General features: G+C 45.8%; 2 protein-coding genes across 2 annotated transcripts in view; one reads left to right on the top strand and one right to left on the bottom strand.

The window, feature by feature from the left end:
• The window catches only part of LOC142498124 (vomeronasal type-2 receptor 26-like), a 21646-nt gene extending 18941 nt beyond the window's left edge, over positions 1-2705 (top strand). The window contains exon 8 of the mRNA XM_075606631.1: positions 2508-2705. Coding sequence (XP_075462746.1) covers positions 2508-2705 — 198 coding nt within the window. The remainder of the gene's footprint in view (positions 1-2507) is intronic.
• Positions 2706-20722: 18017 nt separating this feature from the next.
• On the bottom strand, positions 20723-45385 carry LOC142498123 (L-amino-acid oxidase-like). The gene is given in 7 exon segments (XM_075606630.1): positions 20723-21563; positions 22892-23028; positions 34210-34284; positions 36809-37010; positions 38182-38294; positions 40489-40697; positions 45322-45385. Coding segments are annotated over 7 exon segments (1641 nt in total).
• Positions 45386-72089: the final 26704 nt, after the last annotated feature.

Below are 72089 nucleotides of genomic sequence, written 5' to 3'. Positions count from 1 at the left end.
ACTTTATGTAAACTCTGTAACCCTACAAAGTTCTAAAAAATAAAGTGTTTTAAAAAAAAGGTATATTGTACGAATAGTGCCTCTCCCATTATCATGTTTAATTTGCCATTTAGAAGGTAAGCTACTGAAAATCAAAAGGATTTACAGTACAGTACTTAGCAAGCAGATTAAGGGCCATATTTACTGAGTGGTACTAGGCAGTCAATATTTAGATGAGTAATAAGGGGCTTTACAGCTTAGCACAACCTAATAAATATTGCTTTATATCTACTAGGCAAGGCAACCAATGTTCCCTCTATTTATATATTTTTGCTGTACAAACCAACAAGCTTGGTGAGTGACTTGAAATTTCAGCTGAGTAAATGGAACATTGGGATAGGTGCAAGGGGTAACTGAGGGAGACAGGAAGCAGGAGTTGGGGAATCAGGTGAGAGGAGGAGCTAGAGGGAGATACCATGTTAGAGGAGGGCGGGGGTTTGTGTTGGACCAGCTGAAAACGAGAGCAGAGGCCCTGAGGAGAGCCCCCTCTTTTTTACACATGTTCACATTTGATTTTATATGTGTGCGTGCGTGCGTGCGAACAAAGAAGAAAGAAAGTATCCCAAATGAGCACTCTGATATACAAGACTATGAAAAATATATTAAAGAACTTCACTAAAAAACATGAATAAAACAGTCTTTCAGGTCCAATAATTATAATAATAATAAGCACGCCTAAAAGTTCTCAATGAACTGATGAGACAGTAAAGTTCTGATCTGTAAGCATACATAGCAATCGTAATTAGGCTATAAAAGCTAAAGGGAGGAGTCTGGCAGCAATTGCCTCCCACCACCTAGACCGGCCATTCAAATATTGGATATGGGGTGGAATAAAACATCCCCCTAAAAGAACATATCAGAGCACACAATGCACAGTAACCAGAGTGTAAATGCCAAAGCAATATAGGTGCACACAAAACAGTGCACAAGCTAGATCAGAATAAACTCCCAAGGAGGATAAAACTTGCTAGATGCATCTTCCCCCATTGTGCTCATAATTAAAAGCAATGTCACATAAATCCTATCAAGCAGGGAAGGCAAAAAGCGGTTATAAGATACTTAGCCGATATTGCGCAAATCAAGGATTCAGCTGAACAATGCGCAAATCCTCATTAAGCTAGGTGCAGATGCTAGGCGTGGAGGGATCCTGAGAAAGGACAAACAGCCGCCCCTTATTGTATGTATATATTGTATATACAGTATATATATATATATATATATATATATATATATACACACACACACACACACACACACACACACACACACACACACACACACACACACACACACACACACACACATATATATATCCAATAAAGAATATCACTTGTGAACACATTCACATGTCTTAGACAGGTCTGCAACCATTCAACCATTAGCACCTAGCACAGGGGAGCACAATCTTTTCCCCCTGCGCCCCCCTGCCGACTGTCCTGCTCCCCATGTGCCTCCCTCCTCCTTACAGTGGTTCCCGGCATCTGGGTGTCACAACGCCATAGCAACGTGACGTCACATGACCTTACGGCATCAAATGACGCCCCCCAGTTTGCGCACCACTGACCTAGCATACAGTGCTTCCACTGCAGCAATTGATTCTGGGAAATGACATGCAAATGAGCACACATTATGTCACCTTTTGCCTGAAATCCATTTACATGGAACCCATATAAATTCACGCAGCTTTTAAGCACAGAATGGGATTAGATGCAAAGCCAGTCAAACCACTCACAGACATGTTTCAACCTTAATGGGTCTCATCATTGTGAGGTTGGTTGTACTGGCTTTGCAATTTTCAAGGCTGTGTGGGTTTACCATGCACATTTTAAGTTATGATGGGTGAAAAAGGTGACAAAAAACCTCCACCATTAGCATATAGCAAATAAAGAATATCACTGTGAGCACATTCACAACAAATTGGAGAACTCACTATAGCAAGTAAGAATGTGGCTTCCGTATGAATATCAACAAGACCAAAGTGATGTTCAACAAATGTATCAAGTCTGCAAAGATTTAAAGAAATGCAAAAGAACTAGAAGAAGTCAAAGACTATGACTACCTTGACCGGCAAATAGCAATGGGAGCTTTTTGAATTAAATCAATAGGGGAATGAAGATGGAATGGAGAGTATTTGGAAGAAACAAAACAATATTTCAAGGGAATCTTGCATTGTGCCTCAAGAAGCAAGTTTTCAACCAGTGTATTCTGCCCATGCTCATTTATAAATGTAAAACTTTGACCCTTAACGCGAAGATAATTCAGAAGCATCAGACAACGCAAAAAATTATGGCGATATGTATGATGGGGATTTCCCAAAGTGACAAGAAAAAGAATGAATTGGTTCGAAACCAAACAAAAGTCTGTAATCAAAAATGATTTTCAAGCTCATTCCACTGAACAATTTTTCTTATAAGACACCATTTCAATGATTGTACTTTAATCACTCATTCATATGCTTGCATATGCAGGCCCGCCAACAGGTGGAGTCTGCCGGGGTTGGCCCCCTGCGCGGCCATCAGGGCCGCCAAGGGAGAGGAACAAACGTTAATGGCTGCCGGGCCCCGGCTTTCCTGTCCCAGCGCGCGGGCCCCTCTGACGTCAGCGCGCCTCAGCTTCCGGTGTGCACTGACTGGAAGCTCGGCATGGGACACAGTGAGGAGGCCTGAATCTGATGGCAGGTCGTGACGGGCCCCGACTCTTCGCCGGTCCGCCGCAGTCACTGCTGGTTCCCTGCAGCCACCGCTTGTCCCCCGCAGTCACCGCCTGCCCCGGTATTGGGTAGGTGGGTTTTTTGTATGCATTTGGGGAGGTGGGGGAGGTTGTATATATTTGGGGGTTGGGGATTTTTTTTGTATATATTTGGGGGTGGGAAGTTTTTTGCATTGGGGGTGGGAAGTTTTTTGGTATATATGTTGTGAGGGGGGAGAGAATGAATGAGCGTGGGGTAATTGACTTGGCAGAGGGAGTGGAGAGAGGGGGTGAGTGAGGAAAAGAGGGAGTAAGAGTGAGACGCAGGGGAGAGAAATACATGCGAGGCAGGAGAGTGAGAGGGGGTGAGACGGAAGGGAGAGAAATACATGGGAAGAGGGGGGGGAGAAAAAAGGCTCGTGAGGTGTGAAATGGGGGGTGGGCGGCTCGCAATACTGCCGACAGAGCAGGATGGGGGCCCTGCTTAAAATGTTTGTCCTGGGTCCCACAATTTCTGTTGGCGGCCCTGTGCATAAAAAGAATAGAGGCTGGGGCGCTCCCTTATTTATTAGGCTTGTGGTGTGGCCTGTTCTGTGATGTATAACCAAATAAAGGGTAGTGTATACTTGCCCTTGTTGTTTTCTGCAGCTGGACCTGTAGAGAAGATAAAGCCCGTAATCTTCTTGGAATTGCAGTAGAATCGGTGGGTTGGTCAGCGCACGGATTTTTGCTCACAAAATGAAAAGAGAAGATAAGGGACACGTGATTAGTGTTTAACCAGACAAAACATTATCCAATAATATAATGTGATCTTCTAAAATAAATAATAAAAATGCTTAAATAAAAACGTTTGAATGAAATAAAAGACTTGGCTAAAAGCCTGAATGTGAAGCTTGAATGGAAAGCCTTAATAAAAACCTCCTTCATATATTTTTAAAGTGTTTCTAAAATGGAGTTCTGTGGTTGATGGTGGGATGAGAGATGCAAAATCAAAAAATGCAGGGACGGTGGGGGCGGGTGGTTAGCGCGCTCTTGCGCAGCCTGCTTTCTAACAGGGAAGGTGATGCTGGTTTAGCAGTATTACTTTGTCAGAGTCTTATTGAACTGCACTGGCTTTCTCCTCCTTTTACTAGAGGTGGTGTGCGATGCTGGTTTATTTAAAACAAGGTGTCTGGTGAGGGGGCGACTTCCTCCTCCTCCTTATGGCCCTGTGCATATATTTAAACTTCTTGTAAGAAAAAGACAATTTCTTACAGACCCTCTAATTTATATAAATAAAAATCCCTCTAACAATCACACACCAGTTGTATCACATTCACAGATTACAATATGTCAAAAGATATCCCCTAAATCAAAGGGTCATTACTGGAAGAGTTTGAGTTTTTTTGTAAATTCCTATTTATCATTTTTTTCAAAATCTCCTCTCCTTGTGTCATTTCTATTTTTATCTGTGTATACATTCTTTTCATGATACATATTAAAAATAATTGAAAAATTATACATATTAAAGCCACACATAAGACGATAATGAAGGGATGAATGAAAAAATTACCCACAGCTGATCGTAATGTGTAGAAGGAGAAGGAGCACAACCTCTGCATCAATAGAGCAAAAAATAGATAGGGCAACTCCAAATAGAGTGAAATTGTGTTTATTGCACAATCAGCTTGGCAATGGAGGAGTAGGTTATCACCTTGATAAAGTCCTATTGGATGAAACGCGTTGGTGCGTTTCCTACTCCTCCATTGCCAAGCTGATTGTGCAATAAACACAATTTCACTCTATTTGGAGTTGCCCTATCTATGTTTTGCTCTATTGATGCGGAGGCTGTCCTCCTTCTCCTTCTACACATTCTGATCTCTACTACTGAGGACTGCACGCCGGAGAGTTTGTCCTGTCTGGATTAGATTTTGTCCTGCCTGGATTACACTGTCAGGTAAAGGGCATTAGCCCCTCTGTATTTACCTTCTCAGTACTTGTTTGCTTATGTGTTATACCCTATGGGTAGTTAATATCTTACCAGGGGACCAACCTCTGTGGTAGCCAGGTAGGCACCACTATATCCCCAAATTTCCCTAGGCGGACTTCTGTAATTATACAGTCATTCTGGACATTGGATTTATAATCTGAATATATTAAAAAATTGAGCACACGTTTGTGAAGCACCAATCAACAAATAACCTAACCACTGCTGATCCTTTAGAAGACTTTGATAACATTGTAACAGATTTCTTAAACTTTGCCCACCAAGCTGATCCTGACATTAATGACCATTCATGCTCTATCTCTTTTAATTTACCTTGTTCATGTTGAAAAACAATTTCTGCCTCTTTTAATTGTTTTTGTAACATCTGAAGTAAACCTTCATCTTTATTCATTTCTTCAGTCCATTGTTCCCAAGGGAACTCATTTATTTGAGATATATTAAATTGTAATGGAATCATATTTACATCTCTCAAGAATGTGTAAATATATTCCTATTGGATTTCCTCCAATACAATTCAATTCTTCAAACATAAAAGGTTTTTACTATTTCAATGCAAAGTAAGCATAAACGATAAATAATCTTGGCCTGGTATAGTAAACAAATTATAATAAAGTCCGGATATTGGAGACTATAAAATAATAGCGGAATATTACTACCACTATTTCTAGTATTGCTATAGAAAATAAAACTCTTTCTTTTCCTAATATGGACATCTACAAAAATAATAATACTTGTACATACTGTACATCACACCCCATAAATCTGTATAATTTAGAACCAATACAAATTCTTCTATCAAACTTCATTGTAATCCTAGAGATGTAATTCCCCTTTGTACTTTTTCAGTATTGATTATTTCTTTCAATAGTCCCAGTTGTGATTAATATAATAAAAATAGTCATTTTGTTCTTTTTCCTAAAAAATGAAAAAATATTCATTCCCATAGATGATATCTCTTGTTGATTTTCCTCATTCTTCTTGATTCCGATCATCCATCATCCAATAATATTCTTTATTCATCACACAATTACACATGACCTGTAAAAATACAGCAGCATCATTATTTTGGTAAATATATTTAACCTAAGTCTATCTGGACCATACATTTACTGTCTACAAGCTATGTACATAAATCTCAAATATATCATTTTTAAATAATGTTAATTATAATGTCAATTACAGTCAACTATACATCAAATATGGTGATATCATACAGCTAAGGCCATGTATCATGCATATGCTCACACCACTTGGCAACTCTTGTGTTCTTCAAACATAGCTGCTTCTATAGTTTCCTTTTTAACAGCAACTTCTTGTTTCTACAAACCACTGAGGAAAATACCTTAAATGCTAAATATTGCATATTTATATTTGTCAAGAAGTGGCCATTAAAGAAGAACATATTTCATGAAAATATAGTTTCCTTTTACTTCTTCTGTTACAGTAAGAATTTCCACCTCAGAGTCTGGATTTCTGCCTGTGTGAACCATACGGCAGATATCAGTAGCGGTTTCTATAAACGATCTGCGTTTGACCTTGAACTTCAGAGTGCTGTTACTTATTGCTAGGTCTATAGGGATCCAATGGGAATCTCCAGAGTCCATCACCAAAAGAAGCAACATCAACAATTAGGCTGCGGTCCCAGTAACAGTCTGTGCGCATGGCACGGCGTGCGCTGTGCGTGTAAGCACCGCCCCTCAATGGGGCTGGGCCCAGTAGGCACCTTCACGCTGAAGGTGCAGCCGCGCCATGCTGCAAGGTTTTTTCCAACTCAATCAAATTGAGTTCAAACCTTGCGACGGAGGCGTGGCCACGCCCCCACCGGCGGTTCACCCAATGAGGGCGAACCAGCCGCGTGACGTAATGGCCATGCCCCCACGAATCCCCGACCACGACCCCTCCCATCGCAAGCTCCCTCTCTCCCTGTCAGACCGCAGATCGCGGTTAGCGCTGTGCACGCGCCGCCGCCCCCGCCGGGCACGCGTGTCACAGACATTACTGGGACCGCAGCCTTACTCTGCTGTTTATGCTGCCATGGAACTAACAGAAGACCATAGAGGCAGGAAAATGTGTATAGGGAGTTATGTTGACTTTTATAGAACGTTATATGCATTGTACCCTGATTAGCACTATCACACTATCATCAATAGCTCCCTTAATCTCTACCAAAATCCTAAAAATCATCCTTTATACATAGAGAGTCCGACATTAATGAACTCAACTGAAATTTAGTTCCAGGCTCTCTACCCTAAATTCTTCAAGAGCAAAGGACACTTGTCCATGTATTGTAACATCACTGAGCACAATATAAAATAAAGCGGACCAAGAGACAAATGTAGCCCATGTCCCGCCCCCCCCTTCCCGGTCGCAGATTGGACCTCTAAGGTGTTGTGAGGGCTGGCTACATGTACTATGGTGGTGCATACCTGCTTGGAACAGGAGGGCCTGAGTCTCCCGCATTGGTGTGGGGGATAACAGGGCCAGGCTTCTGGGGTATATGCCTCCATCGTCTTAGCAGTCTTTGTGGTTCAGCGCCTCCATCTCTATAAGCCCCAGGGATGTGGGGTGAGACCCTTACAGAGAAACCCTGGTCCCACGGCGAATGATCCAGCTCTCACACAGTCTTTATATAAAAGCAGCAATGTCTTTATTGTCCTTGTAACAGTGATACAGCACACAGCAGTTCATACACCGCAGCAGTTCATATGCAGCAGTGCTTCCAAATGTAACAGGTCTATTCCTCCACTCCTCTCCTCCAGGTTGTACCCTAGCAGGATGGGCTGTTTGGGGCTTCAATACCCCAACCCCCACATCCAGGATATATTCTCTGGGTGAGGGTAAATCTCCCCCCCCCCTCACCCCTCAGCAGGGTGAGGGGCATTGGTCCACAGCACTTAGTGCTATCAGCTCTACTCAGATTGGCTGAGAGTCTTCTCTCCTGTCTCCTTGCCACTTCCAGATCATGCCCTCTCTGCTCCAGCACTCTCCACTCTCTTGGTTCACCTCTTGCACAACTGCCAGCGCAAGACTCCTCACACACACTCTCCTCCGGCCTCTCAGACTCAACTCTCCCAGACTCAACTCCAGACTCAATAACTCAGACACACACAGGAGCAGCCCACTAAATAGATACAGCCCTGCCCCTTATGATGTCAGGAGAACCTCCCCTCTGTCTCAGGCCTGCCACAGAGTCAGGGGCCTACCTCTATCACTCAAGGCAGGGGGAAAACCCATGATTACTACTGGCACCTGCCCTTAACAGGGCTTACTCCAATAGGAGAAGGATAGGCAGCCCACTATTTCTTACAGGGACTACACTCTCCCTCTGGTGGAATCCAATGGTCCCCACTTGGACCTAACTTTAGCAGCACCATCCTGCGGAGAACAAACTTGGGAAACAAACACATTGCAATGCATGTTATTTCTTGAGCCAACCACCAGGTGGCGTAACAGTAGCAGTCCCTCCCAACGGGGAGAACCACTAATGATAATGTTTTGGGTCAGGCTTTCGTACCTTCCTCCCATTATGGTCAGTTATGGTAATATAGTAGGGCTGTACCGACCCAGACTCTGGCCGGTATATCACGCTGTGCATGTATATGCACCGCCCCACACTCCAGGCCTGGACCACCTCACTGATACGGTCTTCATTGTGGTAACCCGCCTTACCAAACTTTGTTCTCAAGTATTCTTGTACGGCCGCTCTGAGCCAACTATCTCTGTTCTCCTCTATTTCCCTCATTATGGGTTCAGGCACATAAGGGTATTAGTACCCATGGGACTGCCTAAACCTAAACACTATGGCTCTGTCTGCTCTGCTTAATTTGGGCAGTTTCCTGGGACCCGTCCTGCGTGGCAGTACCCAAAACTCTGGTTCTGCAGGAGCAATGTCATCATACAATATTAGGATTACAGGATAACACCCCTTAGGGTGGATGATCCCTTGCTCTATCTCCTGAAATCTGTGTTCTAAATTCATCCACCACCTCCTCGGGAGTATAGACACCTACCGCCCACCAATGATCAACTATGTTGTTCCTGATCAACAGGAACCTGGTGCGGTCCATATCTTTGTGGTATCCAGTGTACAGGGGTGCCCACCACTTGTCATGGTGCTCATACTCTGACATGGGGCTAGAAGTACCTGTCTCGGACTCATCTTGTGATGAGACACCGGACGTACCCGCCTCCGTAGAGCACGAGCAGCTGTGTCTACCCTTGGCATTTATGTAGTTGGTAGGATTCATTTTGTGGACCACTTTACTTACAGGCCCGGCCTCAACAGTAGTATGGGACCCTCGGGCCCTCCCTCTAGACACAGGAGAAAAAGGTACATATTTAGGCATACGTATCACAGTATCATAGGGTACCTCCCCATCAGATCCCTCGTCACTTAGTTCCCAATCCCGCAAATCCTTGGAGTACTTGGGAATCTTACTCAATTTATCCCCACTAGGTCCCGGTGTCATGACTCGTGACAGGGCAGGGGCTGTGGCCGGGGTAATGGCGCTAGGGGCTGGGGTTGGGGTAATGTCCAAATAATTGTCCAGCAAGTGGGTAATCCCGCAACCAGTGGGCAGTTTCTTGCTTGCTCTCTCCGCTGAGCCCCGTGATCCTCTGGAAGCCCCTTGGCTTCGCAAGGTGGCCATGGCAGCGGCCATAGCTGCTCTCCGCGGGGAGAACAGTGCTCCCGGGCCTCGTTTCCAGTCGGACCCGGAAGTGATGTCATCGCTGCCGCCCGCGGAATCCCCATCCACTCCGTGGTCATGCACCGGAAGTGCGTCGAGGACCGGAAGGGGCGGTGGTGGATCATCGGGTCGCGGACGGGTAAGTAGGCCGCATGCCTCTCCTTCTCGTCCTCTGCAGGGTCCGTCTTCGCCTGCGGGAGTAAGGGGGTGGTGGAGTCTCCTTACCGCTCCGCTGCAGGCTGATGTACTCGGGTCCCTCTGGATCCATCTCCGACGCCGTCTCCGCCACACTGGGAGTCACCACGGCCGTGGGACTTCTACAGGCTTCATGCCGCACCAGCGCTTGCCGTCGGGGGGTGTCCGGACTCGTCTGCTCCCTCTCTCCGGTAAGTGGACTGCCATCTTTCTTACAGCTGGGGTGGTTCGCCAGTAGGTGCATCGCCACCGATGAGACGCCATCTTCTTCCTCTGGAGACGACTTGGTCGGATCCTCCACTAGGGAGTCACCTGGGTCCTTTGCGGCCCCGCCAGTGGTTAGTGGTATGAAACGGGCCCGCTCCGGCACCTCCACTGCGGTCGCGCTCTTCTCCGCCGGAGTTTCTCTCGGCTCGATAGTCAGCTGGGCCTTGGTTCCCACCTCAGTAGTAGTACAGGGAACTAAGGCAGCCTCGTTGGTCGTCTCTGCCACCTCCGTTAGGGTTCCCGGAGAGGCACCCGAGGGGTCTGTAGCATGGGCCACGGTTCATTAGGCCATAGGTAGTACGTGCCACATTGAGGGCATCGTGCTTTGGTGCTTGCGGCCGTTCCGGGTGTCCTGCAGTGGACGCACAGGCACCGGAGGTACCCTCGGCCCTCGATCTCCACCAGGAAGCCTCCTGGGAGGGTGAAGACCATCGTGCTCAGTTCTGACATAGTTAGTTCAGGGGTGGAACAGTTCAATGTTTCAGCTCCTTGCTCTTCGAATGCCAGAGAGAAGTGAAGTTCCTCGCTCTCACTTCCTGTCCCTCCCTTCGCTGGGGGGGACGTTTCTGATTGGTTCTCCTTGTGCCCCCTCCCTCTGGTGGAAACAAGAGGAGGGGCACTCCTTCTCTCAGTGTGACTTGGCCTTGTCTGTCGGCCAGTCACAGCACAGGTGGGTGGGCTTTCGGCTTTCGCGCCACTCCGCTCGTTTTGCAAGGAGATCTGGGATTGGCGCCAAACCCCTGCACATCTCCCTCCACATTTCTCTCACAGTCTCTTTGCACGATTCACGTGTGAGCTCCAGAATTGGCGGGAATCGCCATTTTAGCTCGGCTGCTAACTGCTGGGCCGTGGATGGCGCTGCTGTCGCCATTTTGGACTTTTTCTTGCTCCGCGGAGCACATGTAGGGACGGCCGCCATCTTTGATGAGCCCTCCAAATGTATATCACCGCTATTCTTAGTGTCTAGTGCAAAACTCGTTCCTAGACACTGACTGCTCTCCCTCTGCTCACTAAACGCTCTCTGCATGCTTTCTGACTGTTTGCCCACTGATATGATGTGGCATACCCCAGGCTAGGCAGAACTCTTTCTCTGTGCACCGCACTCGCTGAAGGTTCCTGCAAGTACTCTGTGGTGTGTTTTATGTGGGTGCTGGCTAGTGTACCCGGGTATCTCCCTAGGGTACAGGCGTCTCCTACTTTTGGCCACTCATAGTGCGGACCTTGGGCCATGGTCCCTGGACAAGTTAACAGGCTAACCCCCCAGTTGCCTAACACTATCTGCCTCAAGGGACTATATCAGCAATAGCTCCACACCCATCTTACAACACACTCTTAGGGCACCCAGGGCGTACTGTGCGGGAATCCACGCTCCCCTGACTACCCCTGGTATTACATGCCCTACTTTCTCCAGTACTTGCACGGAAGGTGCACTTCACTCTTCCCGCTCTGCCTTGCTGAAAGCCTGTCCTGTTCTGGATCTCAGCAGCTCGCCTCCAAATGTAGCCCATGACTCCCCCCCCCCCCCCCCCCCGGTCGCAGATTGGACCTCTAAGGTGTTGTGAGGGCTGGCTACATGTACTATGGTGGTGCATACCTGCTTGGAACAGGAGGGCCTGAGTCTCCCGCATTGGTGTGGGGGATAACAGGGCCAGGCTTCTGGGGTATATGCCTCCATCGTCTTCGCAGTCCTTGTGGTTCAGCGCCTCCATCTCTATAAGCCCCAGGGATGTGGGGTGGGACCCTTACAGAGAAACCCTGGTCCCACGGCGAATGATCCAGCTCTCACACAGTCTTTATATAAAAGCAGCAATGTCTTTATTGTCCTTGTAACAGTGATACAGCACACAGCAGTTCATACACCGCAGCAGTTCACATGCAGCAGTGCTTTCAAATGTAACAGGTCTATTCCTCCACTCCTCTCCTCCAGGTTGTACCCTAGCAGGATGGGCTGTTTGGGGCTTCAATACCCCAACCCCCACATCCAGGATATATTCTCTGGGTGAGGGTAAATCTCCCCCCCCCCCTCACCCCTCAGCAGGGTGAGGGGCATTGGTCCACAGCACTTAGTGCTATGAACTCTACTCAGATTGGCTGAGAGTCTTCTCTCCTGTCTCCTTGCCACTTCCAGATCATGCTCTCTCTGCTACAGCACTCTACACTCTCTTGGTTCACCTCTGGCACAACTGCCAACGCAGGACTCCTCACACACTCTCCTCCGGCCTCTCAGACTCAACTCTCCCAGACTCAACTCCCAGACTCAACTCCAGACTCAACAACTCAGACACACACAGGAGCAGCCCACTAAATAGATACAGCCCCCTGCCCCTTATGATGTCAGCAGAACCTCCCCTCTGTCTCAGGCCTGACACAGAGTCAGGGGCCTACCTCTATCACTCAAAGCAGGGCTTGGTGGGGGGAAAACCCATGATTACTACTGGCGCCTGCCCTTAACAGGGCTTACTCCAGTAGTAGAAGGATAGGCAGCCCACTATTCCTTACAGGGGCTACACAAAGAAGAGCAAGAAACATGACCCTAGATTCACTAAGCTCTATCAGGGCAAATAACATGGCGCTAACTAAAACAGAAATGGACATTATTTACCCTGTGTTAGCACCGTATTCACTAAGCTAAATATATGCAAAACAACAGCCGTAATTGCGCTCTTTAGCATAGGTATAGCTCTGGCTTGAAATAACGTGACATTATTTATGTCTTGCTACTCCCTTCGGAACACAGAAATAGGGGTTTTGCTGGAGTAGTGAGAGCATGACTCAGTCAGTTTTATGTTCTCAACACTTTCATGTCTGAATACTGTTTGAAATGTTTTGCCTCTGGATATTTTTCTGCAAAGTTTCTAAGGTCTGCAACCCTGCTTTTCACCATTATCTCTTATCATACAGTGCTTCCACTGCAACGAGGGATTCTGGGAAACGATATGCAAATGAGCACACATTTTTCTGAAAATATCATTTTAACCCCTGGCCGGTAAAAAGGCCATGATATGGCATATATATCTTAATTGCATGTAGTTAAATGTATAAATTAAAATTAGTATTACAAATACATTTATTAAGAGGATTTTTCTCATTTGCATATACAATTGCAACTAGTCAAGTCACTATATCAGTGATTTTTAATCTTTTTTTTTTCATTAATAACCCTATAATTATATTGTGAACCCCAACACTCTCTAATAGCACGTCTGAGATCAGATGCATTGGAAATTCTTCTGCCTTAGGCACAATTTTCAAATGACCTGAAAATTGCAGGGAACCCTTTTAGGGATATCCAGGGGAGCAAAAAGGTTCTTAGCAACCCCGGTTCAAAAACAGTGCTTTATATGATACAGACTTTGTACACATTACTCACATTACTATATATTAAAGCAGCAAAACATTTAGAACTACACAATTTTTTTTTAACATTTTGGATTAATTACAGATTGAAGCCGGGATCTCTGGAGCTGAACTGTGTTCATTTCAGCCTGAGAGGAGACCCAGGTTTAAGTCTAGCCCATCCTTTTACTTCTCATAATGCATTGTTACTTTGGAATGTACAGTACTGTATGTTTTCAGTGCCATATTTATTTATTTATAAATGTTTTACCAGGAAATAATACATTGAGAGCTACTTCTCATTATCAAGAATGTCCTGGGAGGCATTTTTATGACTTTATGGAGTTATGTTCATGTTGTCTCTGTTTCCTGCAATGTATGCAACTTTGCTTCACCAGGACTAATACCAGGGATAAACTCGCCAGACAGAAACACAAGGGTGTATAAAATTAATTTAGTGGAAAAAAGTATCCACAACTGACATACTGTATAAACAGGCAACACACATACTCACAACAGGGGGAACTGGGGATACCCTGCAGGGCTAGTCGCAGGGACCTCCCTAAGGAGATTTTCCCCGTTATCCTCCACTGCAGTGCTTACAGAAACTGGACCTGACCAGACTGTACCTCCTGCCTGGAACCGGTACAGGAACTGACACTGTAGCTGGAATCCTCTCAGCCATGAATGAGAACTAATAGCTAAAGCTGAGCTGAGTTTATACACAACACACCAGGGCCGCTGAGAGTGGGGGACAGCCTGTACGAGTGTCCCGGGCCTGGTGGCGGAAGGGGCCCCGGCTCTCCCCACCGGCAGGCCTCTTCCTCTCTCTCTCTGTCCCATGCCGGGCCCTCTGTGGCCTCGGCGCCACGGAAGTAAGCTTAGCCTAGCTTCCAGCACGGTGCACACTGAAGTCAGAGTGTCCAGCGTTGGACAGAGAGAGGAAGAAGTCTGGAGGAGGGGAGAGCAGGGTCCCCGTGGCAACTGCTGTGTCTGGCCACCGGGACCCCTGGCAGTCACCCCCCCCCCCCCCCCCGCATTCCCCTCCTCGGCAGTGCCCCCCCCCTGGGAGTCACCCACCCTGGCAGTGTCGCCCCACTCCCCTCCCCCCCAGAAGTCACCACGCATTCCGGCAGCCCCCTCCTCATCAGTCCTTGTGCTTTTTGGACCTTGGAGGCCACCATACCAACCACTCGACAATCTAGAGCTGACATCAGAGGTCTCCAGAGCACCTGCTGGTGAGAGAAGCAGAGGGGAAAGAGTGCATGCGGATGACCATGCAGGACATGTGCACGAGCAGCTGATAAGAGCCGAGTTAGGGTTGGAGTGTGTCCCAAGTCACTCCCTGCATGCTACCTTGGGGGAGAGTGTGAGTTTACTTTAACCCCTCTGTGTTTGTTGCTTGGAGATAAAACGTTATTGCACCAGCATTTCTGTATGTGTTTCTTCCAACATGTATCAGTGATGAAGGTTTCATTCATGATGCCCTGGTTCAACGGAGAAGTGTACAACACCAATTAGCAGGGCTGGTATCATCTGTTACAGTGTCTTCACTTTACTACACACATTCAGTTTGCGCCGTGCACACAAATTTATTCACTCCTGGTATATTGCAGTTGGGAAACTGCAAGTGTTTTTGGCAGCACCTGATCTTGATTATATATTGCACAAGAAAGCATTTGCTTATATGACACTTGTCACCAGTTTAAGTTTGCACCTTATTTCACATACCCCTCCTCGTCAGTCGCCTTCCCCTTCCTGGCAGTTACCCTCCCTGTACTGTTTTTTTTTTTTTTTTTTAAATATGTACTTTTTTTTTATATGTACTGGGGTGGGGGGGGTGTGATGTATCGGGGTCTTTATTTTAGATGCATTGGGGGCTTTATTTTAGATGCATTGGGGGCTTTTTTTAGATGCATTTTATATATATATATATATATATATATATATATATATATATATATATATATATATATATACATGTAGAGGTATCAGTACCGTGTTAGCCGAGCTTCAATAATCAAAAAATAAATAGATGATACCGTTCTGTGGCTAACGAAATGCTTTTATTTGTGTGAGCTTTCGAGATACACTGATCTCTTCTTCCGGCGATGTTACAATGAATGAAGCAAGGATAACTTAAAAACAGTGTCTCTTGGAATGTTATCTGTGCTGGGGGCTGCTACTACATAGGTGAGACAGGACAGGGGCTAAACAAGAGAATGAACCTGCATCGCCACAGCATCACACGCGGAACAAGAGACAGTCCTGTTGGCGAACATTTCTCTGACTCTGGCCATAAGATGAACGATCTGAGGGTTGCCATACTCAAAGGTAATCTTAAAACCCCGAAAGAGAGACGGTTGCATGAATACAAATTTATGCAACTGTTCGGGACACTTAGCAGTGGCCTAAACAGAGATCGAAATTTTATGAGTCATTACTGACACTAGCGAACTCTCTTCCCATGAGCGCTAAAGGCCATGTCTGTACATACTGTGCTATATGTATGCACACACAGCTGTCTCTCACACATACTAATACTCCTTATTTTTCCATCCATATACACCAATAGGGACCACATAGTATCCACACACACTTTTAGTTGTGCTACAAACTCTCACATTTCCACACCCACCCACACCATTTATATCCCTCTCACTCCACACACACCTTGTGTAGAGCACTGTTTATACTGTGGGCTCTCCATTCATTTTTATTCACACTGATACACATACACACTCTTTCTTCACTTGCTTTCAGTTACCCTTTGACACCTCTAGCCATAAAACACATCCACACCGGGGGAAGGAGAAGCACAGATAACATTCCAAGAGACACTGTTTTTAAGTTATCCTTGCTTCATTCATTGTAACATCGCCGGAAGAAGAGATCAGTGTATCTCGAAAGCTCGCACAAATAAAAGCATTTCGTTAGCCACAGAACGGTATCATCTATTTATTTTTTGATTATATATATATATATATATATATATATATATATATATATATATATATATATATATATATATATATATATATATATATATATGAGCATTGGGGGTGGGTTATATGACCTTTGGGGGCTTTTCCTATGAGCATTGGGGGCCTTTTTTTTAAGCATTGGGGGTCTTTTTGTATATGTATTTGTTTTTTTATATATATTGGGGAGGTGTTATTTTTATGTATTTGGGGAGTTTGTATATATTTGGGGGGAGGAGGGAGCTGTAAATATTTGGGGGTGAGAATTTTTTTGTATGTATTTGGGGATGGGAAGTTTTTTGCATTGGGGTGGTTTTTTTTGGTATATTTTGTGCGGGGAATTGTGTGAGGGGGAGAGAATGAGTCTGAGGAGGGGGATTGAGTGGGGTAATTGACGAAGCGGGTTGGAGTGAGAGGAGAGAGGGGGTGATTGAGGAAAAGAGTGAGTAAGAGTGAGACGCAGGGGAGAGAAATACATGTGAGGCGGGGGGATTGAGTGAGTGGGGTAATTAATGGAGAGGGAGGAGACAGAAATTCATGGGAAGAGGGAGGCGAAAAGAGGGGGCTCGCGAGGTGTGAAATGGAGCTCGATGGAGGGCCTGGGGCTGAGGGGTGAGAGGGGAAGTCAGAACGGTAGTCCTAGGCCTTGGGAAATCTGTCTGAAGCCCTGCATCCCTCTATATTGCAACATTCAGGGCCAGGTGCCACCTGATTGGTGGGTTGAAATGCAACATAGAAAGAGTTACAGTACATGGAAAGGTCACAGACAGCTTTGCAATTTTCTAACTGAATATAAAGTTAACCCCTGGTCCCTGAAGTGCTGGAACCAGGCAACATAATACATATATAACACATAATACAACTGTATTATTGACAAGTAGGGGTAATGACAGGTATGACCTTTATTAACAGTAGACATATTTACCCTTAGCCTCACAGTGGTTATAGCAGTGGTAGGCAACGTAATATATATATTAAGGGCCGCATGTGCCGCCATTGAGTCCTCAAAGGGGATGCACATCACCCATATATATTAACACTAGAAAGAGAAGCGCAAGCATAAAATTGTGTAATAGTGTAATATTGTTTTATTCATTCACAACATTAAGTTAAAATGCGCTCACAGAATGTAAAGCAGCTCATCTGTTGAGTGTACTGTCTGTTAGGTGTGTTGGAGTAGTCTGTCTCTGGCTGTTTCTACAGTGTCAACTTTGGGAGTCTTTTCGGCTCCAATCATTGTTCTTTCGGATCCTATGGATCTCTTCGAGAGACAAAGTTAGGTCCAGTACGTTTTGTAACTTGCAGTTCTTCATCAGGACAATAGGTGTCTCTAGGTTGTGCTATTTAAAGGGTCAGGGGGCAGAAAGCACCTATCAAATGGGTGTATAATGAAAAGCCTCCTAATGTTTCTGCGTTATATATGAAGCAACATAAAAGTTCCTTTTTTAGTGTACAAGTGGATTCATACACTTATGATAATAAACTCATCCCTGCTGGAATTGGTCCTCTTTAAATTGTTTAAGTTCTTTGTGGTTGCCAATTGCCATTTTCATTAAAGAGGCTGTGGTTCAGTAAACACCAACTTATCAACATTTTGGGGCAACAGCCTCCTTTGACACTTGCTAATAATACTTCCAGCAGTGCTAAATATTCTTTAAGAGTAGACAAAAAGGGGGACAGCCAGTGGCGGATTTACACAACTGCCGCCCTCTGGCACTTACCTGGAGGGTAAACATCCTGGGCAATTCTTATACATACTGGGTTGAAAAAGGGCTAGCTGGAAACCTTTTGTGCTGTGTGTCTTTTAAGCTGCCCCGGTGGCAGACTTTCCATTAGGCCCGATAGGCTCAGGCGTAGGGAGGCAACATTTTGGGGCGACAAATTCCCCTTTTTTCCCCCCTTATACAGAGGCCCCACTCTCTTCCCCACTGATTGCTGGAGGAGAGCGTTGGGCCTCTGTAAAGTTCTTACCTTCTCCTTCGTGCGGCACTCCTCCTTTGTGCTGCCCTCATCCTTCTTCAGTGTCAAATTACGCTGCAATGTCACATTGTGTGCTTTGCCACAGCTACATGACATCACACGACGTCACGTTGCCTCAGTAATGTGATGTCTTGTGACATCATGTTGCCTTGGCAACGCGACTCCATGTTACCTCACAGCGTAAGTCACGTAAGTTCTAGTAAGATTCAAACAGTGAAAGGCTATCCTATGGGGCTTTCCCCTCCTCCTGCAGCTGCTGTGATTGGCAAAGATGGAGATGACATGGGAGACTGTGTCTGTCCAATAAGGATGCTGAGCCTGTGCCCTCCCCTTTTGGCACTAAAGAGGAGGTGTCCTAAATTATAGAGAGAACACCAGCCCTCACATGGTGGGGTGGTGAGAGTCCCTCTTCCTCTTTGAGGGATGGGGATGTAAGTCAAGTCTCCTCCCGGCTGGGTGCATTCCACTACTCTAGTGAGGCCTCATAATTACAAGCAGGCCTGTACCATATAGGAGCCTGGAAGCTATCCTGACAACTGATTGCAATCGCTGTAAGAACATCAGCAGTGGCTGCATAATAAGGACCATTCCTTTTTATATATCTGGCTGAGTCGCAATCTATTGGACAGATGTATGGGGATAAAAGACTGTCATGATGGAGATTGCCTTCATTTCTACTGGAGCCCACTATGGCTGGAGGCGCTGGCACCAAGAAAGAACATCATGGATCACCATGAGCCTGTCCTGTATCCCCATATCATCGCGGAACTCTCAGCATCTCCTGAACTAAACAGGTATCGAGCACGACACAGGACTATAGCCAGGGTAAATCTCCCAGAGGGTGGGGTAAGCAGCGCTATACCTGTTATGATTATATGTGGTGATTTCAAGGGTGCACTCCCAGTATAAACACTGCAAGCTGCCTCTGGGCTGAGACATCCACAGATTAAAGCATTCTGATAAAATAGCAACAGTCCTTACTCCATAGGTCTTGAAAAACATGTGAAGGTTTAATGTAGGAACAACTTTTTGTCCTTCCTAGGACCTTTGTCAAGATCTTGACTGTCACTTCACTACATTGTTACAGTCAAGAAGTCCGTTACAACCCAGAAAGCAAATGGAAAGGGGACCCGGATTCGGGGAATACAGTCAAATCAAATGTTTGTGGGTGTCAGATTTCTGACCCGCAAATGTCCCCATCCTTACTAAATACCTAATATTTATATTGACTGTCATACTTTTGATACTTTTGGTGAAATGTCAGCATGAAAAAGACAAAATAACTATAAAAATACCTGAATTAAATATCTTTTTAATATGCAAATGTATTTCCTCTACTGCTCATACCCAAAAACTGCTATTAAAAGTACTACTGCTGCGGCAGTTTTTATTTTAAAACTTCTCGGGGGGGGGTAGCGGTTGCATTTTCTAAATTCCACGTGCTTCGCCACATTCATGCCGCATTCATGCCGAATTCATGCTGCATTCATGCCGCAGTCGCACCGCCCAGCACCTGGCTGATCCGCGGTTGATCTGTTTAATTATAATGGTTCAAATTTAATTGGGGGCAGATATTCATGAATTCTAATTAATTCTAATGTGCTACAGTAATGTATCTAATTCTAATTGCCTGGGAAGTCATACACGCATGCGCAGAAATGTGATGACAGGCTCGGTAAGATTACAGCCAGAAAGCCACCCATTACAAAAGAATGGTGTGGGAGAGGTGTAGATAAGAAGTAGAAATACTTTAGCCTTGTGTGTGTGTGCGGGGGCGAGGGGGAGAGCGCTGTACAGTATGATGGATTATCAGTTCAAATAAATAATTTCAACAGGTCATCATAATGTTTAAAGCACAGAAATGTGATACTGTAACATGCCTATGCGTTTCAACAATGTTCCAATGAGACATACACGAATGCGCATAAAATAAAAACAGTATGAAAAGAAGAGCAAGCCTAGCAAAAGTATTGATTAATAAATAATACATATAGAAATGTGATGACATGCATACAGTATCCGCATGAGCGGGATAATCCGAGATAAAAATATTTTATATTCGGAAGAAGACGCAACGTTATATGTTTGTAATATTGTACTTCTTTTCCCTTTAGTATCCTGTATACAGTACAGTACTGTACTGTATGTGTCCTCATATTTTTTATGTGTATGGCTAAGGAGCCTCATACTACTGTATACAGTATGAACAGTATACAGAAATGTGCGGCTGTCGGTTGAATTGCTATTAGACTTTGAAGACAACAGCTCGCGATCACCTACTTGAGTTTCTAGACGGTATTGCAGACAATGCTAAAAACCAATTGCAAACATATCGAAAACCGGCCAGAAAAAAAAAGACATTTTCTAAACGGTTGGACAGCTTAACTCACTAAGAAGTACAGGGGATTTGTCAGGGCAACCGGCTGAGAAGCCAAAGGGGGGAAGTTACATTGTAACAACAATACACAGAGAAATGACAGGAGTCACATAACAGGGAGAAAATATAGAAACTGGTTCCAGTACAAGGTCACTAAATAATACAATTTGACATTCTCATGTTGTCAATGTTTGTCTACTGAGGTTAATGAGTGAAAAATTGTAACTAGAAGGTCTTTCCATCTTTTTAAGATAGCGGGAAGATTCCTTTCTCAGGCTTCATGAATATTCCTAGCTGCTCGTAATGCAGATTTCATGGATGTTTCAATCCAGCCATGAGGGTAAGCCACATGCTCCCCAGCGAAATAAATCCTCCCTTCACTCTTGGAGAGCTCATTTGAATAATCGGTCATTTGATATGGAGTGAAAGCTGCAAAGGCCCCCAGACTGAATGGGTCGATACTCCACTTCTTTACAACTCCAGACCCGTCCCACAGCTGGAAGACGTGCTCACCATGGATCATTGCTAGGTCATTTAAAACTACTTTCATGCAGTCTTCATCACTCAAACCAAGAAACACTGTAGAGTCATCAGACCAAGTATACGATGCCAAGATCACTCCACCAGTTGCATTGGGGAAGCTGTGGCTGGGGTAGTAGATATATCTCGAAGGATGATCGGTGATTGACTTTCCTCCCATAATTCCTTGCTCTTCCCAAAAGCGCACACGAAAGCTTAAATAGATCTTGGTAGAGCCAGAATAATGGATAGCCCGGAGAGCCTCAAATTTGTTCAATGAAAGTGGTGGGTGAAATTGAAGCACTTGGGCAGCTTTGGCAGTTGTAGTGAGAAGAACATAGTCAGCACTGATATTAAACAGCTTGTGCTGCTGCCGATAAAATACAGATGCCTGGTCGTTCCTTTGTGAGATTCCCACCACTCTTGAGTTCAAATAGACAGTGCTAGAGAGCCGTTGGTAAAAGGCTTTTGGGAGATAATCAAGCCCTCCAATAATCTCCAAGTACCTAAATAAAAAAGGGTATTTTGAGTCATCAGTGTTTATGACGGGTATAGTATGGTAACATATTAATATTAATCATATTATTATATGTTATGGTTGCAAGAGATATACTTCGGCTAATCATTTTGTAATAAAAGTAATTATTGTGCTCTGCCTTATACATGAAATGAACTGCATATCTGTTTATCGGACTGCACATGTCTAAAATGATATTTTATCAGCAAGATTACCAGCAATCGATGTGAAGTTTGGTATCCTTTTGGAAATTGGGATACTATACTGGTGCGTGGCAGGTTTAGAAAGTAAAAAAGTGAATATAGAAGTAGAGCTGTCCCTAATTACAATATGTGAAACGTGACAAGCTACCTCCATCCTTAACTCTCATCTTGACATGTATGACTAAGTATCTTTACCTATGAGACACTGTAGAAATCTTTTCATATAATAATCTGTGAGCACTTCCGCACCCAGTTTCATCATAAAGTCCAGAGGGGGCAGGAAAGACAGGCTCTATACATGCCGTTTCCCTGAGTGATGTGTGGCCTTGCAGAGACTTGCATTGCCACTGTTTTGAATTTCGAAAAAACAGCAAACATTGTCCTGGAACATTGTCCTCTCTGCATGGCAGTTTCCCTGTTCTGAGGCAGCCATTGCTCTTCTTTGTAAGCTGCAACATTGTTGCTACAATGTAGCTATCCCATACTCCGAGCCTGTTGCCTTGGCAACCACCCTATGCTAAAACCTTGGTTGGTTTCACTATACTTTCCTGCCATGTTTTATTAATTGGTATACCCAGTGCTTATTCCTGTCTGCACAGGAAAGTGTGCTTCCTTTTGGAGCCAGCAGCCAATAGGTGCAGTCTCTACCCCATCTCCCTGTACACTTACCCATAGTTCCCCTCATCTGTTGTTCTTGTTTGTTTTACAATAAAAGAATAGAAAGAAAGAAGGCCTCAGTGTGCATCTAAGGGGAGTGAGTTAAACTGCCTGTCTCTACCACTAGTCACAGTGTGCAGGAGCCAGAACAAACATTTTGATCAATTTTTTGGCACCAAAAGTTCTAGCAAACAAACCCAAATTGTTCAAAATTCCCTATTTTTTTTTTTTAATGGTAAAATAGCAGCTCTGTGACGTTTAATCTTTTTTTTATTTTTTATGTTTGATTACATTTTGAAAGGGAAGGTTTTTTAAATGAACCTAACATGCACATTGACGTTTAGCACTTCAGCAAACTTATTGCAAGAGTTTGCATTGAAGTAAACTTTTTGGCCGATTTGTGTGAACTTTGTCAAATTCACTAAAGCGCATAATATTTTTGCATATGTCTACTTACCTGACTTTGTCACTGACATCATTTTGAATATGTAGTATTTCATGGAGAGAAAGAAACATGAAGCTCTCTATGTTCAACAAGTCCCCGATCATCCTCACAGCTTCCCTACTCAGGCTGGATTCCTTTAGGAAGTATTCCTGCGGGAACCAACAGCAAATCCCATGAGAAATACACTATAGACATAAAACTGTTGAAAATTGTTAATGGCAGTTTTTGTCTACTGAGGAATTTCTGGGGGAAGATGTAACATTGAAATAAATTACCAGAATATGAGCAATTACTATACGCACAGACATTGAAGTAGATTTATTTCAGATACTGTTAGTTTTTAAGAGTATAAATATTGTATAAACCTTCCTAAAATAGAGTATAAATATTGTATATTTGTAGAGGTATAAAGGGCACATAAGATATTTTAACCAAAGAAATGTATAATTTAAAAAAACTCAATAATTACCAAAAATACAGTATATCAATTTTATTTTTAAATATCCGTTTTCTCAACTCACTTTTCCGATATACAACATGGGGCGTGCACATCGGATCATACTGTTGCCCCTGTTGTCTTATACTTTATGAAACTTTACATTTTATGCTTTGGCTGAGACCTTACAGTCCATTAGAAAACTCCTTTGTGACTTCAATAAATGTACTTTACTAAAGGTAATTGTCACACTTAAAAGAACCAATCATTTAGTTTAGCCATGATTCATTACACTTTGATACATCAAAATGGCTGTTTACCTATAGGTCACTCAAATTCAGGGATCTTTTAGCTACTATTTCGTTAACCTATCATCTTATTCAAATCTTTATCTTGAGCCAGGACATGCCATAAATGTATTTAGTATTGATTTTACATATTCCAATACCCACCATATTGGCTAATAAATATATTCATAGGATTTTAAATTTTTCGACTTTTCCATTTACAGTAGCAAGAACTCTCTATACTGTATGTAGCTATTGTGTTCTTATGCTCTTTTGTTATGCTTGTCTTACTATATCCTCTCTCTCTAAATTGTTCAGCCATATCTTTGGCTTCCATTTTAAAAGTGGATATATCAGAACAATTTCACAATTTGATTGTAAGCTCCTAATGTGAAAAAATAGCTAGGTGTTCACTACTGTTAATTACACCAGGGTGGCACAAACTGGGGGGCGTGTGATTTTCCTGGTTGGGGGGGGGGTGCGGGCGGTTGCATAGGTGCAGCGCTCTTCAAAAGGCATTTAATTTAATGCCGGGGGATCACATGAGGCCTTTGCAACTCTCAACTTATCGGGATTCAGAAGCGTGGTGACGCGTCGCCATAGCAACACGGCATCACATGACGCTGCGGGGTCACTGTGTGACGTCACATGACCCTGCTACATCATTTGACGCTGTGAAACAAGGTAGGGGGCGGGAGCACCAGAGAGAGCAGGCAAGGGGGCGCAGCACCAATAGTTTGCGCACCCATGCATTACACCAAGTTGACTCAAGTTGCAAAGAGTTGACGTCACCTTGGGACTCCTGTACCGCCCCCAGCTAAGCAGCCACAGAAGCAGAGACCCTCCTCGTATCGGCATCATCCGGGTCCTGGCGAGCGCCCCGCAACCGGAAGTGGCGCGCCGCGATCGAGAGGTCGAAGCCAGAGGGAGCGGAGAGTAACCAAACGGGTGACATCATGATTTTTATGTGCCTATATACTTAGGACACTGTGTAAGTGTTCAATTTCTATTTTTGTTCATAAAGTTTATTTATATCTCGGATCACAATATGGTTGCATATCTCTTTTCACTTTAATATCGTGACCCAATTGATGACTTCATCTGGAGTATACATATTCCGCATCAGACCGTATACAGTGGGATTTCTCATAGTTCCAGACACAATCAAGCAAAATAGCCACTGATTTCTGAAATGCCTTCTGTACACTGAAACCATGTGAGTTTCCATCTGCAAGATTATCCCTCCACACATCTCACTAATACTCTATTAAGACGGTTGGCAAAAATTTTGAGAAGATCTTCAAGTTTACATTTATCAGTGACATCGGCCTGTGGCTAGCACAGCATGCAGGGTATTTCCCTGCTTTAGGAATGAGACATACATGACCTTATAACATAGTATTCGGGAAATCTGCGCCGTCTAGTATGGAGTTAAATATCTTTTATAGTTGGGGAATAAGAAGACGGGCAAATATTTTGAAATATAAATTTGAAAGTCCATCTGGGCCTGGGGATTTGTTTGGCTTCAGTCAGCTAATCACCTCCGCTGGAAGTTGCCATAGTTTAATGTGGCATATAGTAATAATTCTATCATCTGCAAAATAGATTATTTAACCCTTTCACTACCAGGGGAGCCAGCTATGCATTTCAATATGCGTTGCTGGCCCCTCTGAAAATAAATGGGTAACATTTTTTTTTAACTGAACATAAAGATGACATAATGGAAATACCAATGTTTCAATGAAATTATTCCTTAGGTGTTTTTTTTTATCTCTGTCTCACCTATGTGTACCCCTCCCCCTCTAAAGGGTTACTAGTATGGTTAGTGTGTATTGGGCTCCACCCTGTTTTGTCATGGGATCATGACATAACAGAGAGCTTATAAAGGGAGGGGAAAGTCCGAGACGCTTAGATACCAGGATGACATAAGTAAAGGAGCCTCGGGGAGAGTGGATGAGTAATATTTATAGAGTACAGTAATAGCTTAGACCAGGCCCGCTGTTTATTATGTTGTAGATAGGGATAGTACACTTTGGGGGCTATGCACTAAGCTCTGTGCTTTCGCGCTGGCCTGAAAAAAATTGCACGTCCGATAAAAAGTGAAGCCGGAGGCGCGATTCACTAAGGCCTTAAGCCCATTTTCTATCGGACGTGCCAAAAACTGACTTATCGTGCGTGCAATGTTTTTTTTCCCTCTGCTAGCGCACTGAAACTTCACGTACGATAGCTGATAGGAAAAAAATTGCCGCCTGTAACATTTGCATGGAGATTCTGCATCTCCATGCAAGGCTGGTACAGGTGATTGTACACAAAATAAATACATTTTAATAATATTGTACATGAGCAGGGGGTTTCCGGAGCTGAACCGCATTGGTTTCAGCCTCGGGGACCCCCTACTTCAGGAGATACAGGCCCCGTTGTGGGGTGCCGGTATCCCCTGCAGAATTTGTCACGTGACGCGGAAGCTTTAAAAGTGCAGGGGATACCGGCACCCCATAACGGGGCCTGTATCTCCTGAAGTAGGGGGTCCCAGAGGCTGAAACCAATGCGGTTCAGCTCTGGAGACCCCCTACACATCTACACTACTGTCAAAACACACACAATAATAACCAATAATTCCTTACCGTAGCGGCTATCCGCTATGGCAAGGAAGCTGCATTAATGTACATTTTAATAATAGTGTGCGGGAGCAGGGGGTCTCCTGAGCGGAACCGCATTGATTTCTGGCTCAGGGAACCCCGGTTACAGGCCCCGGTATGGGGCATCGGATGCCAGTGTCGCTGCCATCTTTATAGCGTCCAAGACGCGACGTGGACGCTATAAAGATGGCGGCGACAATGGCATCGATGCCCCAAACCGGGGGCTGGAACTCTGGAAGCAGGGGGTCTCTGAGCCAGAAATCAATGCGGTTCAGCTCAGGGGACCCCCTGCTCCCACACTATTTATAAAAATACATTAATGCAGCTTCATTACCTTAGCAGCTATCCACTAAGGAAGGCAATGAAGGGGTTAAGGCACAATAGCATGTTTATTGGGGACAATTGCCCCCAATAAACAACACACATCCCCCCCCTCACCCCCGCCCCTAACACATACAATACAGTAATGGGCAAAAATACTATTATCCACATATGGATAATAATGCATTTGCCCATTTTAAATACATGAATCACAATAAATACAGTAAATACATATTACACTTACCTTTTACAGGCACCCACGATGAAGGCCGTCTTCATCCTCATCTTCATCCTTGTCCCCTCCTAAGTTGCAAAACATACAAAAGAATAAAAATAGCCAATGTAATGTCCCCTAACCCCTTAATCACCTTAGCGATCATTAACCGCTAAAGTCATTAAAGGGTTAACCCACCCTCACCCACCACTCGGGAGGCCTATACACCCTCCCCCCACTACCCACCCCATGAGGCCTAACCACCCACTACCCACAGGGAGGCCTATCCAGCCTGGCTTGGGGACAATAACCACTTCCCCCACCCCTGTTAAACACAATAAACAGCACTATATTTAATAAATAATATATAACCCACCCCCTTTGCCCCCCCATAAATACCTGATTTATTCATTGACATACAGGATTAATACCCCAGGCCCACGGGAGTCCCCGGTGGTCCTGGCAGGTGTCTGTAGAACTCATAGTGGCCCATCAAAAGGTTTCAAACAGGTCTGGAGGCCTACGGGTGGACCCGTCAGGCACCGTGGGCCTCCAGGTGGTCTCCGTGGGTCACTGTGGGCCCCAAATGGGGTCTCCACGGATGGGCCCGTGGGTGTCTGGGGGTCCCCGGGTCCACCCCACAGGCATCTGAGAGTCCTCGGGTGGTTCCCATGGGGTCTGAGGGCCCTCGGGTGATCCCTACGGGTCCGCGGTGCCCCCACAGATGTGGGGCCACCGGTTCTTCCCCGCAGGTGTCCCCCGTGTGGACCCAGCAGCCTTGTACCCGTGGGAAGTCCGAGGAGACCTCAGGTGGTCTCCAGTGGTCCCCGCAGACCTAAGGAACCAACCCTGTATGTCAAAAAAAATAAACCTGTCCTATACATTTAAAGAAAGAAATACCCCCCCACCACCACCACCCCTAAACACATACAGTACAGTAATGGGCAAAATAACTATTATCCTGATATGGATAATAGATTATTTGTCCATTATTAAAAACATTAACTAGCCTAATAAATTAAATACATCTCTACTAACCTCAGCAATATCAATCACCTCCATCAGCAAGTGCCCTCTGTCCTCCATAGCCAAAAAAATAAATAGCAAATACATTGTGATATCACTTAACCCCTTAATCACCTTATCAGATCATAACCACAAAGGTAATTATGGGGTTAAGCCACCCTGCCTCGATACCCACCCTTCACCCATTCATTTGTACAGTGGCTTCATCATGCCTATATATATATATATATATATATATATATATATATATATATATATATATATATATATATATATATACTGCTGCGGCCAAGTTTATTCGAGCATTTGCCCGTTCTTGGCCGCAGCAGTAGCCTGGCGCGCGCCCGAGTGTGACGGGCGCGTGCCGAAGCAGCGGAAGAGCGCCCTCCGATCGGAGGGCGCTCTCCCTACCGCTACCGGGTCCGCCGGGTCCCCCGGAACCCCCTGCCGCCGTCCCGCAGATCGCGGGACACCAGGGCTCCCTCGGGGAGCCCTGGACGCGCGTGCAGGGGGCGCAGGCTCCCGAAAACGCGTGACCGCGCGTCTATGACGCGCGGCACGCCGAGGGGCAGCCACAAGCAAGCCGGGAAATATCCCGGCTTGCGGTACCGGCCACACTTTAATAAAGTGTGTCGGTAGTGTATGCATGAATAACCAATATACAAAGAAATGGTTAATGGATATACATGCAGAAATACAAATATCTCCCAATATCAAACAGCACCAAGCCAAATGAATATCTAATAAATGCAAATTAAAACACTCAATTTGACAATGTGTACATGATACAATTAATCTGTGCATCATGTATACTTTGCCAAGCAATGCTCAAAATCAAATAAACTATTCCAAACAAGATACAAATCCAATAATTAAATAAAAACAAAGCAAATCAACAGAATTAAATTACCATCAATTAATTAATCCAATCTCAAATCAATTACAATCAAAATCAATTACACAGTTCTAATCCTAAACACAAACCATTTTGGAAAATAATCTATGTCAAAGTAACCACCATCTGACTAAATCTAACTTCCAAAAATAAGCCAATGAAATAATCTATTGCAAACAGCCTTTAAAATAACATTTGAAAACATAAAATGTACATTACAAACACATTTTTACACAAAGCAGCAAATTACAATTAAAAAAAAACACCAAAACAAGGCAAGCAAACATTAGGCAAACAAGTTTTTATTATACCTGTATGTATGTCCATCTATAGTTTATATACATACATACAGGTGCAATAAAAGAGCATTTTTTTTTTAATAACATTAAAAATAAACATACAATAAATCCAGTGACTATCCCTGTACGTATGTATATCCAGTGACATACATAAATTCAGGGCCAATAAATGGACATGAAAAAAAAATGGATGAGATGAATTTTTTTTTTTAAAAACCCGTAAAAATAAAATGACATGCATTTCTTTTGTTTACTTACCATTAGATGAACCACTCATTGAATCCCGTTGAACCGGATGTCTCGAATAAATAATCCAACAACAGGAACCAGGTAACCATAAAAAAAAAAACCCTTGCAATCCAAAAGTGTCTGTGTCTTCTTTCTTCTATTTGTAATCCTTAGGGGGGTCTTCATCTGTATCTTCTCCATCTGGATTTCCCACGGGTACAAGGCTGCCGAGTCCACACGGGGGACACCTGTGGGGAAGAACCGGTGGCCCCACATCTGTGGGGGCACCGCGGACCCGTAGGGACCACCCGAGGACCCTCAGACACCTGTAGGTCTGTGAGGTGACCCGTCAGGCCCACTGGGGACTCCCATGGGCCTGGGGTATTATCCCTGTATGTAAAATAATAAATAATGTATTTATGGGGGGGCACAGGGGGTGGGTTATGTATTTAATAAATATAATGATGTTTATTGTGGGTCAGTGTATGGTTTTTATTGTGGGTACTGGGGGTGGGGGGAGGGGGTATTGGTCCCAAGGGTATGTGGGTAGGCCTCCCGGCTGGGTAGTGGCTGAGGGTGGTTAGGCCTCACGGGGTGGGGGGTTAGTGGGGGAGGGTATGTAGGCCCCCCGAGTGGTGGGTGAGGGTGGGTTAACTCCTTAATGACTGTAGCAGTTAATAACCGCTATGGTGATTAAGAGGTTATGGGACATTACATTGGATGTTTTTATTCTTGTGTATGTTTTGCAGCATCGGAGGGGGCATGGGCAGGATGAGGATGAAGACGACCTTCATCGTGGGTGCCTGTGAAAGGTAAGTGTAATATATAATGTAATACAGTATATTGACTGTATTTATTGTAATTTATATGTATTTAAAATGGGCAAAGGCATTATTATCCATATGTGGATAATAGTATTTTTGCCCATTACTGTATTGTATGTGTTAGGGGGCAGGGGGAGGGGGGTGTATTTAGTTAGAAATATTGTTTATTTTTTTTGAGGCACAACATTGGTACCGCAGGACCGCGGGGACCCTGGGACTCCCACGGGGACCCCCGCTTGGTCAGCCAGGGACACCCATGGAACCCCCGGACACCTGCGGGACACCCGGCCTCCCTCGGGGACCCCCATGGGGTCAGCCGGGGACCCATGCGGGGTCAGCCGGGGACACTCGCCAGCCTGTTGTATGGGTGTTGTGCCTGCAAAAGTTTAAACAAAGAAATTTTTGTAAGTCCTGCTTTTTTTTCACCTGCATTTAGCTGGTGAGCTTTGTTCAGCGCAACTTTCAAGTACGATAAGTTTGCATAGCTTAGTGAATCCCGCAGAAGGGCAGAATTCAGCGCAAACAACTGATTGTACAAGCAAAGTTGGACTTTGAAAAATTTCTTGAAAAAAGTCAGTTTTAGAGCGCAAAGTGCCTGTTAGCGCTGCTCTGTGATTCGCGCTCAGCGGAACATCACGTTCTAAGAGCACTATGCGTTCTTAAAACAACTTATCACAGCTTAGTGCATAGCCCCCTTTAAGTCAGGATCCCAGAAGAAGATTAAGGGTGCTATGCACTAAGCTCAATGGCTTTGCGTTCTGATGTTCCAAAAAAGCAGGTTCGTTTAAAAAGTGAGGCCGGGGACGCGATTCACTAAGGCCTTGAACCCATTTTTTAACGTACCTGCTCAAAATAGCTCAAAACACCCACAGCGTACGTGTTGCTTTTTTTCCCCCTGCTAGCGTTCTTAACCTTCACGTACGCTAGCTGATAGAAAAAAAAGCCGCATGTAACATTTGCATGGAGATTCTGTATCTCCATGCAAGGCTGTTACAGACGATCGTACACTAAATACATACATTTTAATTATAGTGTACATGAGCAGGGGGTCTCAGGACCTGAACCGCATTGGTTTCAGGTCCGAGGAACCCCTACTTCAAGAGATATAGGCCCCGTTATGGGGTGCCGGTATCCCCTGCACTTTCAAGATCCCGCGTCACGTGACCGGGACATTTACATTCTGCAGGGGATACTGGCACCCCATAAAGGGGCCTGTATCTCCTGAAGTAGGGGGTCCTCGACCTGAAACCAATGCTGTTCAGCTTCGGAGACCCCCTGCACATCTACACTAGTATTAAAACACAAATAACAATAAACAATAATTCATTACCTTAGCGGCTATCCGCTATGGTATTGAAGCAGCATTAATGTACATTTTAATAATATTGTGCGGGAGCAGGGGGTCCCCTGAGCTGAACCGCATTGATTTCTGCCTCAGAGACCCCCTGCTTCCCGAGTTACAGGCCCCGGTATGGGGCATCGGGTGCCAGTGTTGCCGCCATCTTTATAGCGTCCAAGACGCAATGTGGGCTGTGTGAATAATGTAATTTGTATTTAGTTACAGGTTATTTTTAATGGCTAATTTCTGGTAGTTAGATTAGAATGATGGTGGTTACTTTCAATTAGAATTCTTTTGGCAATGGTTTAGCTTTAGGAATTGAATATGGAATTGTATAATTGATTTGTATTGTATTGTAATTGGTTTAGGAAATGGATTAATTGATTGATGGTAATTGTATTGATGTTGCTTTGTTTCTATTTGATTTTCATGATGGCATTGGTGGTTTGGGGACATTGTTCATAGTATATTTTATTGTTTCATATATTTTGCATAGTGTTACATGATGCACAGATTAATTGCATCATGTACACACTCAATGCAATTGTGTGACATTTCATATACATTTGTGTAGCTGCTGGTTTGTTGTTTTATATTTACAATTGCTGCTGGATTTATTGTAACATGCAATGTGGTGATTTTAAGATTAAGAATTCATGTTTTGATTTATGCATGTTTTATGTGTTTCATAATGGGCAAATAATCTATTATCCATATCTGGATAATAGTTATTTTGCACATTATTGTACTGTATGTGTTGGGGGGGGTGGGGGGGATTAATGTATTTAATGTATAGGTCAGGTTTATTTTTTTTACATACAGGGTTGGTTCCTTTTGGTTTGCGGGAGACCTCTGGAGACCACCTGAGGTCTCCTAGGGCTTTCCATGGGTACCAGGCTGCCGGGTCCACAGGGGACATCTGCGGGGAAGAACCGTGGGGACCACCCGTGGGTCCCCAGACCCCCGTGGGAATCACCCGAGGCCCCTCAGACACCTATGGGTCTGACCCGGGGCCCCCCAGACATCCGCGGGCCTACCGTGGAAACCCCATTGTGGCCCACGGTGACCCGCAGAGACCACCTGGTGGACCATGGCGCCTGGCGGGACCCACCAACAGGCCTCCAGACCCTGTGTGAAACATGATGCTGGGCACCTGTAGGTCTGTGAGGTGACCCGTCAGGCCCACCGGGGACTCCCGTGGGCCTGGGGTATTATCCTTGTATGTAAAATAATAAATCATGTGGGGGAGGGTATGTAGGCCCCCCTGAGTGGTGGGTGAGGGTGGGTTAACCCCTTAATGACTATAGCGGTTAATAACCGCTATGGTGATTAAGGGGTTAGGGGACATTACATTGGATGTTTTTATTCTTGTGTATGTTTTGCAGCACCGGAGGGGCATGGGCAGGATGAAGATGAGGATGAAGACGACCTTCATCGTGGGTGCCTGTAAAAGGTAAGTGTAATATACTGTATATTGACTGTATTTATTGTAATTTATATGTATTTAAAATGGGCAAATGCATTATTATCCATATGTGGATAATAGTAATTTTGCCCATTACTGTATTGTATGTGTTAGGGGGGTGTATTTAGTTATAAAGATTGTTTATTATTTTTGGAGGCGCAACATTGGTACCGCAGGCCCGCGGGTACCCCGGGACTCCCGCGGGGTCAGCCGGGGACACCCGCGCGACCCCCGGGCTCCCTCGGGGACCCTCGCAGGGTCAGCCGGGGACACCCGCCGGCCTGTTGTATGTGTTTTGCGCATGCAAAAATTTAAAGCTTTTTTTGCGTCTACCTTGAGCTGACGTGTTCTGATCAACGCAACATTCACGTACGCTAAAGTTGCGTTGCTCAGTGCATCCCACTTAAGGGCAGAATTTAACGCAAACAGGGTAACGAACGAGCAAAGTTGGACTTAGAAAAAATTCTTGAAAAAAGTCAGTTTTAGAGTGCAAAGTGCCTGTTTGCGTGGCTTAGTGCCTCGTGTTCAGCGCAACATCACGTTCTAAGAGCACTTTGCGCTCTAAAAGTGACTTAACGGAGCTTAGTGCATGACCCCCTAAGGGTCCAAAATAAGCTTTGAAGTATGCAAACAGTATGGCACAGAGGGCCTCAGTACCGAGGACTCCTGGGTGCCGGCGGATTAGCTCTAACTACGGATCTGCGGCAGCAGGGAAGTGACAGTTCTCGCAGTGACAAAAGATTTTGCGGTCATTTGTACAGGACCCGCTTGCAGTCCCAATGGGACCCGCATTACTATGTTAATACAAAGGGGTATCCCAAACAGAAGGGGGGCCCGGGTCTCAGAACAATTAAGCAACTAAGATATTTACCTCCCTCTGAATATTAAAAGTGGGTATTCATGGAAGCACCTAAAGCATTGATAACAATAAAGAAACATTACAACGTTGTATAAAGTATGGTGTGTGGCCCCCGTGCCTGGGGACCTGAATAAAAGACTGTTGTATGACAAAAGTTCCTGGCGCCCATTATTCCACAACCTTGTTACCTCTTCACTCAGCCTCGTGAATACGGCACCTGAGTCAAGGTAACTCATGCAGGGTAGCCATACAGTACACACCAATGTAATCTCTATAAAAGCCAGACAGGGAGGGCTACATACGTGTCCACTTTATTTCGCAATGTGTTGCTGTCCACTCCTGCAGAGAAGAACTGATAAGACATAACTTTCTATCTACACATGAATAACAATAGCAGCTGAGATAAAACCACAACCCCTTAGATAAAGAAACTGCATAACTGAAATAATATTGGAATCATAATCTAAAATATAGATAATAGTCTAAAATAAGTTTTACCTTTACAGAGTATGCATCATACTTGCTCATTACTTTCTTGCAGCTGTAGTTACTGGCCTTTAAATCATCTATAATCTAAAAGGAGAAAAATATTTAGGGTACAAAGGCTATAGGTTTTTTAAACATTTTATTTTGCCCTTTTAAACGACAAACACATAAATAGTAAACATGTGATGTCAGTGTAACTAGACTAATTATAACTAAAGTCGAAAGATCTCCATATCCTATAAAAACATGTTGGCAAAATATTTCCATCTACTTGCACTCTTTAGAATTTACATTGTTTTACTGAATCTAACACAATATGTTGAGGCTGTTCTCCTAATCACTATACGAATGCCATTATGATAGATAATAGCACCATCAACCCACTGCATGAAACTTGCTGATTTTATGTCCCATTAGAATTTGGCCATGTTCTCCCACTTACAATTATTTTGTCTGTCCTTTGTTACTACTACTCAATACTGTAGTTCTGTACACTTATTTCACGTGGTACTAAATAGACGTTATACTTTATCCAGTAGCAAACTATACAAGATTTAATAACCATCTCCATGGCTTCAAGAGTTACACGTCCATACCTTGCTCTCAACGGTGCATTTTCTCTCTAATTTCTCACTATACATTCTGCACAGCCTTTGTTCTATCCAGGCCTCCCCTTATCTGTATTCCCTGTCACGTAAACATTGGGGGTGGGAAATCTCATGGAAGTAGAGATGAAAAAATGCAAGAAAGCATTTCCCATAGCACCCAGACATAATAAGGCTATGGGGGGTAGAAAAGTGACACAACCCCTATCATAAATAGGTGGTTAAACATCCATGATTACAATGGATACAAAGCTATACAAAAAAATGACTCATACAGTGTTTATTTGAATGCCACTACCCAGAATCCTTTACGGCAGTTTAACTACTGTATGGCATGTGACAATGGGATGAATAAGAGCAGGTGTTTGGGGACTTGTGGGTGGCATGCAGATACACTTTAATATTTTCTTTATCTCTCTTATACCTGTCCTGCCACAGTGTTTTACTCACTGACATCTTATTGTTTTTGATTTCCAACTATTTCCCAGTGCAGAATCTCACCCAAAAAGGAGTAAAAAAAACAAATGTGCTGTTTTAGACTTGATTTTACTTCCTCATTATAACAAGCTGGACATGTTGTGTAATACAGGAGGCATGTGGGAATCTTCCATGCTTAAAATTAACAAGAGACTAAGGGGCTGATTCTATACGTGTCGGCCCGTTGCTGTGGGCTTTATATGGCGATGTAGATTCCAGTGGCTGGAGCTCGGCAGTCCAGATAATACACCATCAGGAGTAACAGGATGATGCAGGATTAGACAGGCACGAGTCAAGGCCGGCAGAGGGTGAATAGACTGGTTAGGCAGGCACAGGTCAAGACATGCAGCAGGCACTGGGCAAGGCAGGTAGAGTCGTCAAGCAGGCACAGGCCAAAGCAAGTCAGATGGAATGATTCAGGCAGAATGGCATCAAAGGCGCTAGGCACAATTGATCTGGTAACAGGAAACAGGAACTATCTGGCTTAAACAGCAACTATACAAAAACCATACTGGGTCAGCATTCAAAAAGTAAATCAAAGAAAATGAAAGACTTATGTTTTCCATTTGGTCTCACCAAGATTCATAAAAAATGTTTAAAAAAACATTATACAGAGGTTGCAGGTTCAAGTCCAGGCCTGTGTCAACATAGATGAGGAGGTCAAACTCCCTCTTAACTTTAACGACCAAAAACGGCCTGATCTGCCACTTCAGCCCACTAAGGAGTGATGTGTTTATTTTGTACTATATTATGCAGCAGGCAAAGAAGGGTGGGTAGCAATGTTGGTCCTTTCTTCCATGTAGTAGCAAATGAAGGAGATGGAGTAGGTGGTATGATAACCTTTATTGGACCAACAAATAGTTGATATGTTACAAGCATTTGAACCTCTAAGGGTCATTCATATATTACAGAATATACCTGTATATTTTACAGAATCCTTGTCTGTTACTGTATGACAACGAGGGGAATGGGAGAATGTACTCATGGGCTCTGTCTTTGCTGTTCCTTCAATCCAATAATTTTAGAGCTCATTTCAACAACGTTATGGCAGATGCTTCTTATCTTCAAGTCTTTGCTGTGTGCTCACTTGCACATTACTACTCAGAATCCTTGTCTGCAGTATGACACTGTATGACATGCCAATTAAGTAAATTAAGCAGGACCTTTGGAAGGACATGTAGATATTTTCACGGTGTTCTTATTTTAGCAGTACTTGTTTTTTTATCCCTTTTTTGGGCCAACCATTAACTACCTGTAAATGGTTTGAAACCACTGTCGGCTTCACAATGCAGAATTAGATGAGCCCTAAAGGAACAAATAACTGTGTTTCAGTGAATCAATTGATCCTGTACTTTAGCTCATTCCGGGCTTAGTTATTCAAGCCATGTAATGTGCCGACCAAATCTATAGGAAGCCCAAATAAAAATGGACAGGAATTTATGTTTTTCTGTAATTTTTTGACATATTTGTCATAACTCACCTGACAAGGGTCTGGATGCGCTGGCCGACACTATGTAAGTATATATTACCTTGGCCAAAGACTCCTGATAAAGCTGTTCTGCAGACTTTCCTTTTTCACTTTTCTTCACTTTATAAAACAACAGGTCTGGGTTATCGCTCACAGCGTAGGTTCTTTTTAGGACATTATTTACTGCATACCACGTGTTCGGGTTGTATTCAACAAACTCAGAGACCTTCAAATGGAACTTAGCAATGTACGTCATAACTAGCCTAATCAAAGAATGAAAAATACAAGTACATAAAGGTTACCCTTGAAGAGTTGATGGTGCACAGTACTTTGAGCAGCTGTTCCATAAGAAACAATTTTACAGATAGAACACTACAACAGACTTATGGGACACACAATTCCAGCAAGCTCTAACCCCAGAGCCCACTACATCATGTATATATATATTTGTGTCAAAAGGAGTGCTACTGCGCATGGTCAAATGTATACATCAAAAGACACAAATACCCATGTACCTGTGCAGGACAGGTCCACTGAGACCATTCTCCTTCAACAGCAGAGGTAAATGAGATTTGTTACCTGCATACTGGTCATGCCGTGAAGTGGCTGTAGACTTTGGCCAATGGGATTAACTAAATAACCCTTTCTCATGAGAATACTAACATTGTATTTAACTATGTGTTTTGTCACATTGGATGTAGCATTGGGTATTTTTGTCTTTTGTTGTATACATCAGACATAGGGGCCTATTCTGGATGCTCCAAAGTATGACAAACCACTTCTAAATTGCACTTTAGAAATGGATTGGCATGCTTTCTTCTCGCATATCCAATCCATGTCTAAAATACTATTTTAGAAGCGATTTCCTTCTTGCTCTGACAATCTGAAAGGTTTGTCAAAAAAGCCTCGAGCTCACATTTTTTGCCCATTTTTAGCTCCGTTATGCAAACCGCATCTTAAAAAATCACTTTTTATTCACGCCACCTCAAGAGATTGTTATTGCAAGTTACATCTAGAGCCTGAAATATGGGTTTGGCAAAACCCATAAATCAGACTGGGGATGGAGTAAGCACCACATTATTCCACTTCTAAAGCAAGCACAATCCAGGTGGATTGGCTGCTAACCCATGCTGTTTGTCACTTTTTTATTAGAAGGGGTTTAGAAGAAGTGATTTGTAAAAAGAATACTGTTTTTTCTCACATTTCATTGCGCTTCTTGTGAACAACTTCGGAGCTACTAAAATAAGCCCACTAGGGTTTTATACTACATATGCCAAAGCAGCCATTCAGGTCCTTTTTGTCCAGGAAACTTTACTGACGTCTATGGGGATTTTCATCTGAAAATGTCACAAACTGGTTTTTTTTATCCTTGTATGGAAAGCAAAAGTTCTCCATATTAGAATTCACAAACATGAACTCTCTGTCAAGACTTACTTGTGAAAACTAGGTATCCTCATAGCACCCAACTCTGCATACCATCCAGCACTCTCATTCCTAAATGTGTGTATTCGCCCTCCTATACGTTCACTTGCTTCCAACAGAGTGATCTGTGACGCAAAATTTAAAAGAGTTAGAAAATTATACGCAACTCATCAAATATCTTTAATGTTTTCTTCTTGCTCTGTTTTGGGAGATGGAAAAAAGATCTTGATCAAACTGTATTTCTGAAACATTTCTCTCCCCTAACACCTCTAGCATTAGAGTACTCCGTGGTTGTCTTCACAAACTGAGCATTGTGTGTTTTCTGAATGATTTTAACATTTAGTTTATAATGGAAAACATAAAAAGTGGAAATGATGAAGACCAGATCCCTGAAAATCCGCATCCCCCCCCTCAAACTTTGGGGTTCCGAGTCCAATTTATTCCAAGGTTAATTTTTGATTCCTTCTCGTCTCTCCCAGGATTTCTCCCTTCCAAAACAAAATTCCCCTCCCATTCATGATGGAAGGGAGAAGAAAGGTAGAGAGAGAGAGAGGGGAGAGAGGTGTGAGATGTAGATTCAATAAATTATTATTAATTCATTTATTCATTTAAATGTAACTTATACTAGACTGGGATAGTAAATATATTTGATTATTTACCTTCCTGTTTAACCCTTTGAATGACTGAAAACTGGCTGCACCTGAATGCCACCCATCTTCTGGAGCACAACCCAATGATTGCTTGTGGTAGCGATCACGTTTTTGGGGGGAACGCCCCCCAGTATGTGAATGAAAGTGAAGGATACTCTACTTCTCTTACGATTCGATTCACCCCTCCACTGGAGCGGTGAATGCGATCTTCCTCTGGAAAACAAGCATTTCTAGCATGACATACTCTGTATGTCATAGGGTCACTAGGTATTTCTCTCGGTGTTTGCTTTGCAATGTTGTTTTTAACGTAAAGGATTATGGCCAATAACACTAAGCAGTGTTCTGCCATAAGACACCTCAAATGGTCTGTAAGGTTATTCAAGCAACAGAAAGTGCCTTATGGCAGATGACTGCTTAGTAAATATGGCCCTATATATCTTCATATCTTTTTTTTGTTTTCAAAGAGATGTTCTTATTAAATAAGTTTTCTATTGTAATTTAACCTCACAGAGAATATGATCTAGTCTAAGGCTGCGCTTATAGTGCTGGCGACAGCACGGTGTAATATGTCATGTGTTGTTGTTCATCTGAGGTTGTATTTACCTAATTTTAAGACCTGCTAAGGAACAGATGATTGCTGTTATGTCCTGATATGTAAAACCATAGAATTCAAAGAGGGTGTACTTTCTTTTTCACACCACTGTACAGTATATATGCTGCATGAATCCATGTTTCTCAGGTTAAATAAGGTTTATCTCAGAGTTTTCCTATGAGTATTGTGGTGTTATCTTCTAAAACTGATAAGAGAAAACGAAAAAGGAAAATCAGGAAATACTTCACTACAAAGTGTTTGAACCCAATATGCAAATAAGGATGTAGATAGAGGGAAAATGACTTCCTCCAAAGTCTATAAACTCATAGTACTGTATGAGTCACACAACTAGAAGAATAAAAACAGATCATACTAATACAGCTTGTCTTTCTAAATTATTTTCCCATATAAATATTGTTTTAAGGATATTCCCTGTATTTTTGTGGGGTACAATATAAATGTAATATATTTCTAAAAATTCAATCAAATGTTGCATTGCTAAATTGGATAAGGGTTATCTTTTAACAAGTATATTTAAGGGAACGTGGTTATGACACACATATTTCTTACGTTACTGAAACTTTTGAGAGGAAGCAAACCAGCTGTGAGAGTCCAACATTAATGACTGAAGAAATCAGTATTTGTATTTTACTATATAAGTTACAATGCTAACAACCCATGGAAAGTCTATGTAATATTGCAGAGGTGGACAACTCCAGTTCTCAAGGGTCACCAACAGGTCAGGTTTTAAGGATATCCCTGCTTCAGAGCAGTTGCTCAATCAGTGGCTCAGTCAATAACTGAAGGAGGGATATCCTTAAAACCTAACCTGTTAGTGGCCATTGAGGACTGGAGTAGGCCACCCCTGTAATATGGCAGATGCTAAGCATACTTTCTGTTGGTTGAACAACAAAGGGGAGAAGGGATATCAGAGACCTGTATTCCTAGAGCAGCTTTATCTCCAATGATCAAATCTATATTTTTATATACTCAAATTGCAAACACGTTTACATACGTAGTATTTAGCCTTGTGATTTTTTTAGGTTAAATGATATTTCTTAGAACTTGCCCACATACCTTGTGCCCTGCATCTTCCAACACTTTAGCTGCAGTTAATCCAGCAATTCCTGCCCCCACAATCACAATTTTCTTTGGGTGGGATGTCTTGCTGAGACCCCGGCGTGCTATTCTCAATAACTCCTTGTAGTCTTTGTCCTGAAAACATTTGCTCAGTGGATTCTCTTCTGAGTAAGCAGTTGCCCAAATCAAACATTTTGTAACCAGCACTAAAAAAAGGAGTCAATGAAATAATTAAGCATCTGTCCTCATATTTTGTCATGTCCTAATCTTGTCTTCCTCCCTTCATAAAAGTACCGTATTGTTCATTGGTGTATAAGGTGTCCGCTTCCTAGCTTCTTTCATAACTCTCATTTCCAAACAACTCGCTGACATTCTCCAGAGATTTCCGTACATGCCCGGATCTCAGATTTTTATTTGCACAAAATAAATGAAAGTGAATGATTACGTAGGATGACGATATTTTATAGAAGTAAATTCTGAAAGAGTTCATTACACCTATATTACATGTTGGAGAAGAGTCGGTTCCCATGTAAAGTAAATTATTTAATGCATTGCAGTAACTGAATGGGCTAAAGGGCTAAGGGCCTCATGCAGAGAGCAGCGCTATTTAGAATTGGAGAGGGGAATTTTTTTTAGCTTTATTGGAGAGTTTTTTTCTCCATATGCAGAAAGGGCATAAAACTGCATCTACAAGCCTTTCTGCATATGGAGAGTTTCAACCAGCGCTATGAGCGCTGTTGAAACTAGTGGGAAAGAATTATTTTTTTTCTCCTCCACCGGCCGCGGAGCGCCAGCTGCTTGGTGGAGAGGAAAAATGTTGAAAATCGCGCCATTTTTTTGCCGCCTACAGCCACTAGATGGCGTTCGCTGCTCTCTGCATATGGCCGTTTTCAAGACTGGAGAGATTTCTGTTCTCTCCAGCCGCGCGGCGAGATTCTGAGAAAAAAAAATGGCGCTTTTTTTAAAACTCCCCATTTTCTGCCTTTCTAAAGGCAGATTTCGCCAATACATGCCGCTTTCCCTGTTAGCGCTGCTCTCTGCATGAGGCCCAAAGTGTGCAGAAATTCAGAAAGATATTTTTCTTTATTTCATAGCAACATTAAATATTTCTCAGGCCGCGCTTATAGTGCCAGCGACGCAACATCGCCCGAAAACAAATGCATTGTCGCCGCGTGCGCTTATAGTAATGCGACAATGCGACGGAGCGACGCTGCCGTCGCGAAAACTGGTAGCTAGCCAAATTTGATTTTTCAAGGGCTGTCGCCTCATGTGACAGCCCTTGAACCAATCAAATGCCAGGAAACCCGCGATGTCGCCGCCCAGCGAAATATAACTTTCGCCTGTGGCGACGGGTGACATCACCCGTCGTGTCGCCGTCGCCATCTATGGCACTATAAGCGCAGGCTTACACGTACATATTCTCTTCAATTCGCAGTAACAAAAAAAGTGAGACACGCTAGGAATCTTACATCAAGAACATCCAGCTAAAATCCAGTATATGAGGAAAGTACTATTTCAAGAATAGACTCGCATGAATGCATATCATTGTTAGCTATACAGGCGGTCCTCGGTTATCCGACGCAATGCGTTACTCAAAATGGCGTCGGATAGCGAAGCGTCGAAAAGCGAAACCCGTTTTCTCATAGGAACACTGTTTAAATCAAACGTTCCGTTCCTGAAGGCATTTTTAATGCTAAAATACACAGAAAATGTTACTCAAGCAATAAGATATGCAGCACACACATAGATTATGATGGAAACATTATATTTATTGATTCCAGAACTGTAAAATAAAACTATAAAAATAAAACTATGCTGTATTCTGTACAGAAATGTATATGAGCAAAAAAAAAACACATCAATTATTGGAGGAAGATGATTGGGGGGGGGGGAATCTTCAACAGACAACGGACTTTTTGGAGGTGATGTAGGTGGAGTTGAAGGTTTCGGCCTCTTGAAGAATCTCTTCATTGAAGTCTGGACAGGTCCTTTCCTTTTCTGCGTGTAGATCTCTCTATAGCAGCTGATTTGGTTAGACACCCTACGACTGACTGTTGAACTCCGTTCAATGTTAGGGTCATTGTCCTCAAATATGGCCAGTGCGCTATCAATGTGCTTGAATGCCGCAGCCAACATTTTGCTTGACAATGATTTACGTGGCTGTGGCACATCAGCAGATTGGTGGGCCTCCTCTTCAGCAATTTTTTGCTCTTCTAATTGCATGAGGTCTTCATTGCTCAACTCGTTAGAATGTGAGGCGAGCAACTCCTCAATATCCTCGGTTTCCACCTCCAAGTTGAGATCTCTGGCCATTTGCACAACAGTTTCTGTATCTTCTGCAACAGTCTCTGTAAGGCCTTGGACATCAGACACAAAATCAGGGCACAAATTACGCCAAACTCCATTTAAATTGGATTGTTTCACCTCATTCCATGCCTCTCCGATGTTTCTCACTGCATGGAGAATGTTGTAACCCTTCCAAAATTCTTTTAAGGTTGGACCACCTTCCACAGCGGTTGCTCTGATGGCCTGGGCAAATGTTCGCCTAAGATAGTAGGCCTTGAAGGAAGCGATAACCCCCTGGTCCATCGGCTGTATCAATGAGGTGGTGTTGGGGGGCATGAACACCACCATGACGTTTGGATGATGGTCATCCAGGTACACGGGATGGCCAGGAGCATTGTCCAGGAGCACCAATGCTTTGAAATCGAGGTTCTAGTTCATGCAATATAATTGCACAGCCGGAATAAATTGATGCTGGAACCAGTCCTCAAAAAGGCTCCCTGTTACCCATGCCTTACGGTTGGACTTCCAAATCACTGGAAGTGTGCTCTTTGCATAACCCTTGAATGCCCTAGGGTTTTCTGCATGATAAACAAGCAAAGGTTTCAGCTTGAAATCACCTGCAGCATTTGATCCAAGCAGAAGAGTCAGCCTGTCCTTTGCAACTTTAAACCCGGGCATAGATTTTTCCTCTTTTGCAATGTAGCTTCTACTGGCCATTTTCTTCCAGTAGAGCCCAGTCTCATCAACATTGAACACTTGACGAGCGCAATAGCCACCGTCCTCTATAATTTTGGCCAATGTAACAGGGAAGGTTTTAGCTGCCTCCTCATCAGCACTAGCAGCTTCACCGGTCACTTTAATGTTATGCAAGTTTGCCCTCTCTTTAAACCGCATAAACCAGCCCTTACTTGCAGTGAACGTTTCCTCAGTGGTCCCTTCTCCATGCTGTTGCTTAATGTCCTCATACAGACTCAAAGCCTTGGCCTGAATTAAGGCTAAACTAATGGGCACATGACGCTGGGATTGATCTTCCAGCCATATGATGAGGAGTTTTTCTACCTCAGCAATATGCCCAGCACGTTGCCTTATTGTTGTACCTTGCATAGGTGCTGAGCCCTTGATCTGTTCCAGGATTCTTGCCTTGTCTTTGATTATTGTCAGAATAGTTGTGCGAGGTATATCCAAGGCACGTCCAATTTCTGTGTTCGTCTCTCCTTTCTCAGAGCGCTTTATTATGTTTTGCTTGGTCTCCAAAGTTATAGATTTTCTATTCCTTTTTGGAGTAACAGCACTTTGCTTTTTGCTTTGATCAGCCATGGTTTAGGGCCTAAAATACACCACCAAACCTTCACACAGACTGTTCAGAATGATTTTCCTAGCCTGCAGCCGTCTGGTTGTTCATTTGTAGCAATTTTTTAAAGCGTTGTAAGAGCGTCGGATAAGCCGTTCGGGCATCGTAAAACGGGCCATAGGGATGCATTGACAAGCGTCGGATAAGCCGTTCGTCGTAAAACGAAACGTCGTAAAACGAGGACCGCCTGTAGTCATTAACCAAATGCAGTAGCGATGGTAACTATTGCCTATAGTACAGAGAAATGAATCTCCTGATGGGTGCTGCAAAAATCCTAAATAGATGGCTGCAACATAGCATCTGGGTGGGACATGAATTATAAACAAACCCCCAGTGCGCTATCTTTTTTTCTCTTTTTTGATAACTATTGCCTACGACTGGTGATATAATATGATATGCTGTTAGGTGGAGCATGTCACAATTCATCAAGTTAATATTTTCAATTTTGACACTTGATACTATGATAATGTGGGATTATAATCCTCGTTGTTTTAGTAGACTGTACTAATACTTGACCATATACCGTCGGTGTATTTATTTGTTTATTTAAGTGATTGCATTTTAAAAATTTACCTGGTGTTAAGGTGCATTTATTTTAAATGTAAAAGCTAATCTTTTGTGTAACATATAATATATTATTCAGCAAAATATATTTCAGCCTTAGCAGGCCTGGAAAGCTGTCCCACAAGAGAACATATTAAAAGATAAAAACTACACAGATAAAATAAAAACTTTGTGCCAAAGACAACTAGTATTCCAAAATCCTTAAAAAGGGGTAAACGTGGCAGAAAGAGCGTCCCTATTTTAAAGGACATGTTGGCAACATTACCAAGTTCTCAATATTATTAATTATATTATCATTTATTTTTTTAATTTCTTATTCCCTCCATCAATCCTTTTCTCTGAGCCACCCCTCCTTTTCTCTGAGCCACCCCTCCTTTTCTCTGAGCCACCCCTCCTTTTCAACCACTATCTACTGTATCTTTGTTTAGTATTTATTCCACCAGACACATTTGAGTTATGATAGGTACATAAACACTCCAGCATGTACATTACAGTAAATATAAGAAACCTGTGAATGCATTAGCATGTTTTCTACAGGTGCCCAAATCATGCTTTATCCACTATCACATGTAACACCATAGTTAGCCTACAGCAAATCATTCTGGGTAATAGAACGCAATGCAACTCACTGTGCAGGAGATCCACTGAGCTCTGATAAGATGCACTGGAGCTTGATCCCACATTAACCGACATCTATGTCAATATTCAACGTGGATCAAACTCTGATACCCCAAACTGGAGTTTAGTGAATCCCGGTCCATGGGTGTTACATTTTAGTTTGCTAGACATATTAAATATTAAACAAGAATATTTCAATTGAGCATTTCCCTAATGTCTTAACATAGAATACAATCTGTAACAACAAAAGAGAAATATATATATATAGATATATATATATATAGATATATATATATATATATATATATATATATATATATATATATATATACACAGTGTTCGACAATCCTATACATTTACTCGCCCGGGGCAGGTGGATTTATCCCCCAGGCGAGTAAATATTGGCCCAAGCAGCACACGTGTTTTTTTTTTTAAATTTCCCCCGTTCGCGCTGCATTTTCCCTGCTCGCGCTTAAAAAAAACAAAAAAAAAACTCCCTACCTGACTGCTGTTTGGCGCGCGCTCCCAGGATTTCTGGGCGCGCGGCCAGGCTCTATATGAGCCCGCCCCCAACGAGCGGCCATTCTTTCTGCCCGGACATCAAGAGTAAGTACACGCCATGCTGCGGGCCCTCTGCTCCTTCCCTGCGATCCCCCTGGTCCTTACATAGCTCCCTACTCCCCACCGCGGCAGCTCTCCTGTCCCCTCCTCCTGTCCCCGTCCCCTGCTCCTGTCCCCTTCCCCTCCTCCTGTCCCCTTCCCCTCCTCCTGTCCCCTGCTCCAGTCCCCTTCCCCTCCGCCTGTCCCCTGCTCCTGTCCCCTTCCCCTCCTCCTGTCCCCTGCTCCTGTCCCCTTCCCCTCCGCCTGTCCCCTGCTCCTGTCCCCTTCCCCTCCTCCTGTCCCCTTCCCCCTCGATCCACCGATCGCTGCCCCGGGCGGGAGGTCCCCACTGCTGGCAGCCCGGTTGGCGTGCGGGGGGGGGGGGACTCGGCCCTAACCACGTGACTCCCACCTACCCTGCCGCCTCCCCGCCAGCTAGCTTCATGCCGCCGCGGGCTGGGGGGAAGAAGCAGTCTGCAAAGCTGCTTGGCCGCGCACTGTGAAGACATGCCGGCGAGGGGAGCAGGGTAGTGGCGGCCACTGCGGGGCTGACTGTCCCCTGGGGGATACCTCGCCACGTGCCTCCCACACACCCTGCCTCCCCAAAGCTTCCAATATGCCCGCGTGAGGTATGGGGGGGGGGTGTCGGCCTGCCCCCCCCCACGAGCGGGGGGTGGGTGGGGGAGGAGCATGGTGGTGGTGCTGGTCGTGGCCTTTCCTTCCCCCCCCCGTGTGTGTGTGTGTGTGAGCGTGAGCAAGTGTATGGGAGCAAGTGTATGTGTATGGGAGCAAGTGTATGTGTGTATGTGTATGGGAGCAAGTGTATGTGTATGTGTGTATGGGAGCATGTGTATGTGTGTGACACCAGAGGTACCCCTCCAATCAGTCACCACCACCCCAATCAGTCACCACCCCCCCAGTCAGTCACCACCCCCCCAGTCAGTCACCACCCCCCCAGTCAGTCACCACCCCCCCAGTCAGTCACCACCCCCCGTCAGTCACCCCCCCGTCAGTCACCCCCCCCCCATCAGTCACCCCCCCCCCCAGTCAGTCAGTCACCCTCTCTCTGTGTATCACCCACCCTCTGTGTGTGTCACCCACCGTTTCTCCCCTCTGTGTCTCTCCCCCCACACTCTCTCTTTCCCCCACACCCTCTCTCCCCCACACCCTCTCTCTCCCCCACACCCTCTCTCTCTCCCCCCCACACCCTCTCTCTCTCCCCCACACCCTGTCTCTCTCCCCCAAACCCTCTCTCTCTCCCCCACACCCTCTCTCTCTCCCCCCCACACCCTCTCTCTCTCCCCCCCACACCCTCTCTCTCTCCCCCCCACACCCTCTCTCTCCCCCACACCCTCTCTCTCCCCCCTCTCTCTCCCCCCACTCTCTCTCTCTAACTCTCCCCCCACTCTCTCTCTCCCCCCACTCTCTCTCTCTCCCCCCACTCTCTCTCTCTCTCTCTCCCCCCACTCTCTCTCTCTCTCTCTCCCCCCACTCTCTCTCTCTCTCTCTCCCCCCACTCTCTCTCTCTCCCCCCACTCTCTCTCTCTCTCTCTCCCCCCACTCTCTCTCTCTCTCCCCCCACTCTCTCTCTCTCCCCCCACTCTCTCTCTCTCTGTCCCCACTCTCTCTCTCTCTCCCCCCACTCTCTCTCTCTCTCCCCCCACTCTCTCTCTCTCCCCCCCCCCACACTCTCTCTCTCCCCCTCCCACTCTCTCTCTGCCCCCACTCTCTCTCTCTCTCTGCCCCCACTCTCTCTCTCTCTCTGCCCCCACTCTCTCTCTCTCTGCCCCCACTCTCTCTCTCTCTGCCCCCACTCTCTCCCTCTCCCCCCCACACACTCTCTCTCCCCCCCACACTCTCTCTCTCTCCCCCCCACACTCTTTCTCTCTCCCCTCCACACTCTCTCTCTCTCCCCCCCACACTCTCTCTCTCTCCCCCCCCCACTCTCTCTCCCCCCCCACACTCTCTCTCTCCCCCCCCCCCACTCTCTCTCTCTCTCCCCCACTCTCTCTCTCCCCCACTCTCTCTCTCTCCCCCACTCTCTCTCTCCCCCCACTCTCTCTCTCTCTCCCCCCACTCTCTCTCTCCCCCCCCCCCCCACTCTCTCTCCCCCCCCACTCTCTCTCTCTCTCCCCCCCCCCCACTCTCTCTCTCTCTCTGCCACCACGCTCTCTCTCTCTCTCTGCCCCCACGCTCTCTCTCCCCCCACTCTCTCTCTCTCTTCTCTCTCTCTTTCTCCCCCCACTCTCTCTTTCTCCCCCCACTCTCTCTTTCTCCCCCCACTCTCTCTTTCTCCCCCCACACTCTCTCTCTCTCCCCCCACACTCTCTCTCTCCCCCCCACACTCTCTCTCTCCCCCCCCCACACTCTCTCTCTCTCCCCCCCACTCTCTCTCTCTGCCCCCACTCTCTCTCTCTCTCTCTCTGCCCCCACTCTCTCTCTCTCTGCCCCCACTCTCTCTCTCTCTCTGCCCCCACTCTCACTCTCTCTCTGCCCCCACTCTCTCTCTCTCTGCCCCCTCTCTCTCTCTCTCTGCCCCCACTCTCTCTCTCTCTCCCCCCACACTCTCTCTCTCCCCCCCCCACACTCTCTCTCTCCCCCCCACACTCTCTCTCTCTCCCCCCCACACTCTCTCTCTCCCCCCCCCCCCACTCTCTCTCTCTCCCCCCCCCCACTCTCTCTCTCTCCCCCCCCACTCTCTCTCCCCCCCCCACTCTCTCTCTCTCCCCCCCCACTCTCTCTCTCTCCCCCCCACTCTCTCTCTCTCCCCCCCACTCTCTCTCTCTCCCCCCCACTCTCTCTCTCTCTCCCCCACTCTCTCTCTCTCTCTCCCCCCACTCTCTCTCTCTCTCTCCCCCCACTCTCTCTCTCTCTCCCCCCACTCTCTCTCTCTCTCTCCCCCCCCCCCACTCTCTCTCTCTCCCCCCCCCCACTCTCTCTCTCTCTCTCTCTCTCCCCACTCTCTCTCTCCCCCCACTCTCTCTCTCTCTCCCCCCACTCTCTCTCTCTCCCCCCACTCTCTCTCTCTCTCTCTCTCTGCCCCCACTCTCTCTCTCTCTGCCCCCACTCTCTCTCTCTGCCCCCACTCTCTCTCTCTCTGCCCCCACTCTCTCTCTCTCTGCCCCCACTCTCTCTCTCTCTCTGCCCCCACTCTCTCTCTCTCTCTCCCCCCACACTCTCTCTCTCTCCCCCCCACACTCTCTCTCTCCCCCCCCACACTCTCTCTCTCCCCCCCACTCTCTCTCTCTCCCCCCCCACTCTCTCTCCCCCCCCACTCTCTCTCTCTCCCCCCCCACTCTCTCTCTCTCCCCCCCACTCTCTCTCTCTCCCCCCCACTCTCTCTCTCTCTCCCCCACTCTCTCTCTCTCTCCCCCCACTCTCTCTCTCTCTCTCTCCCCCCACTCTCTCTCTCTCTCTCTCTCTCCCCCCACTCTCTCTCTCTCTCTCTCCCCCCCCCCCCCACTCTCTCTCTCTCCCCCCCCCCACTCTCTCTCTCTCTCCCCCCACACACACTCTCTCTCTCTCTCTCCCCACTCTCTCTCTCCCCCCACTCTCTCTCTCTTCTCTCTCTCCCCCCACTCTCTCTTTCTCCCCCCACTCTCTCTTTCTCCCCCCACACTCTCTCTCTCTCCCCTCACACTCTCTCTCTCCCCCCCCCACACTCTCTCTCTCTCCCCCACACACTCTCTCTCTCCCCCCCCCCACACACTCTCTCTCTCCCCCCACTCTCTCTCTCTCTCTCTCCCCCCACTCTCTCTCTCTCCCCCCCCCCCACTCTCTCTCTCTCTCCCCCCCCCCACTCTCTCTCTCTCTCCCCCCCCCCACTCTCTCTCTCTCTCTCCCCACTCTCTCTCTCCCCCCACTCTCTCTCTCTCTCTCTCCCCACTCTCTCTCCCCCCACTCTCTCTCTCTCTCTCTCTCTGCCCCCACTCTCTCTCTCTCTCTCTGCCCCCACTCTCTCTCTCTCTGCCCCCACTCTCTCTCTCTCTGCCCCCATTCTCTCTCTCTCTGCCCCCACTCTCTCTCTCTCTCCCCCCACACTCTCTCTCTCTCCCCCCCACACTCTCTCTCTCCCCCCCACACTCTCTCTCTCCCCCCCCCCCACTCTCTCTCTCTCCCCCCCCACTCTCTCTCCCCCCCCCCCACTCTCTCTCTCTCCCCCCCCCACTCTCTCTCTCTCCCCCCCACTCTCTCTCTCTCCCCCCCACTCTCTCTCTCTCTCCCCCACTCTCTCTCTCTCTCCCCCCACTCTCTCTCTCTCTCTCCCCCCACTCTCTCTCTCTCTCTCCCCCCCCCCCCTCTCTCTCTCTCTCCCCCCCACACACTCTCTCTCTCCCCACTCTCTCTCTCCCCCCACTCTCTCTCTCTTCTCTCTCTCCCCCCACTCTCTCTTTCTCCCCCACTCTCTCTTTCTCCCCCCACACTCTCTCTCCCCCACACACTCTCTCTCTCCCCCCCCCACACACTCTCTCTCTCCCCCCACTCTCTCTCTCTCTCTCTCTCCCCCCACTCTCTCTCTCTCTCCCCCCCCCACTCTCTCTCTCTCCCCCCCCCCCCCCACTCTCTCTCTCTCTCCCCCCCCCCCCCACTCTCTCTCTCTCTCTCTCTCTCTGCCCCCACTCTCTCTCTCTCTCTGCCCCCACTCTCTCTCTCTCTGCCCCCACTCTCTCTCTCTCTGCCCCCACTCTCTCTCTCTCTGCCCCCACTCTCTCTCTCTCTCCCCCCACTCTCTCTCTCTCCCCCCACACTCTCTCTCTCTCCCCCCCACACTCTCTCTCTCCCCCCCACACTCTCTCTCTCCCCCCCCCACTCTCTCTCTCTCCCCCCCCACTCTCTCTCCCCCCCCCCACTCTCTCTCTCTCCCCCCCCACTCTCTCTCTCTCCCCCCCACTCTCTCTCTCTCCCCCCCACTCTCTCTCTCTCTCCCCCACTCTCTCTCTCTCTCCCCCCACTCTCTCTCTCTCTCTCTCTCTCTCTCTCCCCCCCCCCCACTCTCTCTCTCTCTCCCCCCCCCCCACTCTCTCTCTCTCCCCCCCCACACACTCTCTCTCTCCCCACTCTCTCTCTCCCCCCACTCTCTCTCTCTTCTCTCTCTCCCCCCACTCTCTCTTTCTCCCCCCACTCTCTCTTTCTCCCCCCACACTCTCTCTCTCTCCCCTCACACTCTCTCTCTCCCCCCCCCCCACACTCTCTCTCTCTCCCCCACACACTCTCTCTCTCCCCCCCCCCCCACACACACTCTCTCTATCCCCCACACACACTCCCTCTCTCTCCCCCCCCACACACTCTCTCTCCCCCCCCACTCTCTCTCTCCCTCTATCTCTCTAACCCCCCCCACACTCTGGATCGCTTATTTACCCTATATATCTTACTTGCCCTATACTACACCGAAATAACCTATACTGCTGTCTTCCAGATCTGACTCAAGCTTCACACGGAAGATATCAGAATCCCCCCCTAACCCAGAAGACAGGTAGGGAACACATTCCCTCCAATGTGTAACATTGCGGGAATGAGGTACCTGGACATTGAGGGACTGCGGATCAGGTAAGATCCCAGGCGGGATTACTGCTTTAGATATTGTGAAGCGGGGGCGTCCAGGCACTGGTTAAGAGGTTCAGGAAACTAGTCATTCACATCTGGCTTTTATTTCTAGATCTGAAATTTACGCACACACACACGTAACAAGGCCTAATTGTAGTATAATGTAATACAATAAATACATTTATGTCAAAAATGAATGTTGTTCTGACTAGGAATTTATTAAATGTATTTTATTTATATATTTTATTTTAAAGCGGGGTTGGGGGCGGTACTAGGGTTGGGGGTGGGACTAGGGACGGGGTTGGAGGCGGGACTAGGTGGCGAGTAGATTTTGTGGTTGGGTGAGTAGATTTTTGGGTGATTTGTCGAACACTATATATATATATATATATATATATATATATATATATATATATATATATATATATATATATATACACTAGCTGATATACCCGGCGGGGGGTGAAAGGCAGGGGTGGGGGGTGAAAGGCAGGGGCGGGGGGTGAAAGGCAGGGGCGGGGGGGTGAAAGGCAGAGGCGGGGGGGTGAAAGGCAGAGGCGGGGGGTGAAAGGCAAAGGCGGGGGGGTGAAAGGAAGAGGCGGGGGGGTGAAAGGCAGAGGCGGGGGTGAAAGGCAGAGGTGGGGGTGAAAGGCAGAGGCAGGTGGTAAAAGGCAGGGGTGGGGGGTGAAAGGCAGGGGCAGAGGGGTGGTGAAAGGCAGGCGGGGGGATTGTGAATGGCGGGGGGTGAAAGGCAGGGGGGGGTGAAAGGCAGGCGGGGTGTGGGCACCGAGCAGGGTGAAAGGGGGGACAGGAAGGAGAATGGCCGCCGAGCGGGGTGAAAGGGGGGCGACGGGCATGCAGGAGAGGGGTGAAAGGGGGGGGCGGGCAGGAGCAAGGTAAAAGGGGGGTGCGAGCAGGAGCAGGTGAAATGGGAGGTGGGCAGGAGCGGGGTGAAAGGGGGGGGCAGACGGGCGGGAGAGTGGCCACCAAGTGGGGTGAAAGGGGGGGGGCGGGCGAGTGGCCGCCAAGCAGGGTGAAAGGGGGGGCGGGAGAGTGGCCACTGAGTGGGGTAAAAGGGGGAAACGGGCGGTCGAGTGGCCGCCGAGCGGTGTGAAAGGGGGGGGCCAGAGAGTGGCCGCCGAGCGGGTGAAAGGGGGAGGCGGGCGGGAGAGTGGCCGCCGGGCGGGAGAGGCGCAGGGCATGCGTGCGGTCGGGAGAGAGGCGGCGGGCGGGAGAGAGGCGGCAGCCGGGATAGCGTGCGTGACAGTGTGAGTGCGGTCGGTGATGCGGCGGGCCGGGTGTAAGTTGGGAGGCGGCGGTGAGAGGGACTGATGGCGGGGCGGGTGTATGTGAGGCGGCGGGGTGAGGGACTGATGGTGCGGTAATGCGGGGGGCGGCGGCGGGTGTATGTGAGGTGGCGGGGTGAGGGACTGATCCAGCGGGGGTGCAGATGGAGGTGGCGGGCCGGGTGTAGGGTGTGAGGTGCGGCTGGGGGGTTGCAGCAGTGCTCGGTGAGGAGGAGAATCTGGGGCTGCACTGCGTGTGTCTCTCGCTCACACGGGGGGGCGAGACACACTGGCCAATGAGAGCCGTGGGAGGGTGGGCGGTCCAACTGACCAATCAAATGGTCTACAGACACTCACAAACAACAGTTTCAGTTGTAAGCAGGCAAAGGCTGTGGTTCCCGGAGGGATTTCCTTTTGCGGGGCACACGACCGGGAGGACGTCACTTCCGGTGAAGGAGACTGTGCCACGCGTGTGTAGGACAGGACTCCATTGCTGATCCGGACGCTACTACTGGCATATGAGAGCCAATCTCATAACTGCTTTATTTTACCGTTTGACTTGTGAGTGGGCATTTGTCTGTTTTTAATGTTCCATAAACTGTTTGTTTTACTTTAATGCACTAGGTGAGCGCCTGTTTTTTTCGTTTTTTTCTTTCATATATAGATATATATATATATATGTGTGTGTGTCCATTCAAGTGACATTTGCCTGTATCATGCTTTTTGATCATGTATCAATAAGCACAGTTAGTATGTCCATCCTGTGAAGCTTGTAGTTGTTATATACCAGATACAATAAGTTTATGGTAGGAAAAAGTAGAGTTGCCAGTTTTTATAATATGGGTAGCCAAAATCCAGTAGGAAAGTGGTGATGTCATAATGAGTGATGAATGATTTGCAAATGCTTCGAGCTGAATAGTATTTTCCGCTTGACTGTTATATTCTTTGGTTTTTATCGTGTCTGCTCTCGGCCGGGCAGGGAAAGACTTGCACTGAACTAGCACGTAGCGGTGGGAGAAAAAGCAACACCTGTAGGGATGGGAAGTATGGTATTGTGAGATGAACAGGCAGTGTCATAACTGTATTATTTTAATCATTTAGTACAGCGACATTTATCAGAAAAGGTGACTATTACACTCAAGTAGAAATCTATAACGTTTTTAGGACTGATTTAATTACAATAATTTTAAGTTCAGGCATTTCACACAAAGGCACTAAAATAAGGGACAATTATGCGTCCCGACAGACCTTTCAGGAACAATGGGAGAGGTCAATGAAATTAGGGGCAATCCCACATATACGGACGTCTGGCAACCCTAGGTAAAAGGGTCCCGTAATTGTGAGGTTGAGTGCATCATTACGGGATCCTTCTGTAAATATATCCATTGTAACTACTTCCCAGATAGCACCCCTCTACTACCAGTTATTACTACTAGCTGAGCAGGCACTCTCTCCACCATTATAACCCTAGGTAAAAGAATGTAATGTATTTGCATGTTATTACCCCAGACCCTCTCTGCTATCCAACCTTTATGACAACACTGGAGAGAACCTGTAAAAGTTCACGTGCAATTATGTATTCCCAGTATTTGCTGTACTTTGTACAGAGGGGGTATTTGTCACTACTTTTCTACTCACCATCACCTCTGGCATCTGGTTTGCCACAACTACCATCGGCTTTCAAATACAACCCTAATTATTTAGCAGATATATCTGTTATTATCAAATGTTGCGGTAATAATTTGTACTCGTAGTTTTGAAACTAGAAATATGTTTTCATGGAGGGAAAATGATTGGTTATTAGTAAGATGAACACAGCTGGAGGCAGAGAGGGGATAATGCTCTAAGCCAGAGGTGCACAAACTTCTTGAGCTGCGCCCCCCGCCCCCCTGCCCGGCATCCGCAGTGTTCGTGCCCCCCCTCTCTCCAAGGACTCAGCGTCAAATGACGCCGTGGGTCGTGTGATGTCACGTCACATGACCCCGCAGCGTCATTTGACACTGCGTTGCCATAGCGATGCATCGCTGAAGACCCGGCAGAGAGCCGGTAAGGGAGTTACAGAGGCCTCACACCTCCCCCGGTCTTTCATTTAAATGCCGTGGGAAGGACACGGGGCCTCTGTAACCGCTGTGCCCCATCCCCCCGCCCCCCCTTAGAAATTCAGTTTGCGCACTGCTGCTCTAAGCTTTGCATGCCTACTGCCAAAGTACACTGGCGACACACTTTATTCGAGCTTGGCTAGTCCCACGAATTCGGGTATACCCGGGTGTATTGAGGTTTGTGACTGTTTTCTGCCCGAGTGCATTGAGTTATTTTCCAAGCAGGGATTGAAGCATTTTATTCCCGCTGGCTGCAATACTGCACAGTATATATATATATATACTGCATTACAATTCATGAATTTATGCCATCTGGTAGACACGCGAAGCATTGCAGCCTATTAAATCCTAATCATTATCATTTAACAGATCAGCCGCCCATCAGCCAGGCATGAACCCAGGCTGGGAAGGCAAATGCAACGGGGCTTGTCAGAGGTGAGGAGTGGCGCATTCCAGGTATCTGCCAGGTACATACCGGGTATTTGCTCGAATAAAGTGTGTCGTGCAGTATTACACCATGTGTATCAAAGAAAATACTCAGGTTACTTTGTATCCGATTTCTTTTCTTTGACAAATACGGTGCTGTTTTTTTGCACTGGTTTTGCAAGAGACTTTTCTATAAATATGCATTTGATTTAGATTTTTTTTTAACTGGGATTGCCAATTTATATGACAGTTGTAAAACCAATTCTGTGATGGGTAACTGTACACTTGATAAGACACAAGACAAGCATACTGTGTGCATCCATTATGAAAACTGTGTCTACCCTGAAATGTGTGGCTTAGCCACAAAACTGGCAATGGTTTACAACTAGTGAATCACTGACACCAGTTACGTACTTTTGTATTAGTAGTGCTACCTACAAATGGACACCAGAATTTACCAGAATTATTTATCGTTATTCTAAAGGCTGCAGGTAAAAATATTGAATATTTATGTAAACAGAATCTTACATAGTAGCTTCATTTTCCAGTGAATCTGTCACTGGTTAGCAGGACTGGATTTGAGGTACCCGATTTAGCACAGTCTGGGGAGAAAGATAAATTATTTTAAAACTAAACAAGAAGCACAAAAATTAAAATGAATCTTAAAATGACATCCATATTTTTCTTTTGTTCTCAGTTAGTCTTACAGTATATTACTCAGAAATAACTTCTAACATGCATGTCAGTACATTTTTTGTAAAAAAAAAAAAAATCAAGATGTGTACTGTATGTACTCAAGGTATTGAAGAGGTAGTACATGTGGGTGCTTGTTCTCTAGTCAGGAAAGGCCTAAGTCAAGATGCTTAATAAATAGAATTATTCTACCGATCCCATTGTAGGACCCTTTTCAAGTAAACATTTTTGTACCAGACATGCTGCTGCATACATTGTACATTCAGAGGTTAATAATATGCCTTAAACTAAATTGGGTGTTAGAAATAGAAAAGATTTGTTTCGGTCATCATATGTGTGTACAGTACGTGCATGAATCTGACACCAAGCTGAGCAATAGTTTACCACATACGCTGTAAGTGGAAACAGAAGAAACCAGAAAGCGAAACAACAGCCACAGACCCATAAAACTGTTAGAAGATATATCGCCAGTATTGACCCAATTATCTGTGTAAAGAAAGAAAATAGCACAGAAGCGCACAAGGGATAGAATTAATAACAGTATTTTAATAAAACAAACACATAAATGACTGAGAGGATCCAACCCCTTCTCAGCTCAAAAGATAAAGGTAAAAGTATAATGCCCAGAAATTAAAGCCATACATATGGTCTCTTAACATAAAATGTCTAGGAAAAATACATCACATACAACAAAAAACATTCAATGTAAAAGTGAACATAGAAAGTACTGACAGCCCAAGGGGATTTGGATAAAAACCACCATAGAGGACTAAATACCCGCTGACAGGGGGAGACGGACACTTACACTAGGGCAAAGGTGGGGGTCCACAGCTGACCGCACAGGATCCGGATCGCGGCACCTGGGAAGATGGAACAGCCACCACTAGAGCCTCAGGCAGGCTCCGTCTCAGCCTCTCAGCAAACACGCGCAGGATGACCTGTCGTGACCTCTACGCGTTTCGCACCACGTGCTTCGTCAGGCCTGACGAAGCACGTGGTGCGAAACGCGTAGAGGTCACGACAGGTCATCCTGCGGGTGTTTGCTGAGAGGCTGAGACGGAGCCTGCCTGAGGCTCTAGTGGTGGCTGTTCCATCTTCCCAGGTGCCGCGATCCGGATCCTGTGCGGTCAGCTGTGGACCCCCACCTTTGCCCTAGTGTAAGTGTCCGTCTCCCCCTGTCAGCAGGTATTTAGTCCTCTATGGTGGTTTTTATCCAAATCCCCTTGGGCTGTCAGTACTTTCTATGTTCACTTTTACATTGAATGTTTTTTGTTGTATGTGATGTATTTTTCCTAGACATTTTATGTTAAGAGACCATATGTATGGCTTTAATTTCTGGGCATTATACTTTTACCTTTATCTTTTGAGCTGAGAAGGGGTTGGATCCTCTCAGTCATTTATGTGTTTGTTTTATTAAAATACTGTTATTAATTCTATCCCTTGTGCGCTTCTGTGCTATTTTCTTTCTTTGTTTCTCAGGGTGTCCTCCCCCCTCTTGAGGGGGATCACCTCTGAAATGGGAGCCTCTGGGGAGACGCTCCATGCACGTGCAGCACAGGGATTATTCCAACTATCACATCTGCAGCACGAGCGCTGAATATCCTATTCCTGCTTCCAATTATCTGTGTACGTGATTTCCAGAATGTCAGCACAATACTGCATATATAGAGAATTCGACGTGGATTTAATTTACCAAGTTACCTACAAATATTATTGTATGTATACATTTTAGCAAGGATTCGTGAGTAAGTATGGCCCTTGCAACGTTTGTGAAAGTGGCACATGTCTGTAGGGACCCTGCAGCCATTACATTGGGTTACATGTTGTTGTGTTTGTAAGTCACCTTGCTGTTGGGTTAGTTACAGTGTGTAGTGGTTGGTGTGGACTATTATTGACTGAGACTTTTCACGTGGGATGGGCTTGTGTGGCATTTGACAGGAAAGTCTCTCAGGTTGTCACAGAACTACAGTTAAGGTGGGAGTAAGCTTCCCACCCAACCTCTCCGTGATTTTTATAAACATTTCAAAAAAATAGAATATTATAAGAGGAAGTTCTTGAACATATACATATTCTTTGTATGGGTCTATATTTATGTATTCAGTTTTATGTTAATGTTATCTTAGTTTATATTCTCTTTCTTATGACATGATACATAGTTGTTGTCACAGGATGCTCTGTTATTGTGACGGTGAAGGGGTACCCAGGCTAGTAAATAAAGGTATTATGGCCGGCTGGGTGCCCCTGAGCCATATTGGGGAATTATAGAGTGCCAGCTCTGCGCCCCAGTAATGGCAGTAACACTGCAAATGTATTATAAAGGTCTGTGTGTGTCCCACCAGGTATAATGGGGTGATAATAATATGCTGGTTTAAATGTATGTGCTATTGTGCCCATGTTTCGCTGTAACCCGCGCAAAGGAAAAATGGTTTTAAAAAGCAGGAGCTTACAGCACAGCACGTAGCGTTTAGCTAACTTCGGCTAGGAAGGTCCTAGAGCCAGTTTGGATATGCAAGTCTTTATTGCCACATTGTGAGTAGAAAATCTATCAGAGCCAAGATCTTCTTCCTAACTATACCCAGCAGTTTAAAAACGGTATTGCACTATGATGAATTTTCTTCCTTTGCTGTAACTTCCTTTGCTCCCCCTGGAATTTGGAGACATACATATACTGTACAAGGAACAACTGGAGACAGTTCCAATCAGAGCGTATGAGCAGGAGGTTTTAACTTGTATTTTTATGTCACTTTTTCACATACATTTTAGATACGTTGTTCCTTAATTTTGGGTCACTGTTATCACTGTGTTTTGTTTTACTTGTCTGCTTTAGGCATACATACATATGACATGATTTGCACTACTATACACTGGTTTATATTACATCAATATACACAGCTCACCTTATAACACGTGGAATCTATAGGAGCACCAATCCTCTTACCTCCTTTTGGGAGAAACATACTTTTTTCATCATAACTTTTCATATCTTATTGCGTGGAGATGTGCAAAACTTTAGCCGGAATTTGAAAACCAGGCGAAATTTGCACTTTTTGTACCGGCAAAACATTTTGCAACCTAGTCTGCATTCACAAGTGATTCACCGAGCATTACGTCAATGTACATTGTTTATTCGCTTAATATGCTAAATTGCAAAATTCTCTCAAGTTGCTACATTTGCTTAATGCTGAGACTTTAAGTAGGGCATCTGCACCATGTTTTGATCACTGTCAGGCAATATTTTGTATAAGCTTCCACTAATTAGCCCTATATACATTTTAAGCCCTTTGAGGCTTAGTGAAATATTTATCAAAAACCTGAAATATAAAGAAAGTGCTAAAAATGTTGTGATGCATTTTGGATAGTTTCTCACATCTGTATTGTTGAGTGAAAAAAAACTCCTAAATGTTCAAAAACGTAAATAAAAATATAGCATACGTTTCTCTATCAATTAATCAGTTAAATCAGATAATAAGAGTAAGTGATTTTACTCACCAACTCCGCGCTCTCTTGTTAATAAGGAAGACCAAGTGATGTGCTCAGAAAGATTTGTAACCCTTTCTCTTTCCTAAACTGCAAGGCTCAATAAAAACTTATTCTAGCTGCAGGTTCATTTATATACTGCTTGTCAGACTTTCATTTCATTCAAACTGAAACCAGAATTAGTTCTTTACAACTCTGATAGAGCCTTGTGATTCACCATCACTGACTAACCAGATACATGGGAAATGTAGACAGGGGAAAGAAACAGATAACAAACTAAATAGAATAAATGAGGAAACAGCGAGAGGTTATGGAGGTAGAATGGGGACAAGAGCGAGTTTGACGAGCAGCGAGACATCCATAGTAAATAAAGGTAATACTAGAAAACTTCTAAAGACTAAACGTAATGGGCACAAAAAAGCAGGAGCAGGTAAGATTATAGTACAGACTGAAAAAAACGTAAATACATGCTTTCTAAGGTTTGTTTTATAGTTTGCGCGTGCGTGTGAATGCTCGTGCATGTGACGCACACTTTTTGTGTGTACGGGTCTGTGTTGTGAGCGACAGGCTATGATGCGCACGGGTGTGTGTTTATATGTGTGTATATGTGTGTGTATAGATTGTTTGAAAGTTAATAATTTATTATATAATATTTTAAAAATGTTAAAAAACAAACATGTTGTGAGAATAAATAATTTATTAACATGTGCAACTGTGATGAATGTATATACATATACAGCTCAACCACGTTATAGCGCGATCCACAATAACGTGGATCCACTTATAACGTGGTTTGAGCATGGACCCCGAATTTAAAAAAAAAATAATAATAAATTTAAATTTATTTTTTTTGAAAATATTTTTTTTTGCACACTGCACACTGCACACTGCACACTGCACACTGCACACTGCACACTGCACACGGCACACGGCACACGGCACACGGCACACGGCACACGGCACACGGCACACTACACACACTCACAGCACCAGCACACACTGCACACACTCACAGCACACTGCACACACTCACAGCACACTGCACACACTCACAGCACACTGCACACACTCACAGCACACTGCACACACTCACTGCACACTGCACACACTCACTGCACACTGCACACACTCACAGCACACTGCACACACTCACAGCACCAGCACACACTGCACACACTCACAGCACACTGCACACACTGCACACACTGCACAGCACACACTGCACACACTCACAGCACACTGCACACACTCACAGCACACTGCACACACTCACAGCCCACTGCACACTGCACACTGCACACACTCACACCACACACTCACATCACACTGCACACACTTACTGCTCACTGCACACACTCACTGCACACTGCACACACTCACTGCACACATTCACAGCACACTGCACACACTCACACCACACTGCACACACTCACATCACACTGCACACACTTACCGCACACTGCACACACTCACAGCACACTGCACACACTGCACACATTCACAGCACACTGCACACACTCACAGCACACTGCACACTGCACACTGCACACACTCACAGCACACTCTCACAGAACACTGCACACATAGCACACACACAGCACACACCACACTCACACCACACTCACACCACACTCACACCACACACACCCCCTCCCACTCCCCCTCCCTACCTTTGGTGTCAGCTGCTGAGATCAGAGCGGAGCTGGCATCGGGAGGGGGGGTGTCGGAGCAAAGCTGGCATTGGGAGGGGGGCTGTCGGAGCGGAGCTGGCTATTGGGGTTGCTTGGGGTGGGTCTGGTGGAGGGGGTCTGAGCAGAGCTGGCGGGGGCGACAGAGCGGAGCTGGCGGGTCAGAGCGGGGCTGGTTGGGGGGGTTGCTTGGAGCGGGGCTGGCTGGGGGTTTGCTTGGAGCGGGGCTGGCTGGGGGGCTTGCTTGGAGCGGTGCTCGCATGGGGGGTTGATCTAGCGTGGCTGGTGGTGGGAGATCGGTGTGGACTACTGGGGGAAGTGAGGTTGCTAGGGAAAGTTACGGTGGCTGCTGGGGGACGTGTATGGCTGCCGGCCACCTCTTCCCTCCCTCCTCCCGATTGGGCACACGGCAGCCATTTTTTTTTAATTAGCGCGACCCCGTTAATAGCACGGTTTGATTGGGTGGCCCCTGAGGACTGCGCTATAATGGAGTTGGGCTTTATATATATATAAACACACACACATACACACACATATATACACATACATAGCAGCCTCACTCTGAGCGGCAGCAACGCGAAAACATACTTTTCTGAGTGTTTCCCCCGATCGTCCGGCTCCACGCTCATTGCCGTGCGTGCACGCGGCCCTACTATAGAACGCCTGGCTAACCACAGCCAATTATAAGTGGCACGCACGACGGAACAAGCGCGCGCACTATATTATGGACCTAATGCAGGAAGCCTGACAGATAAAATGGGGGAGTTGAATTAATAGCTGCAAGGGAACAGTATGATGGATACACGAAATCCAGGGGGAGCATAAAGGGGAGACACAAAGGCACAGACAATCTAAGTGCAGAGGAAATAGTGAAATTGGCAATATGCTTCAATTCTTGGCTCATATGAAGTCTCTACTTACAAACTGTAAGATTTATAACAGGATTATTGGCTATGGCAGTCAATCCATGGTGGTTGTCAATAGAGAGTCATCAGGGAGGCCCCGGTACTCAGGATGAAAAAACCCCAGATGCAAAGAGAGAGAGAAGACACTGCATAGCACAGATCAACCACGTATAAAAAAAATTATTCTAGGTAAAAGTATGCACTCACAATGTGTCTGCTAAAATCGGGCATGTAACACTACATTAGTGTGCAAAAGAGACTGTCAGCAAGCCTGCTCACCATCCGTGGCTCCCAATGGACCTTCGTCTCCAGCCCCTGCTCCGTCGCGTCACCGCAAGACTGGGCGTCACGTCAGGTCCGGTTGCCCTCCGGTGGTAGCTCGGCCTCCCACAGTTCCTCTCCTAGCTGCTCCGCGTGATAGAATGACTCCCACTCTACGCGTTTCGCCATGTAGTCACGTCGGCTTCGTCATTACAACATTCGGGAAGAAGTGAAGACAAATCCCACCAGAGGGTCTGAGCAGGGGGCAACATCTCATCTTTATTGTATTACCCTATTGGGTCTATCACTTTATCACATTTATATATGTGTAAAAATTTAGCACTTTAATATTTATTCACTTTATTTAAGTATTATTGTTATTTCACTATATTTACAGTATTTGTTTTTGCGCCGATTTATCACTTTATTATTAGGGAGCAGTATGATATCATAGACATTACTGAAACATGGTGGGATGGAACTCATGGCTGGGCAGTTAATTTAGAAGTTATTCCCTTTTTCAGAAGGATCGAGCAATTAGAAGAGGAGGGGGAAAATGCTTTTATGTTAAATTGCATCTAAAACCTATTATAAAGGGAAGATGTTTATGAAGGGAATTATGAAAATGTAGAGACCTTGTGGATAGAAATTAGCAGTGGAGGTAAAAGTATAAAGAAAATGTTTGTAGGGATATGCTATAAACCAGGGGGGCGCAAACTTTTTTCCCTGTGCCCCCTGCCGATGGTCTCCTCACTCCCGGGCCCCCCCTCCTCACCCCCACTTACCTCCGCTCCGGCGTCACATGTCCTTGCCATGGCGACACGGGAAGGAAGCCGCCAAGAGTTTGGAGCGATGCTTCGTCGTCATGTTGTTGCAAAACGTATAGAGGTTACGTGAGTCTGTCTTGTACACGTTCCCATTGGCTGATGTGACGAGTCCAGGAAGTGTGGGCTGGCATACCATAAGCTGTCGGAGAAGTGCAGTCCGGTCCTACATCAGCACCTCCCAGCATCAGCATAGTTCCAACCTCCCGGTTAGCACACACACCCCTCTGTGGTTGGTGTTTTTTTGCACTTGCATTTATATTCTTGTTCTATATACTTTATGCACTAATTTTTTTTTTACGAAGATTTGCATATTCTGTGTATTTTGTTATTTTGGCTTCCTCATCCAAGAATTTAGCTTTTGTTTTTACAGTATTATTGTGTTATTACTATGATCATTATCTGGTCCTACATGGAACATAAGGGCCTGTTCTAGTAGCTTCGATAACTTTGCTACCATCTCAAAAGGTTTGGCATGTTTCCACTGAAAGGTTTAAAATGTGTGTTATCACAGTATTCAGAAAGACTCTGAAACCATTTCCACAAGACTCAAACCATGAAGTAGGAAAATGCCAATACCGCTCGGGATAGCAGCGATGTTATCTCTGCCTCTCTCAAAGTTCTCCTCTGTGCGATCTGGCCGCAGTCTGTAAGAGCTGCACAGAGAGCCACATCTCCCTGCACAGCTCTTATAGGCGATTGCAGTGTTTTTATTTACATTTTAATAACAGCCGGGGGTCTTCGGAGCTGGTATTAATGTGTATCAGCTCCGGAGACTCCCGGCTTCAATCTGAATCAATAAAAATAAAATTCTAAGTCTTACTCGCAAACCTTTTTTGCTAGTTGCCTGCTAGCTGAGAGCCTCGATGAGATTCTCGTACCTAATAGAATATGGTGATTTTAGAAGAAATGCGAGTTGGAGCTGTTTGTGTTTTAGCAGGAGCGTGCTCATTTGCATGTCATTTCCCAGAATCCCTTGCTGCAGTGGAAGTTCTGTGTGCTGGGTGATAATGGTGAAAGACAGGGTTGCAGACCTGTCTAAGACATGCAAATGAACATACAGTAATATTTACAGTTGCTATATACCGTAATTTCCGGTCTATAAGCCGCTACTTTTTCCCCACGCATTGAACCTCGCGGCTTATATTCAGGTGTGGCTTATATGTGAATTTTTCCCGCTTTCTGCTCTCCCCCTCCCTTCCTCCCTCCCGAGTCCACTCGCTAGAGCATGCGTGCACTCCTGCTTGGACGGCAGGCATTTACTGTGTAATGTGAGGTGCTCGGGGGTTAATGTTAGGTGCTGGGGGCTTGATGTGTGGTGCAGGGGGGGGTTGATGTGTGGTGCAGGGGGGGTTGATGTGATGTGCTGGGGGTTGATGTGATGTGCTGGGGGTTAATGTGAGGTGCTGGGGGGTTAATGTGAGGTGCTGGAGGGTTAATGTTAGGTGCTGGGGGCTTGATGTGTGGTGCAGGGGGGGTTGATGTGTGGTGCAGGGGAGGTTGATGTGTGGTGCAGGGGGGGTTGATGTGATGTGCTGGGGATTAATGTGAGGTGCTGGGGGGTTAATGTGAGGTGCTGGGGGGTTAATGTTAGGTTCTGGGGGCTTGATGTGTGGTGCAGGGGGGATTGATGTGTGGTGCAGGGGGGGTTGATGTGTGGTGAAGGGGGGGTTGATGTGATTTGCTGGGGGTTAATGTGAGGTGCAGGGGGGTTAATGTGAGGTGCTGGGGGCTTGATGTGAGGTGCAAGGGGGGTTAATGTGAGGTGCTGGGGGGGATGTATGGGGGCTTATATTCAGGTGCGGCTTATATTCAGGTGCGGCTTATTTATGTTGAAAATAAAAAAAAATCTAAAATTCAATGGGTGCGGCTTATATACAGGTACGTCTTATAGTCCGGAATTTACGGTATATATAATTTTGGATGGGATTGCTGCTTTAATGAACCATGTACTGTAGTTTCACATGTTACCTTGTATGGTTACATTTTAGTAGAATGCGTTTTCAGTCCAGCTATACGCATAATATTTTATCCCTTTCAGTAGTGATGGAGCACACAAGATAAGGAGTTTAAAATAAACTTTACTGGCAGAAGTTTTTTTTCCAAAATATATATATTTTTTTAAATGTACTGTATGAATGTTTACAATACAGTAAAATGCTTTTCATTCATAGTAAAATACCCCTTACGTAACACAAGATCCCAGAGCAAGTAACACCATGCACTAGGTATGGTGTATTCAATATCAAGTTTTAGTGGCAGTGCAGTCAGAAAGCCGGGCCCAGGGAGGACTGGCCAGGGGAGAAAGTGGAAAATTCCCTCCCAGGCCGGTCAGATTTGAACAAATTGGGCGGGTTGGCAGCAGAGAGGAGAGAAGCTGTGTTCCGCACTGTACATTCCTGCCACCTGGTGGCCATGCAGAGCCCAGCCAGCAACTCCTTCTCTCCTCTCTGGGTTACCTGCAGTTTGCTGCTGTTAATGGGAAGCAAGTGTGTGTAAATGGTTGTGTAAATGTATGTATATGATGCATTGATGGTGTGTATGTGTGTGTATGCCGGGCCGCCGACAGGGGGGGACAGCCGAGACAAGTGTCCCGGGCCCAGGGTGGCTGTGATGGGCCCGGCAGACGGACAAACCAGTTGCCGCCGGGCCCCAGCTGCAGGCCTCCCTCCACACTGAAAAACCAAATAAGGGGCCCAAACAAAACACAACCAATAGGGAATAAAGTGTTAGGGATAATGGCTTAAACTATGTAGTAGGTGACACTCTGGATGCTGTAATTAATCCACTAAACAGTACAATGAAATATGAATACTGGAATGAAGGAAAAACAATAGTGTAATACTATATATATATATAGTTTGTATTGGATGAACAGAATTGCACTCACAAACGTAAGTTTATTCAGGCAGTGTGATGATTAGCAATGTTCTGGCCCATAGACTCTCCTGGTCCCAGGTAGAGTCTTTATCTGTGCGCTGACAGGGGGGAGTTGGACTCTGTGTAGTAGTCCTCCTGGGCTCCGCTGTGTCTCTGCTTCCTGGTTCCGACGTCGTGACCTCGTGACGTCGTGATGTCACACGTGACGGCGCTCTTAAGGATGGGTACCGGATGCACATTCAAAGAAGCCTGTAGTCAGAAACAAAGCAAGAGCATAGCCAGAAACACAAGACAGACTGGGTCTGAACCGGAGAATAGAGTGGGTCAGATACTGCAGGTCAGGGTATCCCCGCAATGTTAAAATCCTCTGCATCACGTGCACAGGGATTTAAATCCTGCAGGGGGATACCGGCCACCCATACCGGAGCCTGTATCTCGGAAAGTAGGGGGTCCCCGAGTCTGAAATCAATGCGGTTCAGCTCAGGAGACCCCCTGCTCACGATCACTATTAGTAAAATAAAATTTAAGCAGCTTCATTACCTTTGCGGCTAGCCGCTACGGTAATGATTTTTTTTTTGGGGGGGGATTGATACTAATATACGGGAGCAGGGGATCTCCTGAGCTGAATCGCATTGATTTTAGCTTCAGGGATCCTCTACTTCCCGAAATACAGGCCCCAGTATAGGGTGCCGGTGGGGAATGGGGAAGTAGGGGGTCCCCAAGGCTGAAATCAATGCAGTTCAGCTCAGGAGACCCCCTGCTCCCGCACACTAGTTTCAAAATTAATATCGGAACTGAACGATCGCCTGGAAGAGCCGTGTATGGAGACGCAGAATATCCATGCAGCTCTTCCAGGCTGCAGTTTCAATCAGTTGCCGATCGCTAGGATTTATAGCGCGATAGCACTTAGAAAAAAAAAACAAGTCGTTCAATGTTGCATTTTTTTTTATACAAACTTTGAAAAACTTGTTTTTTTTCTTTGTGAATACCATTTTTACCAACATGTTTTAGTGTGCCATTAATCAATGCAAAGTCGTTCGGCAAGACAATTATTTTTTTGTAGTTTAGTGAATAGGCCCCTGAGAGTTGGAAAATTGGGTGCAGAGGATAAAGGGTTGGAAAGTTTCAGATTGAAATACAGTAATTTTAACAGCAACAAACATAAGCAAACGGCTTACTCTCTTTGCTTGCCCTTTGGCTGCCCTTTGGCTGTTCCAAAGGCTGTGCACCTTTGGGGCGACGCAGATGTAGACTGAAGGGGTTCTAAATGAATGTAGCTGTGATTTCAGAATCCTTTTGTCCTCCACAGCATTAGCTTTCCAAAGGGTGGGGCTGACGATACACAGTAGTAAGCAAATGCAGAGATTAACCCTTAGCACGCTGGCTATGTGCAGGGGGAAGCAGCTCTTGGGGAACCCCATCAGGCGTCCCACCGTTGGGGTGACGCAGATGGAGACAAATCTTATCTCATCTCCTTACATTTGTGCTTCGTTTTTTTTTTTATATGTATTGGGGTTTTTTATATGTACAGTATTTGTTTTTTTTTTAATATGTATTGGGGTTTATTATATGTATTGGGTTTTTTTTTATATGTATTGTTTTTTTAATATGTATTGGGAGTTTTGAATATGTATTGTTTTTTTTATATGTATTGGGGGTTTTTTATGTGTATTTGGGTTTTTTATATGTGTTTATTTTTCTTTATATGCTTTGTTTTCATTTATATGTATTGTTTTTTTATATGTATTGGGGTTTGTATATTTGTTTTATATGTATTTTTTTTTATGTGTATTGTTTTTTTATTTGGGTTTTTTATATGTATTTATATGTATTTATGTATGTATTTATATGTATTTTTTTTATATGTATTTTTTTCATATATTTCTATTTTTTTGTATATATTTAGGGGGATGGGGGGAGTTTATATATATTTGGGGGGGTTATATGTGTTTGGGGGAGAATTTTTTTTTATTGGGAGGTGGGATATTTTGGTATATTTTTTGTGAGGGGGGGAGAGAATGAGTATGAGGAGGGGGAATGAGTGGGGTAATTGACTGAGGGGGGATTGTGAGAGAAGAGAGGGGGTGAATGAGGAAAAGAGGGAGTAAGAGTGAGATGCAGCGGAGAGAGTGGGTGACTGAGTGACTGGGTTGGGCGACTGAGTGACTGGGTGGGTGTGTGGGTGACTGGGTGGGTGGGTGACTGATTGACTGGGGACTGGGTGGGTGAGTGACTGGGTGGGTGCATGTGTGAGTAAGTGACTGGCTAGGTGAGTGGGTGGGTGGGTGACTGAGTGAATGGGTGGGTGGGTGACTGAGTGAATGGGTGGGTGGGTTTGGCTGAGTGACTGAATGACTTGACTGAGTGACTGGGTGAGTTACTGGGTGAGTGATTGGGTGGGTGGGTGACTGGGGTTGACTGAGTGAATTGGGTGGTTGGCTGAGTGACTGAATGACTTGACCGAGTGACTGGGTGGGTGAGTGAGTGACTGGGTGAGTGACTGAGTGAGGGACTGGGTGGGTGAGTGACTGGGTTGGTGGGTGGGTGACTGAGTGAATGGGTGGGTGACTGAGTGACTAGGTGGGTGGATGAGTGACTGGGTGGGTGACTGAGTGACTGGGTGGGTGACTGAGTGACTGGGTGACAGGGTGGGTGAGTGACTGGGTGGGTCAGTGACTGGGTGGGTGACTGGGTGGGTGGGTGGGTGACTTGACTGGGTGGGTGACTGAGTGACTGGGTGGGTGACTGAGTGGCCTTGACTGGGTGGGTGACTGAGTTGAGTGTAAGTGACTGAGTGGGTGGTTGACTGGGTTTGGGTGAGTGACTGGGTGGGTGGGTGACTGAGTGACTGGGTGGGTGGGTGGGTGACTGGGTGAGTGACTGGGTGACTGAGTGACTGGGTGGGTGACTGAGTGACTGGGTGGGTGGGTGACTAAGTGACTGGGTGAGTGGGTGGGTGACTGAGTGAATGGGTGAGTGGATGACTGGGTGGGTGACCTTGACTGGGTGGGTGACTTTGGGTTGGTGAGTGAGTTGACCCAGTGACTGGGTTGGTGGGTAAGTGACTGGGTGGGTGACTGAGTGACTGGGTGGGTTTGTGGATAAATGCGTGGGTGGGTGACTGTGTGGGTAGGTGGGTGACTGAGTGACTGGGTTGACTGACTGGGTGACTGACTGGGTGGGTGACTGAGTGACTGGGTGGGTGACTGTGTGACTGGGTGGGTGACTATGTGGTGACTAAGTGACAGGGTGGGTGGTTGGGTGACTGAGTGACTGGGTGGGTGACTGAGTGACTGAGTGGGTGGATGACTGGATGGGTCTGAGTGACTGGATGACTGGGTAGGTGGGTGTTTGGGTGACTGGGTGGGTGGATGACTGATTGACTGGGTGGGTGACTGAGTTACTGTGTTTGGGTGGGTGACAGTGACTGGGTGGGTGACTCAGTGACTGGGTGGGTGGCTGACTGAGTGACTGGGTGGGTGACTGAGTGACTGAGTGACAGGGTGGGTGGTTGGGTGACTGAGTGGGTGGGTGACAGATTGACTGGGTGGGTGACTGAGTGGTTGGGTGACTGAGGGACTGGGTGGGTGACTGAGGGACTGGGTGGGGGACTGTGTGACTGGGTGGGTGACTGAGTGACAGGGTGGGTGGGTGGATGACTGAGTCACTGGTTGGGTGACTGCGTGGGTGGGTGACTGATTGACTGGGTGGGTGGGTGACTGAGTTACTGCGTTTGGGTGGGTGACAGTGACTGGGTGGGTGACTGAGTGACAGGGTGGGTGACTGAGTGACTGGGTGGGTGACTGAGTGACTGGGTGAGTGGGATAAGAAAAGGGATGCCCAGGATGGAAACTACTTCCATGAATACAGAGAGTGGAAGAGAGAAGCTGTGCTCCCAGAAGATGTGAATCCTGCGGAAGTTCTGTACTCCCGGTCCAGTGATGGGCGGCTCCACATTCAGGCTCCTCGCCTGGCACTGCCAGCTGTAACAGAGAGACCCATTCCCATCAGCATCACCTGGGCACCAGAAGATGGGCAGAGAAACAATAACTAAAAGCAGAAATGAAGACCAAGAGAATACAGTGAACCCAGCGTGTGAACTTTTAAAGACTGAATAATTATTACAATATATATGATTCCCATGCTGTGCTTTAAAGCTATCTTAACAGCGAGCATTAGCTTATATGGGCTCCATGTAACAATGGTTTTTCAGGCAAAAGGTGACACGTGTGACATTTGCATGTCATTTCCCAGAATCCCTTGCTACAGTGGAAACACTATGCTGGATGATACTGGTGAAAGGCAGGGTTGCAGAGCTGTCTAAGACATGTGAAAGTGCTCACAAGTGATCTTTTTATTTGTTACTTTCTAACATCACTGCAAGGTATTTTCACACGAGTTTCCAAAACAATAATAAAATATTTAGCTTGTGATAAGTGACCTTTTATGGTGTTTTATTTCACTTTTACATCCGTTAACAGTGATTGGGTGGAGAGCACTTACACTTATCTTTAAAAATACATTTTTAGTTTTTTATCCTGAACATCATTTCCATGGAAATCCTTTAAATAAATCCAGTATCCCACAATGTAATGGGCCCCAGCATGCTTATATAATCACTGTAATGTAATGCAGCATTATACCTTACTGGGGGTTATCAAATCTCCCGGCTTCAAAACGGGGGCAGAAATAATGCAAAAAAGTTATCCCAATGGTGTAAATGGGAATGTGTTTCACTGGTAAATCGGGGGCAATATTTTTGCCTTGGTCTTTTATTAGGGATTATTTGATTTAAAAACCCTCAGACTGACCACATTAACATTACTACAGCCTAAATGTGTAGATATAAATGTATCTCAGAGCCCTTTCCCAGTGTCCACTCGGCTGCAAAAAGTGTAAAAAAAAAAAAAAAATTAAAATACATGTTTTACAAAGTAAAACAATCTGAAATCAATCAGAATTTCTTCTTTGATAAACTTGCATCATTATTTTAAACAACGTCCCAGTTTTGCATCCTGGAGATAATTAGATCGCATTATGCCTGACATAATTGTTATATGCTGGCGAAATTGGAGGGTTACCCCAGTTTTCTATGAAACAAGCATTAGGCCCCGGACATGTTCCCTGCGTGCTTGCGGAAGCATGCTGATGCGCGCTCCCGCTCAGCACTGAGCCCCTACAGCCGCAATTAGAGCGGCTTTAGTAGGGGCTCACCTGCGCTTCCGCGCGCTTGCGGAAGCGCAGGTCTTAGGGGAATTTAACATTCCCCCGCTTGCCAACAAGACAGGCCGGTCACGTGAGCGGTTCGCCCAATGAGGGCAAACCAGCTCCGTGACATCACTGGCCCGCCCCCGGCCAGTGACGCGCCCGCCCCCGGCCCGCCCCCTGACGGTCTGTCCCCCTTCTGCCCGATCCCTGACGGTCTGTCCCCCTTCTGCCCGATCCCTGCCCCCCTTCTGCCCGATCCCTGCCCCTCTTCTTCCCCGATCCCTGTCCCCCTTCTGCCCGATCCCTGTCCCCCTTCTGCCCGATCCCTGTCCCCCTTCTGCCCCGATCCATGTCTCCTGTGTGTGTGTGTGTTTGTGCATTGTGTGTGTGTGTGTGGTTGTGTGTGTGTGCATGTGCGTGTGTGTGTGTGTATGTATGTGTGTGTGTGTGTATGCATGTGTGTATGCATGTGTGTGTGTGTATGTATGTATATGTGTTTGCATGAGTGTATGTATGTGTGTGTGTGTGTGTGTGCGTGTGTGTGTGTGCATGTGTGTGTATGCATATGTGTGTGTGTGTATGCATGTGTGTGTGTGTGTGTGTGTGTGTGTGTGTGTGTGTGTGTGTGTGTGTGTGTGTGTGTGTGTGTGTGTGTGTGTGTGTGTGTGTGTGTGTGTGTGTGTGTGTGTGTGTGTGTGTGTGCATGTGTATGCATGCGTGAATATATTTATCAAAGTTGCACAATGTTAATAAATAATTTATTCTCATGTCTTTTTTTTTAATTTTTAAAATATTATATAATACACACACACACACACAGTGACACACACACACACAGTGACACACACACACACGTTCCCCAGTGACACACACACACTGACAGCTACC

Source organism: Ascaphus truei, chromosome 6, assembly GCF_040206685.1.
Source record: "Ascaphus truei isolate aAscTru1 chromosome 6, aAscTru1.hap1, whole genome shotgun sequence".
Taxonomy (NCBI): Eukaryota; Metazoa; Chordata; class Amphibia; order Anura; family Ascaphidae; genus Ascaphus; species Ascaphus truei.
This window is presented reverse-complemented; position numbering and strand designations above follow the sequence as displayed.